This window comes from Benincasa hispida, chromosome 6, assembly GCF_027475165.1.
Source record: "Benincasa hispida cultivar pf3 chromosome 6, pf3_genome.v1.1, whole genome shotgun sequence".
Taxonomy (NCBI): domain Eukaryota; kingdom Viridiplantae; phylum Streptophyta; class Magnoliopsida; order Cucurbitales; family Cucurbitaceae; genus Benincasa; species Benincasa hispida.
This window is the reverse complement of record NC_143483.1, coordinates 8135577-8207331: the sequence shown is the minus strand read 5'-3', so window position 1 is coordinate 8207331 and position 71755 is coordinate 8135577. Positions and strand designations below refer to the sequence as shown.

The 71755-nt window shown below is 31.6% G+C and overlaps 5 protein-coding genes, 1 long non-coding RNA gene and 2 pseudogenes across 9 annotated transcripts; 2 read left to right on the top strand and 6 right to left on the bottom strand.

Moving 5' to 3' along the window:
* The first annotated feature begins 2009 nt into the window (after positions 1–2009).
* LOC120080245 (DUF1336 family protein (DUF1336)) lies at positions 2010–8689 on the top strand. 3 transcript variants are annotated; one of them, XM_039034855.2, is made up of 10 exons: positions 2010–2602; positions 3713–4078; positions 4692–4775; positions 4950–5411; positions 5723–5855; positions 5945–6107; positions 6292–6420; positions 6699–6893; positions 7452–7574; positions 7963–8689. In XM_039034855.2, the coding sequence occupies exons 2-10, from the start codon at positions 3796–3798 to the stop codon at positions 8074–8076; spliced, it is 1686 nt and encodes a 561-aa protein (XP_038890783.1). In that variant the 5' UTR covers positions 2010–2602; positions 3713–3795; the 3' UTR covers positions 8077–8689. The 3 variants fall into 3 exon arrangements, with proteins under 3 accessions (XP_038890783.1, XP_038890782.1, XP_038890784.1); XM_039034854.2 differs by lacking the exon at positions 2010–2602 and adding an exon at positions 3014–3166; XM_039034856.2 differs by lacking the exon at positions 2010–2602 and adding an exon at positions 3245–3469.
* Positions 8690–10456: 1767 nt separating this feature from the next.
* On the top strand, positions 10457–12563 carry LOC120080112 (uncharacterized). Of its 2 annotated transcripts, XR_005482426.2 has the most exons (3): positions 10466–10909; positions 11048–11083; positions 11301–12563. It is a non-coding gene; the product is annotated as an uncharacterized LOC120080112 (long non-coding RNA). The 2 variants fall into 2 exon arrangements; XR_016530349.1 differs by lacking the exon at positions 11048–11083 and having other exon boundaries at positions 10457–10909; positions 11301–12232.
* LOC120080111 (cyclin-dependent kinase C-2 C-like) lies at positions 10880–15308 on the bottom strand. The gene is made up of 9 exons (XM_090315031.1): positions 14313–15308; positions 13480–13764; positions 13022–13339; positions 12700–12927; positions 12260–12357; positions 12063–12168; positions 11459–11977; positions 11243–11375; positions 10880–11132 (listed from the first exon to the last, which is right to left on the bottom strand). The coding sequence occupies exons 1-9, from the start codon at positions 14685–14687 to the stop codon at positions 11125–11127; spliced, it is 2070 nt and encodes a 689-aa protein (XP_090171157.1). The 5' UTR covers positions 14688–15308; the 3' UTR covers positions 10880–11124.
* A 3972-nt stretch (positions 15309–19280) lies between these two features.
* LOC120079779 (putative WRKY transcription factor 3) lies at positions 19281–24481 on the bottom strand. Its single transcript, XM_039034162.2, has 4 exons — positions 23818–24481; positions 21772–22448; positions 21496–21654; positions 19281–20125 (listed from the first exon to the last, which is right to left on the bottom strand). Exons 1-4 carry the CDS (start codon positions 24214–24216, stop codon positions 19843–19845), a joined length of 1518 nt encoding a protein of 505 aa, XP_038890090.1. The 5' UTR covers positions 24217–24481; the 3' UTR covers positions 19281–19842.
* A 23279-nt stretch (positions 24482–47760) lies between these two features.
* On the bottom strand, positions 47761–50907 carry LOC120079431 (glutamate NMDA receptor subunit epsilon-1, putative (DUF3598)). Its single transcript, XM_039033605.2, has 7 exons — positions 50551–50907; positions 50269–50363; positions 50005–50119; positions 49701–49819; positions 48976–49168; positions 48727–48870; positions 47761–48271 (listed from the first exon to the last, which is right to left on the bottom strand). The coding sequence occupies exons 1-7, from the start codon at positions 50806–50808 to the stop codon at positions 47981–47983; spliced, it is 1215 nt and encodes a 404-aa protein (XP_038889533.2). The 5' UTR covers positions 50809–50907; the 3' UTR covers positions 47761–47980.
* Positions 50908–58841: 7934 nt separating this feature from the next.
* Positions 58842–59260, bottom strand: LOC120079082 (prefoldin subunit 2 pseudogene; annotated as a pseudogene).
* Positions 59261–59750: 490 nt separating this feature from the next.
* Positions 59751–60742, bottom strand: LOC120079081 (uncharacterized; annotated as a pseudogene).
* A 3048-nt stretch (positions 60743–63790) lies between these two features.
* CM1 (chorismate mutase 1) lies at positions 63791–66741 on the bottom strand. Its single transcript, XM_039033523.2, has 6 exons — positions 66325–66741; positions 65409–65631; positions 65230–65316; positions 64637–64780; positions 64391–64483; positions 63791–64287 (listed from the first exon to the last, which is right to left on the bottom strand). Exons 1-6 carry the CDS (start codon positions 66489–66491, stop codon positions 64051–64053), a joined length of 951 nt encoding a protein of 316 aa, XP_038889451.2. The 5' UTR covers positions 66492–66741; the 3' UTR covers positions 63791–64050.
* Positions 66742–71755: the final 5014 nt, after the last annotated feature.

Below are 71755 nucleotides of genomic sequence, written 5' to 3'. Positions count from 1 at the left end.
GTTGTTCACCGCCCTAATCGTATACGAAAGAATTGTTGAAACGAAGTATGGACAAACTATCCTTGATTGTCAAGATGAGTTTAACTCACAATTGATACGATCTTCCTTTTTAGAGATTAAATATTTGATCCCCCATCCTTATAAATGTGGCCCTAAATAAAGGAAAAAAGAACCCTTAGGTTGATTTGTTGATGCTCTACTCCTAAAACCCCTAATTAATACTTCTAGATGTCAAGTTACCTGTTCAATGACACCTAGAAAATTTATGATTACATTATTACTTACTCAATATTTCGGTATAATTTATGGTTATAATTAATTATCTAAGATTTCAATTCTTTTTTTTTTTTTTTAAAAAGCACCAAAGTTCGTTGGTAACAACCTACTTTTATGCTGCTGGTGGGAGAATAATTTAATGGAATTATTATATATTATCAACACCTAAACTAGATTAAATGAAAATTAAAATTTAAAACGACAAAAAAAAAAAAAAGGGTTTAGCACGTATGGACAAAAGTAGATATTATTATTATTATTATTAAACAAACAAAGTAGATATTACGAAGCAAATCGATATGGCCCAACTCTTAAGTCAAAATAAAAATGGAAATAAAAATAAAAATAAAGTACTTGCTTGCTTGTATGTTTTAAACTAATTTTCATGTGTCTTGCACTTGTGTGTCGTGATGCTCACAATCTTTTAATAGATATTTAATTCATTTTCTAATCTTCATACAAACTTACATGCCAAATTTACATAACAATTATGTTTTACAATCCTATAATTAAAAAATTAAAATGATTTCTAAACGTTCATCAATTTAGATATTTATTATTTTAAATAAGCTTTAAAATTTCATAATTATGTTCCGTAATTTTTTAGTTCATTCTATCTTTTTCGTTTATCATGATAATTTTTACCGACATTCAACCAAGCCCACTTATTAATCGAATACCATTTCTTTAATACAAGTATGTTTCTACATCTCTATGTTATGCATTTTGTTCCGATAAACATGTTTTTTCCTTATTTGAGAATTAGTTTAAGCAATAACTAATATTTTCATAGGATTAGATGTTTGCAAAATATATAGCATTAGTGATCGAGAATTCAACCTTTCGACTAATAAAAAAAGTGTTTAATATCTTGAGATACACTATAATTGACCGATATTAAAATGTTTATTTCTTAAGTTACAATTGGCATAACCCCATCAAGATACCCATAGAAAAATCCTATATTTTGTAAAATTATGTCCATAGAAAAATATAGACACCTTCATATAAATTATTCTATTCTCATACAAATCACCCTACCCCTAAATTCTACACCAAGCTTATCATTAACATTATTTTAATCTTTTCTATCATCATGGACAACAATATTTTGATATAGTAATTTAAAAAATAAAAAATGGAAAAGTATTGAAATTTCTTTTTGGATTTGATTATTTATTTATGAGTAGTTTAATCATAGTTTAAAAGGTAGAAATGGACAAAAATGAATTTAATTTAATAATAATTAACATGATCTTTCATTTTAAAGGTGGGAGATTCGATTAGAGATGTCTACGGAGCGGGGTCGAGATGCCATTCCCGTCCCTGGGTTCCCCACAGAAATTTTTTCCGTTACTTTTTTGTAAAAATCTAATTAATTTAAATAAATAAATGTGAAAATTTTTTAATTAAATAATTAACTTTATCACTAAATTGTTTATTATGGTTAGTTTTATATGACAATTTGAATTTAAAAATAAATTACTCCAATTTTGGCCTAAAAAAACTAATTATTTTTTTAGTAAAAAAAAATATAAATCAAATTATTTATATATATATATAATCTAAATTTAAATATTCAATTTAGATAAATATAATATTTATATAATAATAATAATAACATAATATTAGATAATTATATTAAATAAATATGTAAAAACTAATTAGAATCCATCCATTGTCTTCGACGAAAATTTGAAAATATCAAAAGTTTAAGGGAAATTTAATATTATGGGTTTAATTCGGGAATATAAATAGAAATAATTGAAAAGAAAGAAATGGAGCCAAGGATTGAAAATTTTAGTATACGGAAATCCATGAAAGACAACTCCTGAAGCTGGAAGAAGACAACAACAAACCCTTCTCTCTCTGTTTCTCTGTTTCTGTGCCAACGAATTCAGAGACAAAAAACAAACCTAAATTGGAGGAGAAAAGAAATGGGAAGAAGATAGTAAGACCAACAAATAGAACCTTCTCAATCCCCCCTCTTATTCTGCATCTCACGTTCCATTTTCTTTAACATTTCTCATTTTCTTCTTCTTCTTCTTCTTCTTCCATTGTATTTAACCCTCATTTCTCACCATTTCTTTGCTTTTTTCCCATTGACGATTCTGTTTTATCATTTCGAGGAAGAATCGCCATCTGGGTATTTTATTGTACCTCGATCCGGTTTCTTTTTGGACCCACCCACCAACCCTTTTCACGATTCCACGCCCTCCCTCTCTCCGTGTCTTTCTTCTTGTTTCTGGGTCGCAGAGAAAGAGAGCTAACTTCACCGAGATCTAGCCGGCATCGCGGAATCGTTTTTGGAGTTTCATCTCTGTTAGTATGTAACTGTAACACCCTTTATTAGTTCTGGTTTGTTCCTGCATTTTCTTTATGCTTTGTTGAAATACCCTTTGTTGGTGAAATCTTCTTGTTGAAGTTTTGATCGTTCTGTTTGGTTAAGTCTGCTGAATCACGAGATTTTTTTCTTCTTTTGTGGGTTTTGATATGATTGTGGTATTTATTATTGTTGTTGTTGTTAATCGCTATCATCATCGTCTGGAGCAGTAAAACGCAATTGTGTTTTGTTTTCTTCTGTGAAATGGCTCTGTTTTTCTGAATCACTGTTTTTTTTTTCTTTTTTCTTTTTTTATTTTACATTGCCATCAACGCTGTTTTCATCCTTTTGTTCTTTTCTGTAGTTCTTACTCATGAAACATTATGACCTCCAATTCTTTTAAATGGACCCTCTGACCCTTCTCTCTTAAACTTCCTTTTTCTACTTATTTGTTCTTTTGTATTTGGGTTTTCTGTTTCGAGAAAGCATAGGCAAGGAAAGAGGACTCTTCTCTCTCTCTCTCTCTCTCTCTCTCTCTCTCTATCTTCCAATTTCTCCAGAAGCAAGGTTGAAACTTCAAACTTCTCCGATTTTTCAACTTTTTAGTTTTGCGATTCTGGCTTTTTCTTCTCTTTTTCTTTTTCTACCAATCTGTTAGATTTTGTATTGCGTGTTTTTTCTCTTTTTCATGTTCATGTTCACTTAGGAAATTTCTTCTTCTCAACCAGATTATGCACATTTAATGATTTAAATATTTCTTACCCCCTCTTGTTTTTCTTTAGGAGAAGTAATTTGTGAATTGTGAGCAACTCACATGTATATGAATGAATAGATTCCACCATATACAGTAAAATTATAGAGCCACATGAGGTGTGTGTGTTTTATGAACATTGCAGTCAGAGACTTGAGTTACTTGACCACTGGTCCTTCAGCATTCTCTTTATCAAAATTTTGTTTTAATCTCTGTCTCTGTTTCTTCTTATCCAAAAAAATCTGTCTCTGTTTCTACTGGGCGCTTGCACTTGGACACTCATTACATTTATATATGGTAGAGATTTACGTTATCAATACGAAGTATGTAAGCAAAATTGATTTTTGATATACCATTTTCAGGTATTTTATGAGGTGAATCGAGTTTGTGGAGATCATTTTTCATATTTGGAACCATTGCTCCTTTCGCTTTTTGGAAGGCTATCATGGGAGGCTGTGCATCAACACCATCAAAAAATATTAGAACTCGGAAGAAGCTGCATCATCAGTTTGGAAAATATGGTAGAAAGATTTCCAGGTCTATCCCAAGAGCTATCATAAAAAGAAAGAGCAATGCAGGAAATAGAGTCACTGATTATGCTGTCAGTGAGTTTGTTCATATGGATCTTGAGAGTGGTGCAACCACTACTTGTAGAAGATCAGAAGTTTCAAATTCAACATTCCACCTCACTCAGTTGCAATGGCTCCATAGTCAGTATGATGCAAACAGTATGCCCCCTCCAATTTAACCATTTTCTATAATCTGTTTGCCGTGTGACTTATGCTTCCCTCCTAGTCAGAACATTGTATTATTTCATTGAGGTCTCGGATAGGATCTTATAAAATGCATCTGGCGAGTGATTGATATTTGGTTTTATGGTAGTTTTTCTTTTCCCCTTATTACAGCATGCATAGAAGATAGAACTATACATGATCTTGTCTAACCTTTTGAGTGTGAAAACTGAAATTAGGATTAAGACTGTTGAGAGTTGTTTTTGAAACCTCTTGTTATTGTTGAGAACAAAAGCTTAGTAAAAACATGTTTAGGTGGTTCTTTTCCTTCTAAAAAGTTGGTTGCTTCTGTTGCTCCCCTTTAGTTTTTTTTTCTCGATGATAGCCAAATATTTTGAAAATCAAGGACTTATGAATAGTGAATTCAAATGCACCATTAATTAACTTTGATTAGTCAGCCAGCGATTATTCTTGAAGACATATGCCTGAGATGCTATCTTGTGAATATTTATTTTATCTATTTAGTTCCCTTTTTTTAATGTTGTGTGTTCTGTTCTGGAAATTGAAGTTACACACATATTGAACTTTACTTTCAAATTTTGTGTTTCAGCAATTGCCCAAGATGAGGCTTGGTTCGACTCTGTCAGTGTTCTGGACTCTGATTCAGATGATGAATTCAGCAGTTTGCATGGAGGTAATATGAATGGTGGACTTTTTCTCTTAAACATACATACTAGTGTGTCAGTCAGAATCCTTTGGAGAATCCTTTGGTTACTGAAACTATTTTACAACCACTCAAAGTCTTGTGTTATAACTAGGCTGGTTAGAACTTTTGAGTATTGATTGTTTGATCATCTGTTCTTTGCAGATGGTTTTCCATCCGTGGGAAATGCTATTGGGAACATCTCAAGTGGCCAAGTGGTTCAGTATGAAAGATCGTCATGCTTTCTAGAAAACAAGTGCAAATATGAAGAATACCATGAAAGCTATCTGAAAATAGATGGAGGAAAACCAGAAAGTATTAAAAACAAGGATGAATATGCTTTTGGTCTGATGGGTAGCCACGGTAATGAAATTTCCAGCAAGAAGAGGTCGATGATAGATCATTCTTATGGCAGCTTCAAAGGTCTAAAAGAGGATTGGCGTAGTTCTGTAGAGAAGAATCAAGAGACTATTATTAAGTCTGCCTTACCACGTATGGTTCCTTCTATAAGTTTCAATGAAAAGATTCTGAATTCTCAGACTCCTCAGGGACACAAAAAGCAGTCAGCAGTTTTCAGGCTTTCTTTTAAGAGACGGTCATGTGATGGAGAAGAAACCATAGAAAAATGTAAGTGTTGAAATAATTTAAACCTCACATAGCTGAAGAGGGAAGAGTGAACCTTTTGACCTCAATACTTGTCTTCGTGGGCAGTTCCATATAACTAAGATCTCATAGAATTAGAAAGAGTACGCGGTAGTAAATTTAAGAAATTATATATCAAATATTGTTTGATCAGCTAAAAGTTCTTGTTTTAAACTGGGGACCTGGATTCTGGGAAATAGTACAAAATGTCCTTTCCTGGCCTTGTGCTTTCTTCCACATGAAGTTTATGGTTAAAGAGAGCAATAACAACCTGTCTATCTTATGGTATGCAACAGGCCAATCAAAGAAGTATCTATACCGTCCTAGAGCTGGGCATATACCATGTTTTTCAGGAGAGAAAACACCCCCAGGAAGCTGGTCCGAGATTCCACCATCAACTTTCAAACTCCGTGGTGAAAGCTACTTCAAGTATGCAATTTTGTCTTGCTCAATATTATCTTCGGCTGTGGCCGGATTTTCGTGATTTTTTTTTATTTTCTTCTGATCTTTACATGTAGAGACAAGAAGAAATATCCTGCTCCAAATGCCAGTCCTTATGTTCCAATTGGCGTTGATTTATTTATGTGTCCCAAGAAAATCAATCACATTGCTCAATACCTGGAGCTTCCTTTGGTAAAATCTGATGCAAAAGTGCCTCCATTACTCATTGTAAACATTCAGGTAATTTTTCTTTAAGTCAGGTCAGTTTTATGGCAAATGATACTACCTAAAATGCATTTGTGCTGAATTATGTTCCCCAACTCATTTTTACTACCTTCTGCTTTTATGACTGAAGTTCCATTTTTCTATATTTTTCTTTAGATTAAAATGTTATACCATTTAAAAGTCTTCTAATTTGTTGCAGTTGCCTATTTATCCTGCTGCAATGTTCCTGGGTGATAGTGATGGAGAGGGAATGAGTCTTGTTTTGTATTTCAAAGTCTCTGAGAAGTTTGATAAGGATATATCCCTTCATTATCAGGAAAGTATCAAGGTAAGCTCCTTTTTTTACATTTTTTTTCTCACCAAGTAAACTGGCACTCATCAAATTCAATTTAATATGCTGAGTTCGTTGGCTTTTAGTACACTTAAATCTTCATAATCACCTAAAGCAATGAGCTTTTTAATTTGATTAAACCTATGATTTTCTGCCCTCATTTTCACTATATTATTTTTTCCTCTTTTATGTTCTTAAGTTGCTAAGTGGGTTCCTCATTCAACATGGCTTTCCAATATATCTTACAGCACAGATATTCTTTGCTTATTCTACAGAAATTGGTTGATGATGAGATGGAAAAAACCAAAGGATTTACAAAAGATTCTACTGTTCCATTCAGGGAAAGGCTAAAGATTATGGCAGGGGTGGTTAATCCAGAGGATCTCCATTTGAGCTCCACTGAAAGGAAGCTCGTCAGTGCGTATAACGAAAAACCTGTCCTCTCACGGCCTCAGCACAATTTTTATAAGGTATAGGATTAGAAACATTAGAACAAATGACTTTGAATATTCTGATTCCATTTTAGAGTTAGAACATGAACAAAATATGTAGGAACCTTTAGTTTTCAAGTTTTGATTGTTCCATTTGTAGAGAACGAAACTCGGTCTTACTTCAAGTTGCCAGAGTATGTTTAACTTCTGAATAATATCACTGCTTACCTATTATTGGCAACTTGGTTGATAAGCGATGAACGTTAGTGGTAGGCCAGAGGAAAATTGGCAAGATTTGCTTTGAATTTTTGTCTTTTCCTTGAATATCTGGAAGCATAAAACCTTGGTACTCTTTTAAAGGGATTGAGTTTCCAAGAGCATTTTTCTTTTTTTTTTTTTTTTTGGGGGGGGGGGGGGGAATGTTTAATTAAGGACACAGGTTCGTTTACTTGGGTGGTGCATTACTCATATTGCACTTAAATGTTGGATTAGGAGAGAAAAAAAGGAATGAGAAAAATGTAATGCTCAACTGCCATATTTCTTATAGGTTAGATAGAAGCATTTCTGACTTTTTCAACCACCATTTCACAATTGCAGGGTCAAAATTACTTTGAGATCGATCTAGACATTCATCGTTTCAGCTACATATCAAGAAAGGGACTTGAATCATTTCGAGAACGTTTGAAAAATGGAATACTTGATCTCGGTTTAACCATCCAGGTATATAGTTGGTACCAGTGCACTCTCTGTTCTAGTTATATAGGATATACATATATTTTTTTCATATCAATTAGGAGAGGGAAAGAATCCAGTTCTTAACGTGAAAGAACTTATCCTTATCCTAACATATAAATTTGTGATCCATGTCAAAACGAGGCACTCTGAGAAACACATCACTACTTGGGCAAGTTTAGAAGCCTTGATTATTTCCTTTGGTGAATCAATGTGATCTTTGGAATCTCATTTGGAAATCGACACATTTTTCAAACCGAAAATGATTGCGGACTAGCAGTAGTGAACATATGCATTGATAGAGGAGGGAAGAAGTGTTACTCAGCCAAACCAAGTCTCTTTTTGGCATTCTTAATTGCTTCTCTTTTGTTAACAGGCACAAAAACCTGAAGAACTGCCAGAGCAAGTTCTCTGTTGTGTGAGGCTGAATAAGATTGATTTTATGGATCATGGACAGATACCTACATTAGTGACCCTCGAAGAAGACTGATACCGAGTCACCGACCATATGGTACATTCCTTGATTTGGTACGACATGTTGTAACTCAGGCAGCTCAATGAAGGCGGGCAGACGACATCCATCTTAATGCACTGAAACACTGGCCCTTTGGTCCTCTTATATAATCCAAAAGATCCTTCAGTTTTGTCCAATGACTCATTCTTCTTCTCCTTTCCAGCCCATAGCTTCTACCAATAAAGAAGCAAGCCATCACTGGCAATGCCTCAATGTGCTGTTACAAACTTACAACCATTCCTTTCATCTCTGTATATGTTTATTTCGTCGTCGTAATAACGAGAGCCTAAGAATTTGCACGCCATGTCAATCTGAGCACAGAGCTCAACCGGTTGAGGTGTTAGCAATCTTTCTTGCTGATCATAAATTCAAATCCTCTCCCTATTGTTTGAATTGTATGTGTAAAAAAAAGAAAGAATGTAGGCAATGACTTGTGTACCACTATTTATGTGAAAGTCAGATAATTGAAATATTTATCAACCTTATCACATGGATATCAGGTTAACTTGAAGTTAATCCATGTAGTTTAGAACCTAAGCTGAATAACGTTCTTGGTTCCTGTCAATAAATTTTCATTCTCTCATTAAAATCTTGAGTTGCTTTGCATTGGATTTAACATAAGAAAAAAATTGTCAAATTCAATGTGGCTTTGAACTCAAGTTCATATGATTTTGTGCACTTTCTTATTCTTTTTGTTGCATTCAGTAAGAAAATTTAAAAGAAAAATAGTTGTTAAGCTCATCATCTAAAATATAACATTTAAAAGCATTATGATGGAATAAATAAATTTGGTAGGTTCTCCTTTGTTGTGAGGTCATATGTTTAAATTCTCATACTTTAATTCATTGAACTAAATAAATATAGGGAATAAACGTACATGTACGAAACTTTTTGTGTTAAACTACCATTTTGATCTATAAACTTTACGTTTTATTCAATTTTAACCTTGGTCCCAATAGTTAGTTTCTTATTATTATTGTTATTTTTATTTAGCCTCTGTTAGCAATCCATTTATAATTTCTGACAATATATTCTTATATGTCTCTTCTTGCATGAAAATTATTATCAAGATTTAACCAGAATTGATAAGAAAAAAAAAAAAATTAAAGGATTGAATTTATGATTTATTGAAAGTAGGGCTAAAATAGAGTAAAAGTTAAATTACAATGAATAAAATGGTATATTAACCTTTTTTTTTAATCAATAAATTGAAAGTGAAGACCAAAAATCAAATGCAAGTATTGGTTACTCAAGGGCAAAAGTAAAAGAGTAACGTTTTAAAATTTAAGGATAAAATGGAAACTATATTTAAGAGGCATTTGGACCCAACTTGTTGGAAGCTATTATAGCCAATTCCATGTTTTTTGCTATATAATAGTTAGTATTTCCAAATGTTATAACATATAATTAACTACAATATTACTATTTTAAATCATCTTTATTATAGTGTATAGTATTTCCTACTCATCTTCTCTTTTCTTTTTTATATAATATTTACTATTTCTTACCTAAACTCTGAATCCCTAATACAATTTATTATAACTTATATATTATAACAATCACTAATTATAATAACCAACTTAACACCGCAAATACTCCTTGAAGGGATTAAAAAATATTTTTTTTTACCCAAATAAAACAAAATATGGATTTTTTTTTATCAAACTAAAAACAATATTAGAGTTGAATTATTGTTAAAATTTATAAGTTCTTGAGGAGATTTGTTTAACGGTAAAAGAAAAACTACAAAATCCAACCCAAGAATCATTTACTAATAATTGACATATATTTATTCTTTTGAGAGTAAATATATAATTTGATATTTTCGATTGAATAGATCATTACAATAAAGACAACAAAACATTTTTTTTTTCTTGTAACATATTGCAAAATAACTTATTATATATATATATATTATGAGCAAAACGACGCACAATGAAAACATGAATATAGAGAAAATATAATATAATAACAATATATAATAAAGTAAATAAAATAACAAAGAATTAATTTCTCCATTCTCCGATCTTTTTAGATTGATGACCAATACGTGTCTTTCAAAATCCATCGAATGACACTGTTTATAGGTAATTTGATAGTGTAATCTCGAGACATATGGACAACATTCATGAAAATGGACATTTACATTACACCTAATTTAGCGTATTTATAATAGTTACAATATTTATCCAATTAAGCCTGTTTCTTTTATTGAAAATAAGAAGAATGAAAGTAAAAAAAAAATAAAAAAATAAAATAAAAAAGGGTCTTATGGGTATTTGAGAAAAGGAGAAGGACAGAAATGGAAATGTGTGGATTAGGGTTTGTGGAGGTTGCAAATAAATGAAGAAGACGAAGAGAAGCAGAGCAAAAAAAGCCCGAGGCCGGGCGCTTCCCTCTTGAGTTAGGGGTGGCGTGGTATTCCACAGGGAGAGGTTTTTCAAATTTGTGGCGCACTGACTCTCAGTGCGTTGGGCTTACATTATCACTTTCTCGTGAGGGCTACCATGGCCGCTTTGCTGCCCTAGCTTTCGCAGTCAAAGCGATGGCTTTCGCCCTACATTCAATTTAAATTCCCCTTTTTTCTTTTTCCTTCTTATCTTTCATCATTCGCTTTTTTCCTGTCGCAACATTTTGAATTCATCCTTTAATTAATTAGGATTTTTCTTGTAAATTCTATATCTGTTTTTATTAAGCGAGTGAGTAGAATAAATATATATGTATATGTTTTCGTGTATCAATCAGATGATAAGAACGACGCGAGAAAGTCAAAATCACGTTTCCAAAAATTCATCAATTGCATCCGACGGTATTTTTCATTCAACTTGTCTGAATATCTCAAATAAATGTTTGTATATTTGTAGAAGCTTTTCTTTTTCTGCTTCCTTTTGCTTTTGTTTTTGGTGTCGGGTTGCAAATGTCAATCTGAGCTCCATTGTGGACGCAGGTTTTGGAACTGCTGCTGCTAAGTATGTTTTTTTATGTACGTCTATCATCTGACTATTGCATCGGATAATGCACGAATCATTTATCTGGAAATAACAACAGAAGTTTTTCAATTGTTGATTGATTAGTTAGATATATGAAAAGAAGAGTTCTTTAAAGTGGGGTCGTTGGATTCAGATTGTCCCCCATTTTTTACCTTTTTCAAATCTCGATTTTCGAGCCACACGTCGGATGTGACTTTCATTTCTTTGCAGGAGTTCATCTATTTTATGGGATTGTGTTAACAGAGGACCTGAGAATTCAATGTGCGATTCTGGATCATCGTTGTCCTGTTCATTTATGAGAGAACAACATCAACAGTCAGTTCCGAAAAGAAATTTTTGTAGTTTGTAAGTAAATGGGGAATCCTTACGAGATTTGTTGTGGCATTGAAGGGTGGTTTCAGATAGAGTTCATTGGACACATCTAAGAATGAATATGCTTCGGATGCATCAAAAGACTCAGGAAAATCATGTTTTCTTCTTTGCTGCTTTCGAATTTCATAGGCCTGCACCTCTGAACTGACTGGAATGTTTGTTTGTCCATTCTGTTTTTTTGTTAGTTCAAAGGTGTAATTTGCAAAAGATGGCTCTAGAGCACTTGTTTGGCTCTTAAGACCAACTGATGTAGCTTCCTCTTTTCGCTTCTTTACCCAAGCAAAGCCACTAGATGCTGAGACTGGTATTGGGGCTGTGAATGCACTGTCAACTCTTTGATTTAGTGTAGTTGTGGCCTGAGAAGCCTCAGATGTTGCATCATATAGTTGCTTCTGAGGCTCTCTCTGGAAAATGTCACCTCTTTCTTTGGAAAAATTTGCAGGATTGCTGCCATTTCGTCGAGAAGGTTGAATGTTTTCTTTCCGTCGAGAAGGTTGAATGTTTTCTTCTACTTCCTGTGGAAGAAAAATCTCCATGAAATTTGGTAATAGATTTAGAATTTAGAGTAATGTGATATGAGAGGAATGGTTAAGGAGCAACCTCTTTGATTGGCACTTTATAGCTGTTGAATTCTTTGTAATTTCTTCTGACTCTTCTAGGCCTTTGTGTTGCCCCTGTCTCTCCTGCTCTTTCGTTAGCCCTCTTCCTGCAAGTATTCGCAAGTTATAGTTCTTCATAATATATTTGAAGGTACTGGATTTTATAGCCAAGTTTGAGGGAGAAAGTGAAAGTTTCACCTTCGCGCATCTTCACGAATTTTGGCATCCATTTCTTTGTTTGGTGGATACTTGGGTAAGGTAGATGGATCACAAGCATATGGCTTTGTCTTGAAATACTGGAAAGAAAAACAAATCATAAACCCAAGGGGTACATTTGAGTTATGGTTGTTCGGATAACAAGGTGGTATGGTTAAGAGTGGTTGTAAGATGAGTGTTCTCATTCCTAAAAAAAATTGTTGTAAATTTGGACATACTCAAATTAAGCTAGATTGATCCATTTTTAACATATACTTAATATTATTCAATATATTTGATTGATATATACCTCGATTTTAGAAATGTGAAACATTCTAATCGTTTTCTTTTAAACTCTAAGAGGATACTTAGATATTTGTGAAGTTGAATTTGAAGGGTATACTTAGATATTTGTGAAGTTGAATTTGAAGGGTAGGAGTTACCTCGGACGTGAGAGCAGATGAGGCAGTCCCCCGCTTGTAAGGTTCTATGGCAAGAAAAGTTTCTATTAGGCTCACTATAGAGGGTGCAAATTGTTTGCACTTTTCATGAAGAGAACTTTCATATGCATGTTGGGGTCTAAACATAGCTGCATGAGGAAGTTTTGTTTTTTTCCAGAACTCTTCAGGTGGGGAGCCGCAAAGTTTGAAGATCTTGTGCAATTGTTCAACCTGTTTTGTTTTTTCCATTGAGGTTAGATCGAACACTCGACAAAGGAAAAAAAAAATAGAAAAGCTTTTTTTTAGAAACTAGCATCTCTATTACCTCGGTTCTTCCTTTAAGAAGGGGTTTTCCCAGGTGCAATTCTGCAAATACACATCCTATGCTCCAGAGATCCACACTTAATTCGTAATCGGTTGAACCCATTAGAAGCTCGGGAGGGCGATACCATAATGTCACCACTCGACTTGTTAGCACTTGCTTGTTTCTCGAGTTTATGATATTTGCTAACCCAAAATCTGCTAACTTCAGAATTCCTTCATTGTTTAACAAAATATTGGATGTTTTAATGTCTCTATGCATTATACCTCGAAGGTGGCAATGCTCAATTGCATATAGAAGCTGTCTCATATAACACTTTACCTAAGAAAAAGAATGCGATGGAAGAGGAAATGAGATTATTTTTTTCTCTAATTAGAGTAGCACTGGATGGAAGAAAAAAGATGATATATTGCCAAGGGTACTATGGCTTGTGCAAGTAAATCAATAGACGAAATACCAACCTGTGCCTCACTGAACTTGACATCAGGACTAGACACTAGTCCTGCAAGATCATGTTCCATGTATTCAAATACAAGATAAATGTTGCTAGACATTTTGGAAGTAATTATTCCTTCTAATTGCATGATGTTTGGGTGGTCAAGCCTGCGCAAAATCATTATTTCCCTTGCCATAAACCTAATACTCTCCGGTTGAAAATTATCGAAACGAACCTTCTTTAATGCAACCATCCTTCCTGTCTCAACTTCTCGAGCACGGAACACACTGCTGTATGTACCTTGTCCGATCTATTTCAAAAACAAACTCGTTTATCTTTTCTGGGTATACAAAGATGCACATAAAACATATAAAAAGATGATGCATTACAAAGACCATTGCATGGTTACAAGATTTATAGACCTTCAGAACATACAAAGGAGAACATAACTTGATCTTATGCCATATATGAGTGGCATAAAGACCATTTTAGCAACAGGCACAGAGAACGACACTAACACAATGTGGTTGGTCGATCATTCTGTTTTTTCCGTATGGGCCTGCATTAGAATCAATGTCCAAGAAGTTGGCCCCTTTGGTAATGTTCCATTTATTCTAGAAGGGATTAGATGATTCGTTTTGCTGTTTGCATCAATGGTAAGACCTTATGATATCCCCTCCATTTTCATTAGAGATCATGATAAATCATGTTGAACCTCAATTAGATGAGACAAAATGCAGCTGCAAGTTTGAATCAAATCTGATTGTATATTGTTTTTCATTAGGACAAACAATGAGAAGACAATAAAAATGAAGAATGCTACAAAAAAAAAAAAAAAAAATCATGGTGTAATAATACCTTCTCCAACTTCTCGAAGGAATCAGCTCGTAGAGGCACCCACCCATGAATGGCCTCGCCTGCTGCACTACTAAGCCAAGAAGGCCAACCGGCGGCAACCTGCTCAGCTTCAACATAACGTTGAGAAAACTCTAATCTGAAAGAACCCTTCCAACTCCCTTTTTTCGATTTTTTAATATCTCGACTTCGATCCTCCAATTTATCCTCCCCTTTCTTCCCATGATCCGAAGTGTCCAGGGTCACAACAGAACCATTCTCGACAATGGCGGCGGCAGCGACGGTGGCGGATGTAGTGTTGGTGGGTTTGGACCGATGATGTTTATAAACAGGTGATGCCGCCGATTTAGCTACGTGCTTGGAGCTAATGCAACCCATGAACCACCAAATCCCGACAGCATCGATCAGAGTATTGACACGAAGGGCTATGAAACACCCGATCGGGAAATGGGCTCAGCAAAAGGAGAAGGGGAATCGAACCCTTTCATGGTTTGCTGGAAAGAACGGAAAATTGCTTGAACCCATTAGAAATCAGAGCCATTTTTGGGTTAAGTTTGCCAATGACACTCTCTTCCTCCTCTGAGACCGCGAGATCTGCAATATGAAGAGAATTGGCCAAAGAGAAACATTCGTGGGTCCTAACTGTCCTTTCTTTCTCCTCTTTATCTGCTTTTTCTAATCTAAAAATCGTATTGAAATTTGTGGGTTTTTTTCTATCTTCTGCTGCTTTCCACCATTATTTGATTTTTCTCCTCTTTCACTGAATCCGCCATTGGAGCTCTGCACTACAAGCTTTGAAGCTTAGTTTGTTCTATTAAACAAACTGAAATTCACTAATCTTTCCCATATGGGGTTTCTTGTATTTGGAACAGAAAGGGAAATAAAGAGAGAATCAACGACAAAACTCTTCTTTCGGCTCATCATTTTTCTCTTTTCCTTTCTTGCTTTGCTTTTTTTCCCTCCTCTGTTTCACTCATTTCTCTTTTTCATTCTTCATATAATCATTACAATCATCCCTCATTCCTATATTATACTTTTCTTTTAACCATCTTTTTTTATTTCTTTCAAACTATTGGCTACATTTTTCTTGTTGAATATGCTTTATGTTAGAGAGATTGGATGAGTATACAAAAGTTTGTTATTTACTCAAAATTCTATACTTTTATTCTTTTGATTGAAATGAAATTGGTGTAAGTTGAGTTGGTGTAGTGAGTGGTTATCATATCAAGTCATGTCAGGAGATCCATCTTAATCATTCAATGGACCAAATTAAACATACTAAGGATTGCAAACACTACATAAACCATGCATAAAATCTTTAAATGTATTCTTGTCGCCTTATATCATATTAAAATTGATTTATAAGTTTAGTCATTGAAGCTTATGTTTTTCGTGTCTACTAGATCTTTGAATTTTATAAGTATATAATAATTTTTTGGCTTCCGGTTTTATATTTAACAAGGCCTATTTCACAATTTTTAACTTATTGATTATGTTAAAATTAAATTTTATGTCTATTAGAACATTCACCTTTATATTATTGTCTTATATTTCACAGCCTTATATTTATTAAACATTAAAATGAAGTTAAAAAAATTATTAGACATTTGGAAAGTTTATATGGATCTATTAGACTTAAAAGTGAAAGTTTGAAAACGTATGGACACTTTTAAAGTTCAAATCTTATTATCCTTACCTTTCTTAAAGTTTAAAATATTATCATAAACCTTAAGTTAAAAAAATTAAGACCATGTTTGATAATGATTTTATTTTTTGTTTTGAAAATTAAGCTTCTAAACTCTACTTTCACTTATAAATTTCTATATTTTGCAATATGTTACACTAATATTCCAAAAGTCAAACAAAGTTAGAAAACTAAAAAAGAAAAATAGTTTTTAAAAATTTGTCATATGACATGCACAATTTACAAACAAATGATAATTTATCTTTTAGGCTAAATATGTGACAATTATATGAACTTTAATATGATAGTTTTTGTGACATTATATGATCAATTGTTAACATGTGGGTATTTTATTAGGTAAAATTTATAATACAAGAAGCAACTTTAGGTAAGTTATTATGTTTTGTCATAGGAATCAAATAATTTTTCTACTTTATTGGGGAGTCGTAAGTCTATTTTATCAAAATTAAATACAGATTATATTCAACTTTACTAAAAAAAAGTGTTTTTTTTAACCTTACCATCATTTTCTCATATATTATTTATTTATTATTATCTTTTTTTTTTGTTTTTTTTTTTTTTGGGGGGGGGGGCCTAAGTATCCTTTGGTGACTATAAAGATTTAATTGAAAAAAGTAATTGGACAAACATTTAGAAGAGTAAGGATCTATTTGAAAAAAGAGAAAACTAAATAATAATAGAGAATAAAATATATATTTAACTTATTAGGGACCTTAGAGCAATTAATATTGATAAAAATTGAAGATGAAGAAAGAGGCAGACAATTAATAAAATAATAATAATAAAAAAAAGACAAGATGACAAAATTCTCTTTTGTTTTATTATTATTATTGTTATTTCAAATAATGTGATTCTTGGAATTAATTCATCAATTGTGTGTTTGATTTAACTGGTTAAAATTTGAAAATAATTCATTTTGAAAAATTTGAAATGTATGATAATAGCTTTAAAACATCTTGAAAATATATTTTAAACAGGTATTTATCAAAAGTGTGTAAATAAATTGATTTTTTTGAAAAATATATTTTTTTTTCTAGTCAAGGAGTGGAAAAATGTTAGTCCACTTGAATGAAAGTGATCATCTTTGCAAGCAAACTTCTAAAATCTAATAGAGATATGTTATGAAACACCAAAATAGTGGGTCGATATTCATTATTTAAAAAGGTATTTGAAATGAGTAGCATTTTTAGAGATAATAATCAAGTGTATAACAATATTTTTTTTTAAAAAAAATTAATTATAGCAAAATCAATCAACAATAGATTTCTATAGATAGATTCTTATCAGCGATATGGTCTATCACTAATAGACTCCTACCACTGATAAACTCTTACAAGTACAAGCGATATAGTCTAGACTATTTAAATTTTGTCATATTTGTAATTTTTTTTACATTATGCTACATCCGCTAATACTTTGGATCTGATTGTTATAGTAATGAGGTTTAAAAATTAATAAGGTAATTTACAACAACAATAGTTTCCTATTAAATTGCTTGTTCAAAAAAGAAAAAGGAAAAAAAGTCTTTGCATCTTCCTAACAAATGCAAATTTATGTAGTTTTACGACATAACATGTTACAAGGTTGACAAACTCAACTCTAATTTAGTTAATATTAATTTAGCTATTAATTAGTATTTTGGATTCAATTAGTTAAGCATAAAATTGTAAAGAAACTTTCAAATATTATTTTGAAAGTGTTTCATAAACCCTGGGAATGAATTCCCTTGAATTTGGCTTAATCACAAACCTGCTACATCATTTTCTAAAAAAAATGGTGAGTATTCAAGCATGAATGAATGTACTTGGACCATTTTCATAGGACAACCGTTTTAATCCATTACATTCAGATCATGTTTATTTCTTTGAAAACGTAATCCATTAATGACAATTTAAAAAATAAGTTCATTTGCTTACGTTTATTGTTGTTTACCCATGTTTTGTAATCGTAATGAAATGTGGGACCCACAATTACTTGTATATAACACAAGTGAAATATAATCCATCAATGATAATGTAAAAAATAGGCCCTGATTGGTTACGTTTGTTGTTGTTTACTTGTATTATATACTCTGCAATAAAATGTGCGGCCTGCCTCCAATTTGTAATCAAATCGCACAATCTAATCGAGGAACGAATGTTCAACTTGATTGTGCTTGAAAATTATATGGGATCCACCACCTTTACCGTTATCGTTACCGTTACCGTTTCAGATATTGTTCCTGTAGCCGTATGAAAAATATGAATATGTTACATTTATTTTTACCTTTATCTTTATTGTTATCGCTTAAGATCAAACAGTAACAATAACCGTAATGGTAACAATAAATGTGACAAATTCGTAATTCTAAGTAAACACGATCAAAAGCAGTTCAATTACGTTTGCAATTCAGACTATTACTATTAATCCATCAATGAAATTTCATTATAATTAGACCAATTTTCACTACGACTTGATAAACGTAACCTAAACTATAAATAACAGACGTAATTTGATTGTGGAGCTGAAGGGAATCAATCTGATTGCGTTGGAAAATTACGTGAACCCACTAGAAGATACCGTTACCGTTACAGATAATATTAATGTTACAGTAAAAAAGTTATGAATATGTCACAACTTATCAAATGACTCTAAATAATAACAATAACGAGAAAAAGACAGTGATGTCATACATTCCAAAGTAATCAGTATCAATCCTAATCAAATTAGGTTGGTAAAATGTATAAGTAAATATAATCAAAAGCAATCCAATTTCATTTGTGATTGAGATTCATTACAATTGATTCATACATCTTCATACAATTATTACAATTATTACAGATGGGTAAACATAATTACCAAGAAAACTCATGGCTACTAAATTTGTGGTCACTATAACCTGAAATCATTCCCTTTTATTTAAGCCATTTATGACTTTACCTTATTAATAACAAGGCCAACCTTCATAATAATCAACTCATGCCAAATGTAAGTTCCCTTTTTTAATCATAAACTATTCAAATCTAACTCGTGGGCCAAATAACAAGGGTGGTTTGATGAAAAATATCTGAAGTAGAGCAGACAGGTCACCCATTCAAAAGCAAACCAGGTCTTCTTTCTAATGTAAACATTGGAAAAAGAAATAATAACAGAAAATGTGGTGATGAAACATAAAGCAACAAACAAAATGCAACAATGGCCCACCTTTTTCATTGTTTTTTCACAACCAAATGCAGAGATGTTAATAGCATAGCATCTTCCCAATAGAACTGTATCAACTACCCATCTTGATCAACAAAACAATATAAAGATTCTCAACTTTATACACACAACTACAATTTGTACAGTTCATGTTTTGGTATAAACTGATGTACTACAAAACAATGAGATTATACAGTACATAACAATGTCTAGTTTGAATTTTGAAAGTCACACTACACAACAGGTTTCTAAAACTACAGGGAAGGTTACCCCCACTTCCTGTTACTTTGTAGGATGAAGTTCATACTCTTCACCTCAGCTGCAATGGTGAAATGGCCTCAGGAAGCAGAGATAAACAGAAGTAATAACATTATTTGTGATCACATAATATCAGTATGACTGACCTCCTTGTATCTCCCTTAGCATCAGCATCATTGAAAACAGTTTTGGGATGTAAATTGCTATAGGCATAAGGCAAATGGAGCTCTTTTGACTCAAACACAAACACGGACTATAAAATTTGAATTCTATGTGACTGGCAAGTTCTTTTTTCTTTCACCCCTTTTTTCCCTTTTTGTAACCGGTTAGTCATTTGAAATCAACTACTGACTGACCTTCTGGTTGCACGAAAGGTATTGTCGTAGCACTTTACACGGTGATTTGCTCTTCTTTAAGCCGCAAAACAGCAGGTCTCTGGTCATTAGTTCCAAAGTCCATCTCTTTAAGTAATGGATGTTTCTGAGCTACAACTTTGTGTGGTTTGATCTGGTGGACAGTATTGTTGACTGTGTGGTGGCTGCTGTTTCTAGCTGCAGGAACATCGTGGTTATGTTTCCCTTCGTATGTGGTTACAACAGCTTTTGAGTCTGTTGAAGATCTCTCGACGTGCTTTCGTACGTTGCACCCAGCACTAGTGCATTTGTAGTAGCTCCTGTAGACAGGTTAGAATGTGTCAGAAGAAGTGACCATCCTAGTTGCCATAATCAACAAGCTTTGGTTCATTTGTAAAATGTTTTAACACAGATAATTTCACCTCATAAGTCTTTCGGCTGATCAAACGCTTATCAAAAAAATTATATAAAAAAAAGAAGAGAATGAAAAAAAAAAGTCCTAGAGAACATGACATGATCAAAACTCGACATTGATCCTAAATTCTAACTATCTTAGCAACATAATCACTCGGGGAGAGTTAAAATCAACTTGGACGTTCTTATCATTACATGGTGTACTGTACTTTCGGCCTGGGGACATAGGCCTACATAAAATCGGAGCATTTACTTTATCAATTGATAGGTTGACAAGTTGAAACACAAAAGGATATCTAAATATATATAAGAGAAAATGGGTCAACTTTTAAAAAAAGTAAAATAAAAAAAATACCAAGAACGAAGAGAAATACTGTCTTGTCTTTCACCGGATGTCAATCAATAAGCCCAAATTATCCATGCCATACTTCAAAAGCCACCACCATTTATGATTTACCAATCTTTTACCAGCAAAAGGAGGCAATAACTTCAAAACCCAACATTGTAAAACCCAAATTCAAAACTAAAATGCACTATTCAAATGAAAAAAGTTTTGTTGTCTTCATATTTTTCTAGAACGAATCTAAGTATTCATTCTCCCATTGAATGGAAATAAAATATTTGTGTAACTGACAGGACAAAGTAAACCAACTGGAGTATCGGAGAGTCAGCAGATTGAGATAGCTCAAAATAACAATAAACAAGTTGCTGTCCCCAAAGGGAGAGTCCAGAATTCTTAAACCTTTTCTTTTCTAAACAGAAAAAGGAATATATATTTAAAAACAAAAATAAGGAAGTCAAACTTGGAAGGCAAAGAATCAAGTAATGACAAGTTACAGCAAAACCATCTTCCATTTGTCCATAACCATAATCTATGACTTAAAGGAATCTAAACCATTGGCGTATAAAATACAAACTCAGTTCATGTTCATGAATGCCAAAAATGGTAAACCAACCAGTTCTTCAGGTCAACTGCAGGCCATACCACTATACAAGTAGGGTCCAGAGAGAGAGAGAGAGAGAGAGATGACTCAGGGATCATCTATGACGTTCAAAAATATCAAGATCACAGATGTGAAAATCTGAAAAGTTCGTAGAGTAAAAGATAGCATGCTTATCATAGGGAATTATAGTGATTTCCAGGGTAATGATATGGTAAGGCAAAAGCTTATGCTTGCAGATACTGAGATACTATGGAAAATTTTATACCTTTCAATTGTTATCCACTTCTTTTGGAGAGGGAAAAAAAGGGACAAAAAGAAGTTAAAGTAACTACCTAGGGTTAGGATTTCCTTTCACCACTTTCTGCCCATACTTGCGCCACCTATAACCGTCATCTAACAGGTCAACCTCACTTCTTGTTTGAACAATGATTTTTGGTTCTGTGAGTGTTTTATGTGACAAGGTAACACCAGATGTCCCTGCATCAACATTCCTGCACTCATGAGGCAAAGCCACAAAAGTTCAGTTTTTCCTTTTTTATTTTTCCCTGTAGCCAAAGCAAGATAGATACACAGTAAAACAAATTAAAATTAAAAACTTCCACACATACTGCCTCTTTGGATTTGGCTCATCTTCATCTCTGTCGTCCATTATCTCTGCATCAGCTCGTTCTTCACTGTCACTTGACCCTAATTGCACATTTTCACTTGACTTGTTTAAAATTCCAGCTTGATTTTGCAAACCACATTCGGGCTTCATCAAAGAATTTGTACATCCAGTCAGTTCGCTATTATCTCTTGCACGTTTGTTGGCTGGAGGAGGTTCATGATTGTGCTGGCCTTTGTAAATAATTTCAGTAATTTGCCCATCAGGTGAGCGCTCAATCTTCTTTTTTACAGGGCAATTCAAATGAGTGCATTTGTAATAGCTTCGTGGATATTCACTGCCCTTAACCAACTTCTGTCCATATTTACGCCAGTTAAAGCCATCATCTGCAGGTTTATCAGAGGCATGGGGAGGAGGAGGAGGAGGTTGATATTTTCTATCAGAATGAGAGACTTCTGTTGATTCTGCAATCAGACTTTTTGTGTCTGATGTGGAGGGTAATATGGCCAGTTGAGATGCCTCATCAAGAGAAAATGATGGATCACGTGTCAATGGTTCTGTAGGAGCTGGTACTGAAGAATGTTGATATTCAGCTTGCTGCATATGCATATGAGAATTTGCCAATGCCGCTTGAGCAGTAACCTGAGCCAATGCCTGCTGGTGCGACATTCCGAATGGACTCTACAAGGAATTTAACAAACAAATCAATAGGAGTCATATAAGTCATTACCCTTATAGCAATTTCAACAAAGTTTCAGTATTCAAATCTGATTATCCTTTGTATGACACATTATACAAGATACTATTGTAAATAGAAGGTTCATAAACTCGATTGAAAAACTTTCAAAGTTGTGTCTACTGGTCCATGTATGTTAAAAAGTTTCTAATAGATTCTTGAACTTTTGGCACTGTCTAAATTTTCAATTGTATATCTAATAGGTCCTTGCTATTAACTCCATTAGTTTGATGCAGACCTACCCAAAATCAGCTTGCTATATATATATATAGACACATATATATCAATAAGGCCCCATTGGATTATGGTTTCATTTTCATTTTTTCTTTAAGTTTATACTTGGTTTCACTTTTCTTAAAAACACATTCAATTTCTTATAAAAGAAATTTCTTAGAAAATTATCAAAAACAGAAACACGAATCTAAAAACTATTTTTTAAGTTTTCAAAAATTGTCTTTGATTTTGAAAATGTTTTTAAGGTAGAAAACAAAGGAAAGAAACATATGGGTGGAAGTATGGTTTGTAAGCTTGGTTTTTAAAAAACTGAAAACTAAAAATAAAATAGCTATCAAATGAAACTTAAACAACATACAATCAAAGTGTCATGTTCATAGTCTTAAACCACCAAAGTTAATTTACCTTCAATTTCGATGACTATTAGAAACTCATTAAAGTAGAGAGACTAGACAAACATAATAAATATTAAATAGACACAAAATCAAAAAGTTGGATGGTAATAGTTTTAATTTAACCCAGCTAAAATCAACATTGTGAAATAATCTAGATATATGAAAGCTGACATTTTAATAAACTGCCTTAGTTTCTAAAAGATACCGTTTGTTTGTTCAAATTCCAAAATTCCAAAAGTTATCATATGTTGATTTCATAAATTCAAATGCTATCCAAACATGTTCTACATCACCAATTTTTGCCGCAAATTTCGGCAATTTCATTTCTACATAAAGAAAACCAAAAAATCTCACCGCAAATAAAAAAAACCAGTTTCAACAAACAACCTAAAACCCAAAAACCACTCTCAACATAAAGAATTGAATAAACCCCCTTAAAAAAAGAACTCAATTTCGAAAACAGAACACAAACACTCTCATTTCTCCAGTGGTTAACCGAAACCCAGTTCATAAAACCAGATTTCCACCATCAAAATCATGAATAGATAAAGGAAAGTAGCTAACCCAGAACCTAAAAAACAAACACCCAAAAACTCAAAGCAAAAGAAAATGAAATCTCAGAGCAGCAGAACACAAGAAACCCCTCCAACTCCAAGAATCGTCAAATTGGGAGTTGCAGTTTTACCTGAGGAGGATAAAACCCCGGAGAATTAAGCAGCCCAGAAGGACTAAGCCCCGGCGGGACCGAGAACAAAGGAGACCGAGCAACCACTAAATTCACCGGCTTCGATTGTTTCATCCCAAATTCCAATTCCGAGGCGCCACCATCCTTGGCGTAATAATTGGGTGTAGGGCCAGTTCCGAAAAACCCCATAGCCATCGGAGAAGCCATAGCTCCGGCGAGAAGCTGGGAGAAGGAAGGTGAGTCAACGGCACCGTCGGCGAAGTAACTGGATAGAAGGGTCATAGGGCCAGGGCTAACCCCAGTTGGGCCGCCGGCGAAAAAAGCCTCCATAGAAGGGCGGGGCGGCAGAGTAATAGTGGGGCGTTGAAGTGGAGCTTTTGCAGAATCGTCCTTAGCCATTGAAGAAGTTTGAGAAATGGATTTCTCTGTCTTCTCTCTCTGCTTTTCTTTTCTCTCTCTCTCTCTCTCTCTCTTACAGAGTTCCGTATTTGGGGATTTTGGCTTTCCCAATATTTCGTGCTATCTTCTTCTTCACTGCAAACTCCACGTAACCTCCTTCACCATTTTTTTTTTAATTTACTTTTTTACCTTCTCAAATTATTTTAAATTTTCTACTACCACCAAATATTAAAATTTCCATTGAAATTATTCCTCCTCGTAGGATAGAATTAAAATCATTTTTATCCATTGATATATAATTTATAGACAGCTAGTCCAATGGTGATTTATAGTATAGATTAGAGATCAAGAATTAAAATTAGAGGATCCGTAAGGTGAAACTATCAAATAGTGAATCTATATCATTCGAGTTGTCATAAATCGTTCGTTGATATGTCTAAAACGAAGAACATGGTGGATGCATCTTTGGAGATAGTTAGTCGAGTGAGTGTGAGTTTCCTCCGTGAATTGTAAATGGTTGTTGTAATTCTGCCCTTTTTTTTAAACTTTTTCTATGGTCAACTTTCTTCTTTTTCTAGTTTAGAAGATTGAGTGATTTTATGGTGTCTGATTTTTCAAGTTCGGCGTATTTTGTTTTTAATTAGGACCTTGTAAGTGGTTAGTTCAGTTGAAGTCATTAGAGGATCTAAAATCAATGTTGATATATGAAAAGATAAGAATTTAAACTACAGATCTTTTGACCCTTAACACATATTATATATCAGTTAAGTTATGCTCGTTTTAGCTCCATTGATATATCTTAATCGATACTTCGATATCGTTATTAAAATCCATATATTGATCTTTACCTTGAAGTAGATCCGAAAAGGAAGGTTAGAGATAAATTTTTTAAGTTAATAATAATAATACTTGTATTTTCAAAAATTAAGATTTTTGAAGTCTTTTTCTTTAAAATTTCAAAATTAAAAGAGTTCTCCATAACTATATACCCTTAAAAGTTTTGGTGTAGGTTTTATATTTTGATTAGATCTTTTTTAAACAATTTGGTCCTAACCAAATAGGTAAATTATGATATATATAGTTTTGCTTGTTTTTGTACTTAGTAATAAATTGTAATTAAAATTTGCTCAAAAAAAAAAAAGAGTATACATTAAGTCGTCAACGTGAATATAATTAAAAAGTTAAGTTATTGATCGATAACCTTCTTAAGAACTCAAGATTAGAATCCCTCTTTTTTATTATTATATTCTAGAAAAAATATTATTAAACTTTGATTTATAACAAATGAGCAATTTGTGAATGGTTTTAGTCATCACTCCGGTTTTTAGAAATTTACTTAATTGGTAAAAAAAAAATGAAAAAAAAAACAAATAAAAAAACTGCGAAGAAAATAGATAGATTTTTAGGCCTTAAATCTTAATCTCTAAAAATTCGAATATTCATTGCCTCTAATGTTTTATCTAATTTAAATTTTCCATAGTCAACCTTTTTGTTATTGACACAATATTTTAATTAAATGTCAACTATTAGACACTTAACATATTATAACATAACAACATGAATAATGTTTGGGATTTAATATTCAACCATTTTTTTTTAACAGTATAACTATTGAGTTAACTAATCTTTTCCAAAAAAGAAATTAAAAAATTAGCAAAATAAATAAATAAATATACAGAACTTGACAACTCTCTCCAAATCAATATAAACCCAACTTGTATGGTCCATAAAATGAAGAATATAATTATATATTATTTCTTTCTTTCACACCATTTTATTTTTTATTAATCAAATTTCTATAAAAGTTTGAGTGCTCAACATTTAAAAAGTTTTGAAAGCTTAGCAAAGTTTAAAACAAAAAATAATTTGTTTTTTTTTTTAAAGAATGACTAAAATTTCAAGAACCTTTTACTAAAACATCATTAAGAAAAAATCTGAAAATTAACAAAACTGGATGAAATTAATTGATTAAATTCAATTAAATTTGGTGGGCAATTTTGCAAAATTAATACTTAAATTATAGAAAATAAATACAATCAATTAAATTTAAACAAAATTAAATAGGATATCAACATTCATAGTGTATTACCAATCTTTGCATAGTCTAATTTTCTCTTTGATTCAATATAAAAAAAAACTACATGTTTAATTTTTTACTATGGACATTTTTTTAACTTGAAAAATGACTCGTAATATAATATTGACCTAAATCTCAACAAAACATTATTTCCCTTCGTTCCGACTTCGTATTGAACTTTCTCTAAAATCTTATCAATAAATAATAATAATAATATATGATGATGAAGCACATTAAATTGTGATTTTTTTTTTAAAAAAAAAAAGTCACCATGAACAAAGTAGTGAATCATAACCACCCTCAAAGGGAAGGTTATTATTATTATTATTATTATTATTATTATTATTATTATTATTATTATTATTATTATTATGTTAAAATATCATTTTGATTCCTATGTTTTTTTGTATGTTTGTTCAATTTTAGTCTATATATTTTAACTGTTCAATTTTAATCCATGTAATTTCAATAAATCTTAAATTCAATCGTCATTACTTGTTTATTGTTGATCTTTTTTAATATATAAAAAAAACAATTTTTATTACCTATTATTACCTGTTTTACAATAAATTTTGAAAACATACCTATATTATATTTCTTTGCATGAAATTTATTATTATTATTTAATCAATTTGGGTAAAATTTAATTTTGAAGAATTAAACTTAAGATTTATTGATAGTATAGAGATCAAAATTGTTACTAAAATTACAAAATAATAAAGATAAATTTATGATATGTTATGAAAATTTTCAACCAAACATATAAAATGTTGCAACTTTATATATTAATAGGTCAAATATATATATTTTTTAAAATGGTTTTTTTATTTGGTGGTTTAAAAGTTAATTTGACTTTTGTGGCCATATAAGTTGTTCTTGAAGACCCGCGGCATTGAAGAAGATTACAACTAGACCTCAACCACATTCTTCCAACCTCTTTTCCTCATTTATTCTTCCTTTCATCACTTTTTCCTTTTCATCTTTAATGCTCTCTCTCTAGATTTTTTTTTTTTTTGAGTACCTCTAGATATTTTATTTCTATTGTCTGCCTTTTTTTTAAAAAAAAAATAAAAAGTTATTGGTTAAATTTTGATTTCTTATAAATATGTGTGGTTCACATTTGTCTCGTGTACAAATGTTTGATGTGTTTCATCTCCAACTTAAATTGAGTTAAGTTGGTTAAAATAATCAACTTAGTGTTTGACCTACCAATTTGAAGTTAGTACTAAATAATTCAACTACACCGACTTCAACAGTGTTCACTATTAAAGTTTACATATTTATCGAAAAACTCCATCTTCCCATATTTTTCTCTCCATCCCTCCAACGTTTTCAATGACTCCACTCGTTAGCCACCGCCGACGACCACCTCCAGCGATCAACTTCGACAGCCATGCCTTTGATGCCCAACTCCACAACAACCATCGTCGCACGACTACTGTTGCCTCACTTTGACAACAACCGCCTTCGACGAAGACTGCTTTCGACAATCATCTCCAATGATTATCTCTATTGACCACCTCACACATGTAGAGGTAGAAATGACTTTTAAAGGGATCCCTGGAAAAGTCCTAGGTCCTAATGGGATAAACACATTATTCTACCAAAAGCATTGGATAGTAGTTGAGGACAAGACTTCTTGAATATATTTGCAAGTTCTTAATGACATGTTTGTTGGGATGAGTGCCTTAAAGCCGCATAGTTAATAAGTTATTTGAAATAATAGTTGATTATTTTATATATGGGATTATCCATTGAGGAAAATCCAAAGTTATTTCATGAGACTTAAACCGTATGTAGTTGACATACAGGTGAATCATATTTAAGTAATAACCTAAAGGATCTATAGTATATGGATAAGGTTGGGTTTAGGGATTGAAATGGGGTAGAGCGGGGTCAGAGATGCACCCCTCATCTGCATCCGGGATTGTGCATCCTTATCCCTGCCTCATTTCCCGTTTTGAAGAGTTAGGGTCAAGGGCAGGGAATCCCCATTCAGGAATTTGGTCCCCGTGGAGAATAATCCCTATTTATTTGATTTTTGTTATTAATTATAATTTTATTTAAAATCATTTAAAATTTGATATTTATATTGAAATTGTGAATATTTGATGCAACAACTCAATATTATTATTGTTTCATTTATTTAAAATCAATTGCTTATAGTTTTCTTTAAAAAAATATATATGGTCATTTAAATATGAAAACTATTTTTAATTATAATTTTATATAAAATAAAATAAAATAAAATTGTAATAGTATATACATATACATACATACATACATATATGTTATTAATAATATTAAAAAATATATTAATATATTAAAAAAAATAATGAAAAAAATAATTAGGGTGGGGTCGAGGACGAGGACTGGGCTGGGATCCTCTCCTCGATCGGGGATCCGATTTAGATCCCTATTTGACCCCTTTCCTCGATCAAACCAAGGATTCCTCGCCCTGTTTCGGTCGGAAAATTTTGTCATCTCTAGTTGGGTGTCTTATCCTGGTAACGATGTGATCCAAATCATTCATGTGGAGACATGTGAGTGGAAGTATCCTACCTAAAGAGTTTGTATAAGACTGGACTGTGAAATACTTAATCTCTCTTTGACGCCATTGACTAAAGAGATTAATATTTCATAGGATAACCATGTAACTCGATCTCAATCCTGAGTAATTATGAACTCGTGTCTATGAGGGATGTCCTTTGATTTGTATGGGTGAGAGTGGTCTGAATCATCAACGCAATAAGCCTACCACTATAAGGACATCTTCGAGTAGAGAGTTGGGAACATAGCTACACACGATGAAATTCACTCCTTCCTGCCTTTAAGATAAATAGTTGAGTAGTTATATCTTAAGTGTTGATTCCGAGTCTTGAACAAAGGGTACCCGTCTTCTCATTGACATGAAAGGAACTTGGTTTATGGCACCATAAATAGATTGTTCATTAAATGAAATTCACTTCTTCCCGACTTGATTTATTAAAATTAGAAAGAGAGGGAGAAGTGGGTGGTTATTATCTCATTATCCTACTTCACTTTTTTTGGAGATAATGGTTTTTGTCATAATGCAAGATGTTGCGGAGAAGTTTTTTTAGGTCTCTCAAACTCTTTCCCTCACTACTCTCTCAAGATGTGACAGAGAAGGAATTCTCTATTGAAAAAAAAAAAAAAAAAAAACTCCTCCACAACAAATATTCTCTCACTCTTTCAAAATTGGTTCCCATAAAACGATCCTTGCCAAGAGAATAGCTAGGAAGATTCTATGGAGGCGTCTCAATACTGTACGTGGAGATCGGTTCATTGAGGAAGAAGAAAATGGTGAGTTCTTTTTCTTCTCTATATTTTTACTTTGATACTTAATTTCTGTAATATGATTACCATTTTATTATGTTCTATGTTGCAATTTCTAAAAAGAATAAAAATGGAAAGTAAAGTGATCACTCGCTTCCGCTATAGGATTCAGTCCTTTCAATGCCCCTAATCCTCGATTTTAATCAAACTCATATTGTAATGATTCATAAATGCAGATAACCATGAAATGTCTGATTTCTCCCCAATTAGCATATGCAATATAATTTACAAAATAATTGCTAAGGTGATTGCAAAGAAGTTGAAACATATGTTAGATACGGTGATCATAAGAGACCAATTTGTCTTTACCTCGGGACGTCTCATTTTTTACAATGAGATTATTGGTTTTGATAGTATTCATACTATCTTTGGGAGGACTTGGGCTAAGGTGGGGAGTGTGGCAAAGAAGCTAGATATGAGCCAGGTATATGAAAGGGCGGAGTGGGAATATTTGCGGCGAATCTTTCTTCGGATGGGGTTCTGTAACCAGCATATAGTGATGAGTTGTGTGGAAACAGTTTGGTTCTCTTTGCTCGATGATTCTGTGACTGAGAGATTTAAGTTTGGAAGGGGCTACACAAGGTGATACTTTTCTCCATATATTTTTATTATTTGTGCTTAAGGTTTATTAGCGTTTTTGCATACTGAACTAGGGAGTGGTAATTTTCAAGGTTTACAAATTACTAAGTTTTGTCCTGTTATATCACAATCATTTAATATTGATGATAGCCTGTTATTTTTTTAAAGCTTTAAGATTAGATTGTTTAACGATTAAGCATGTGCTTAGGATTTATGCGTTAGCTTATGGCCAAGTTATAAATTATGATAAATCTTTGTTTATGGTTAGTGGGAGCACGAGTTTGACTATATAAGATTCCATTTATTTATAATTTAGGGTGACCCCTACGTAGCCCTTGGGACATTATTTGGAGCTTCCTTCGTATTGTGGAAAGTTTTACAAGAGTGGAATGATCATTTGTTCTCTCGAGTGGAAAAAGAGGTGATGAGGTTGTCGCTCAAGAAATTCCAAACTACATTATGAGTTGTTTTTTAATTCATGCGGGTCTATCTTGTGAGCTCAATGAGATGTGTGCCAAGTTTTGGTCGGGTTTGATTGGGGATAGGAAAAAGATTCATTGGTAGAGTTGGAAGAAATATGTATGTGGGCAAAGACTTTGGAGGAATAGGGCTTAGAGATTTTGAGTTTTTTAATGAGGCTCTATTAAGCTAAGCAATGTTGAAGGCTTATGAGGAACCTTAATAGTCTTCTTGGGTCTGTGTCGAGGGGTCGGTATTTTCAGACCAAATCTTTCATTTGAGCTTCTTTGGGTATGAACGCTTCCTATGCATGATGGAGTATTTTTTTGGACGTGAATTATTTAGGCACGGGTTTAGATGGTGTGTGGGAAATGAACATACAATTAACATCTAGGATGATCCTTGGGTTCTGGGTACGAGTAGAGGAAACCTCTTTGGGTACATGAATCTTGATGAGTTAGTGGCATCTTGCAATTAGTTGTTCGCAAAAAGATAATGAGATATATTGGACTTGTGAGAATAATGGACATTTCACAGTTAAAAATGTGTATAAACTAGGGATGATGTTGGATTCTACAGGTTAGAGGCCTACTTCAAGCATGACGTTAATGGTGGCAGTGTAGAGAGTTTATGGCAATGTTAGCTACCTCCCAAAGTAAAGTTGTGTTGCTGGAAGATCCTTAATAACATAATTTCCACGATGACGTATTTTTCAGCGAAGGGAATCAAGGTGGATACATGGTGTTCATTGTGTCATTGTGAGCCGAAAGTGACAATTCATCTATTCTAGAAGTGTTAGGTGACTAAGGCCATTTGACATCATTTTTCTTAATAAATAACATTATCTTGTTTTTTAGTGACAAGAATAGGTGGACGGTATTAGATCATTATGGATGGGTCTAAAAGCATGGCAACTAGGAGGAGTCAATGTCTTCCATTATGGTGTTGTTGTGCATTTGGAGGCTCGTAATCGTGTGATATTTTGTGGAAATGATGGTGCAATGGCAGTTTTGCTTGACTCGATTTGGGGGATGATGGTCAAAGTTTTGGGGAAAGGCACATGTGTGGATATGTGCAAATGTTGGCATGAGGGACAAGACGATGGGGAGAATAAGAACAATGGCGGACAAGTTGTGTGGGTCTGTCCCTTGATAACTGGTTAGCCTTGTCTTGTGATACTGTTTGTGATGTGAGGGAATGTAGGGGTGATTTTGGATGGGCTGCTTTGGGATCATAACGGTGTGCTCATGCAACAGGAAAGATTGTTTGAGGTTCGTTTGATGTATTATTTGTTGAGGTTTGGGCAATTACGATTAGTTTACAAGCTCTGGACTCGACTTTGTAGTTGTCATTGATGGTGGAGTTAGATAGTGTGGCAGCAATATGCTTAAGGAGAGGAAAACATGTTAACCCCAATGAAATTTGTGGTGGAAGACATTAGGATGCCTGATGGTACAACTCGTTAGGTTGCAAATCTGGGTGAATCTTCATAATATTGGTGGGATAATTTCCCTATTTAGCTTTTTTTTTTTGGTTGAGGTGGATATAACCTTGATGTCTTTATAAGTATTTTCTAATTTCTTTTCTAAAAAAAATGGATTTTAAAATACTAAAATGGGGAGGTAATAAAATTTCTACTTGATAATTGTGAAGTAGTTAAATCTATATCTTAAAATATTTGAAATCGATATTTTGTTAGTGCCACAAAAATATAATTAGGCATGATTATTTTTTATATGTGAGTAGGAAAATTTAACCTCCAACTTCGACGTCGGTGATACAAACTATACTAGTGAGTTATGCTCATGTTGGTAACCAAATATGTATGTATCATTACTTAACTTTGCATATACGGCTTTTTTTAATGATATGTCTTTTCTTTTTTTCTTTTTATTTTTTCTTTTCTTCTCTATTTATAAATATAACAAAATAAGAATTAAGAATAAATTGAGAATACAAGTTAGTTTTTCCACTTCCCTAGAGTTATACATTCTTTTTATATGATTATTTGTTAAAGAAAAAAAAAACTAGAAATCAAAATTATTTGTATTCACTTCCATCTCTATCATTCAACAAAAGAAAAAGAAAATTTAAGGATGAATCAAAACAAAAATTGCGATATTATACATTTTTATTATTTTAAATCTATGAATATACTCTATAAATATTTTTAGGAGACATAAAAGTATAAATTATTTAGACTAAAGGAACAAAAAAATGATTATATATTTTAATTATCGATGTATATTTAGGAATTGAATGACATGTATTTCAAAGTTTCAACCCTCATGGGCATATCCTATTTTTAGGAGTTTATGCTCAATCACAAATGACTTTTTATTTCATTCTATTTTCTTTGACTTTTAATTTGTTATGGTTTATTGTAGTTAAACTAAATTAAATTAATTGTACTGAAATAAGCTTAATTATATAAGTTTGTAGTATTGATTTTAAAGTCGAAAATTCGATTTCGTCATTTCATGCATTGTCAAAAAAATTTAAACTAATTAAAAAATTAGGTTTTACTTATAAATTTAGTGGGATATATTGATTTTTAGTCTAAACCATCAATATTATCAAATTGAAGCTCAGACTTTGACAAGGATTACAATATTTGTCCATCAATAACTATGGTGTTTTCTTTACCTTTTAATAGGCTTTTGATTGAATAATGGTTAAAAATAATTAATTACTGCGTGAAGTTCAATTACTTATAATATAAGAGTTGGTACAAATTTGATAAGTCTCCCAAACAAAAAACACTAAAGCTTACTTTTTTTTTCCTTTTTTTCCTTTTTTAAGTTTTGAGATATTTATTCAAATAATATTTTTATAGATGAAGTTCAATTTACGTTGAAATATCATTTTGGTCTCTATGTTTTGAAGTTTGTTCAATTTTAGTTTATGTATTTTCAATCTTTCAATTTTAATCCCTATACCTTTAGTAAATCTTAAAATTAATTACTCAAAGTTAATAATTATCCGAAATTAGTTATACAATAATAATTTTCATATAATGAAATATAATATGCGAATATATTTCAAATTAAATAACATTAAATTAATAAAACGGATTATATTTAAGATTTTTTTTTAACTGAAAAATGACTTTTATTACAACTCAAGGGTAAAGATTAACACAAAGGTTAGTTACACCATTAGTAATCGCCCATTGAAAAAATTATTACACCAGGTACGAGATAATTTGAATCTTCTCGCACGTGTAGTTGCTTCATGAGCAAAATCGTTTAGCTTTCACTTCACATGAACAAAATCAAATTTCTCAAACTAATTTTAGCTCCAAAATTTCTTCGATCATACATTGTAATTCATTCAGGTGTTAGACATATTTAAATAATAATATGTTTAATTAAAGTATGGGCTATGTAGGTGGATTAATAATTTATTGAGTGATTTTATTAGATTGGACCCTATTATATGATCTAATTAACTATCCTAATTGAACTAGTATTTAAAGAGACCTTAGGGCTATGGTCCCCGATATACCAAAACAATAAGCACTCAGTCTTTCTTGAATCTCATCTAGAGAGATCCCACTAAGGAGTTTTGGTTGAGGAAGACCATAGTCATCCATCATCTTCTTGAAGCTATCATCAATTTTGCAATAGAATCTGGTATGTTATTCTTAACAATTTGATATGAATGATCCTAAGGTTTATCTATTCAATATAGATGTAAAGAATTTATGCTAAAGAGCATGAATTTCATGTTGGATTATTAGTTTATGCATTTTCCATTGGCATTGTTGATTAAATTTTGGTTTCGATAAAGAATTTAAAGAATTTTTTAAAAGAAAAATGGTCAGCAGCATTGTAAACTCATCGACGGTAGGATGGAAATCTCGGCGGTCATTTTTTCTTTGGCAATATGTGTTCTTGCAACCCGTATTCTTGTCTTGTGGTATTTGGCATACCCATCACCGATTATGAATGATGTGCTAGTGGTGGATTAAAATGATTTTTTTTTGTTGATTATTTTGATTGAACGTGGTTTCCTAAAGTTTTTTTTAAGGAAAAAAAAAACCTTAGTTCTATTATTGTCAAAATTAAGGATGTTCAGTTCAACATTCTTGACAAAAGTCCACCAATGTGATGAAATCCACTGGAAAAAAGGTTAAAGACCGATCGGAGCAGTTAAGTCTTTAATTGATGCAAGTTTTACCCATCAAGACTTTCAGTTAATGACTGACTGGAGTTGCCGTTGGGTGAAGGTATCGGTCAATTATCGATTAAAGTCTTGACGGTGGTTCTTGGTTTTAGTTATCAGTTTTTTTTCTTTAATTCTTAATTGATGACTTTATGAGTTCGATTTTAAATTTGAGTAAAATGGAAAAGTTAATGTTGTCGCTGTTTTTTTCTTTTTTCTTTTTTTTAACTGAAAAGTTATGTTAATACTTAATTGATGAATATGAGTTTAAAAAAAAAAAAAGAATTATGATTGATAATTTTGGACACTAGTGATTTTTTTTAAGGTTAAAAAAAAAACCGATTGAATTTAGTGAATTTATTTTTTAATAGTTTGATAATATTGAATTTGTCAACTATTTGGATTAATTGCTGATTGAACTTCTTGCCCGCGTTTTTAAGTTTTATTGATTAATAACTTGGTGGAATTCTTGAAAAGGGTTCTTAGTTCTTGATTGATAAGTTTGTGAATTAAAATCTACAATTTGATTATTTTTTGTGATATTCACATGTTTATGTTACTTTAATTGAATTATGTGTATGCAATTATTAAGTGAATTTTGTAAAAGACTATTTGGTGTTTTTCTTCTTTTATTTTTCGTACAATAATATTATTATATTATTGTATCTTATATTTTAGATTGAATTGGTAAAAAATAATATGTTACCAAAGTAGCCTCTATTATCTAGATCGTTTTAATTATGAAATATAAGATGTGTATATTCATGAATTTATGCGGATAATTATCGGCCCAAAGGAAGATAATTATTTGGCCAAATTGTGGGTATACATGTGGTAATGAGTATGTGGCAATTATAAGGATTGCTCAGTAGTTGGTCCAAAGAAAGACTATTTTTTTTTTTTTTACAGAATTAATTGTCAATACTTTGATTACTACGTTGAGAGTACCATTTACAGTTGGTGTTTTTTACCCAAAGGTTGGACATAAATTTTGTGCTAGGTATCTTGTTAAAGGGGCCAACACATATGTGAAATTATTTTGTTATGTTTTAATTGTGAGCATATGTTTTGTTGTTTATTGTTTCAGTTGGTCTTACTCAAATATCTGGAAATCTAAGTTCAATCTCTAAGTTGAATGGATCAAACTTGAAGATTTGGAAAGAAAGCCTAGAGATACTTTTTGGGTGTATGGATTTGGACCTTGCATTAAGGATCGATAAACCTACTTCTATTGAGGAACAACCAAATATAACTAATATAGAGAAGTGGGAACGGTCAAATCGCATGTGTCTGATGATCATTAGGCACTCCATTCCGGAGTCTTTTCGGGGCTCTATCACGGAAAGTGAAAATACCAATAAGTTCCTTGCTCAAATTGAGAAATAATTTGCTAAAAATGAGAAAGGGGAAACAAGTAGTCTTTTGACTTCTTTAACTTCTGAGGTATAAGGGCAATGGAAACATAAGGGAGTACATTATGGAAATGTCCAATCTCGCAGGTAAATTAAAGACACTTGATATTGAGATAAATGAAAATTTACTCGTGCATTTGGTACTTATCTCTCATCTTGCACAATTCACTCAGTTTGAGATAAGCTATAATACTAAGAAGGATAAATGGAGTATTAATGAGCTTATCTCACAATGTGTGCAAGAAGAAGATAGGATTAAGAGAGAGGACAGAAAGTGCTCATTTGGCAATAGGCTCTCATGATAAGAAGAAAAGGAGAATTGTGGATGCTGCAGAAGAGACATCTCAGTAGAATAAAAACAAGAAACAAGCTATTAAAAATCCTTGTTTTTTCTGCAAAAAGAAAGGTCACTTCAATAAAGATTGTCCAAAGTACGCCAAGTGGCGTATAAAGAAGAGTAAACTTCTTACTTTGGTTTGTTATGAAGTTAATTTAGCTTTTGTACCTACAGATACTTGGTGGGTAGATTCTGGTGTTACTACTCACATAAGTATAACAAAGTAGGGTTGCCTGTAGAGCCGGCCGCCAAGTGATGCTGAAAGATTCATCTATGTGGGCGATGGAAAAGTAGTTCCAGTTAAAGCTATTGGAAATTTTAGATTACTTTTAAAAACTGGTTGTTATTTGGATTTGAATGAGACTTTTGTTGTACCGTCATTTAGACGGAATTTAGTTTCTATTTCAGTTTGGACAAATTTGGTTTTTTTGTTCTTTTAGAAACAATAAAGTTAGTCTTTTTCAAGATTCTAAGCTTATTGGTACAGGTTCTTTAATTAATAATCTATATATGCTTATTTTTTTTTGCTTTATTTAACAAGATTCTGTTATTTAATTCATGTGGTACAAAGCGTAAATTAAATGAGAATTCCGCTATTTTATGGCACAAGCGTTTAGGTCACATCTCTAAACAGAGAATTCAGAGACTTGTGTCAGATGGAATTCTTGATTCCCTTGATTTAAGTAACTTCAACGTTTGTGTGGAATGTATTAAGGGAAAATAGACAAACATAGGAAAATTAGGTGCCAACAGATGCTCAGACGTCTTAGAACTAATACATACAGAAATTTGTGGTCCATTCCCTACGGCCTCTTGGCATGGACAACAATATTTTATTACGTTCATAGACGACTATTCAAGATATGGGTATCTATATTTAATTCATGAGAAGTCTCAATCCTTAGACGTTTTCAAGTCTTTCAAAGTTGAAGTTGAACTTCAACTTGGAAAGAAATCTGATGATGGTGGTGAATATTACGGTAGATATGATGGATCAGGTGAACAACGTCCAGGGCCCTTTGCCAAATACCTAGAGAAATGTGGAATCGTCCAGCAATACACAATGCCGACACTTAAGGATATGGTAAGAAGTATGATTAGTCATTCTTCTCTACCAGAATCCCTTTGGGGTGAGGCATTAAAGACTGCAACATATATCCTTAATAGGGTACCTAGTAAAGCAATGGCCAAAAACCCTTATGAGTTGTGGACAAGAAAGAAGTCGGCCTAATGAAAGAAAATTGGACTCAAGAACTAGTAGCTGCTATTTTGTTGGGTATTCTGATCACTCTCGGGGTTTCAAGTTTTATGATCCCACTTCATGTGATTATAAATGATGTTCAAGCTCCAATTCTTGACTTCATTATTGAACCAATTATAGAACAAGACAACATTGAAGTCCCCGTTGTTGAACTTGAAGTTCAAACTCAATAACCTCAAGAAGTGCCACTAAGAAAATCTACTAGAGAGAGAAGAAGTGTAATTCCAGATGATTATATTATGTTTTTTAAGAACATCAGGATGATGTGGGCGTAATGGAAGATGATCCAACCAACTTCCAACAAGCTTTACAAAGTTCTAACTCTCAAAAGTGGATAAGTGCTATGGAAGAGAAAATAAAATCCATAAACGACAATGACGTTTGGGAACTTGTCGAACTTCCATCAGGAGTGAAACCCATAGGTTGTAAATGGATATTTAAAACCAAAAAGGATTCACATGGCAATATCGAAAGATATAAGGCTCGTCTTGTTGCAAAGGGTTTTACTCAAAAGGAAGGCATTGATTACAAAGAGACTTTCTCTTCAGTTTCATCCAAAGACTCTTTTAGGGTAATCATGGAACTGGTAGCTCACTTTGATTTAGAGCTACACCAGATGGATGTAAAAACTGCGTTTCTCAATGGGAACATTGATGAGACGAGATTTATATGGTGCAACCAGAAAACTTTGTGTTTGATAATTCAAAGTCTATGGTATGAAAATTAAAGAAATCCATCTACAGTCTCAAGCAAGCCTCTCGTCAATGGTATCACAAATTCCATTAAATGATAACCTCATTTGGTTTTGAGGTGAACATTGTGGAAGATTATGTATATCACAAGTTCAATGGGAGTAAATCAATCTTTCTTGTGTTATATGTTGATGACATACTCATAGCTAGTAATGATGTAGGTTTATTGCATGACACTAAGAGATTTCTCAAAAGAAATATTGAGATGAAAGAACTTGATGATGTTTCTTTTGTATTAGAAATTGAAATACTGTGAGATCGTTCTCAAGGTATTTTGAGATTGTCACAAAAGAACTACATTGAAAAGATCTTGAGTAGATTTGGCATGAAAGACTGTGCATCGGGGTATGCGTCGGGAGATACCCCGATCGCTAAAGGTGATAAATTTCATTTAGGTCAATGCCCCAAGACCACAATCGAGACTAAGGAGATGCAGAAGGTTCCCTATGCATCGGCCATTGGAAGTCTAATGTATGCTCAAGTATGTACGCGTCCAGATATTGCATTCATAGTTGGAGTGTTAGGCAGATATTTGAGTAACCCGGGGATGGATCATTGGAAAGCAGACAAACGGGTTATGAGGTATTTACAGAGAACAAATGATTATATGTTCACTTATCGGAGATCAGAAGTTTTGGAGATTATTTGGTATTCTGATTCTGATTATGCTGGATGTCAAGACACTTTGCGATCCACTTCAGGCTATATCTTCATGTTGGCTGGAGGAGCTATATCCTGGAAAAGTGTTAAACAAACACTTATGGCTTCTTCTACCATGGTTGCGGAGTTTATAGCATGTTATGAGGCATCCAATCATGGAATATGGTTGCGAAATTTTTCACTAGGTTGTGGATAGTGGTTGGCATAGAAAGACCACTAAAATTATTTTGTGACAATAAGTCAGCTGTGACGTATTCCAACAACAACAGAAGCAATATGAAGTCAAAACATGTAGACATGAAGTTTCTAGTTATTAAAGAAAGAGTTTAGAATGGTCAAATTTCAATAGAACACATAGGAACAAACTCTATGGTGGCAGATCCCTTGACTAAAGGTTTACCACCTAAAGTTTTTCATGAGCATGTTGCTCACATGGGTGTTAGTCACTTTTCTGATTCTATGGTTTAGTGGGAGTTTGTTATTGAGGATGTTCTTTGACCTTATTTTGTTTATTTTCTATATAGAATAAAGTTGATGGTTTATGTTTTATTATATGAACTTGTTTATCATGCATGCAGTTTAGCATAGAGTTTTTTTTTTTAGAATAATCTCATTAAGGAATTTGGACCAGTTGGAAACAGGCATGATCCAGATCACTTTGCATGTAGTTTCCATGCTATTCATCCATACTTTATCTATGTCATTGAATGTATTGGAATTGGTGATCAAGGAAGGTTTAGTTACAAGGGTAGTGACGAAAGCCGCCATGATTCCATGCTAATACAGAGATGGACCAGATTGAACTAAAGGGGAATTCTATTATTGAAATAACATGTTTATGCGCGCTTAAGGTTTATGTGATTTAATTATATTAGGTACATAGACATAGCCCAAGTGGGAGATTATTAGACATATTTAAATAATAATATGTTTAATTAAAGTATGGGCTATGTATGTGGATTAATAATTTATCACATTATTTTATTAGATTGGACTCTATTATGTGATCTAATTAATTAAGACCCTAGATTCCTAATTGAGTATGGACTTAATGGGTAGAAGCCTATTCCTAGTTAATTAGGGTTTAATGGGAACCTTAATTGAACTAGTATATAAAGAGATCTTAGGGCTATGGTCCTTGATATACCAAAACAATAAGCGCTCAGTCTTTCTTGAATCCCATCTAGAGAGAGAGCCCACTAAGGGCATTCGGAGTTTTGGTTGAGGAAGACCATAGTCATCCATCATCTTGAAGCTATCATTAATTTTGCAATGGAATCCGGTACGTTGTTCTTGACAATTTGATATGAATGATCCTAAGGTTTATCTATTCAATATAGATATAAAGAATTTATACTAACATCAGGGAGATTTTAATGTCAATTAATTACTTCCAAATTTTATATTGAAAATATAAATACTAAAATTCAACCATTTGAAAGTAATAGAACATATTTTGGCTTTTTAATTTATGTTTTACTTGGGTTCCACTAAAATTGGTGAATTTTGGTAGCTTGTTACTGTTTTGTTTTTTTCTTTTAAAAATTGTGATGAATATAACCGACTTTAAATAAAAGGTAAAATTTGTCATTTAAGTCTCATTCAAGTAGCTCAACATCAAGGTCATATCAAAAGAATCTCATCTCTAATTATCTTTCATACTTTTATTGCGTTCCTAACGGTCAATTAATCTTGATTATATATATATATATATATATATATATATTTAAGATGGAATGATTATTTATAAGCTTAATTTTCAAGAATAAAATTAAAAAAAAAAATGATACACACCAAAAGTAGTAACTTAGAACCAGAATGGGCCCAAGAAAAAGGGTTAGCTTGGGCCCAAATTAGTGTGATTGACCTTGGTCGAGGCTGAGCCATATCAAATATCTAATGGAGCATGCCGCATATAGCCTCGATCCAAGCGATCATTTTAGGCCCGAAATATAGCGTAAGGAAAGTGCTCTACCTTGGTCTTGACTGAGGCCGACCTTAGTCAAACATGAAATTGGACATGCCTCTTGGCCTGGCCTAGCAGGTCATATAATCATTCTAAATTTGATTCTGGAACCCTAATGGGGTGACCTAAGTTAATCACTTTTATAAATACATTATTATGATTTTATACGAGGAAACTTAAATCCTACTCCCAACCTCTCTAACTTCCACATTTTTCACTCTTTGACTTAAGCATCGGAGTAGGTGTGGCAAGCATCATACTAACATACATATTTTTTCTTTTGTAGACCACGTTCTTCTCCCCTTTAAACAAATTCATTATTGGTATCACGTGAAAGTTAGGTGCATTTCTCCACACATCAACAATGTTAATTAACTCAACTTCAATAATGTTTATTATTGAAATTTGTACATTTATCGAGAAATTTCATCTTACAATATTATATCCTAAATATATAATTTTTAAATCTAATATATTAATTCTAGACTTTAAAATTCAACTCAACATGTCAAAGATAGATAAATTTTAGAGGTGAAAAGTGTAATTTAGGAATTTAGATCATCAGGATTCACCCATGGAACGGCGTGTCGTGTACGTTGGCAAAGCAAAATTCAGAATTTAAATTTAAAATAAAAATAAAAATATCAAAGGAGAGAATATGGGCCCCATTTTTCAAAAACAAAAAAAAAGCCACATCCAAAATGGATGGTTTTCGTACTTTGAAAATGAAGCCTTATTTGACTTTTCTTCTTCTTTTGCTCTAATCTTTTCTCGCATTCCTCTTGACGTTTTGTAAAACAATGAAATATAAGCTCTTAGAATTTAGTGAAAAAAAAAAATGTCTTAATTTTTTTTTTAAACTTTCTTGGTTGGTTAACAACCTAATTCAATTGATATTAATTTCTACTATTAATTTCGAGATTTGCAGTTTACTTTCTTATTTTATGTATTATTAGAGAAAGGCAAAATATCTTTGTTGGTCTCTAAATTATGGATCTAATTACCATCTAGTCTTAGATTTCTGTTGAGAATTTTACATTGGAAAAATCAAGAGATCTCACAATCTTCATAAGATAGATGAATTACTTCTCTTATTATCAATTAGTTTTGAGATAGAACCCTCTCCTATCAAATAGTTTCAAAATGTTACATTTTTAGTCCTTAAGTTTGGCTCCATAAATTTCAAAATATTACAATTTTACAATAGAGATTTGAGTTGTAATTTAATATGGTCCATAAATTTCAAAATTTACACTTTTAATCTCAACTTTTTACTAAGTACTTTTTTTTTCCTTTAATGTTAATGTCTATTAATTAATCTTAAAGAATTATGAAGTAATTTAATTTTAATTTTAATAGCTAAAAGTGTAAATCTTGAAACCTAAAGATCAACTTGATACAAAACTCAATCAAGGATAAAATTGTAATATTTTGAAACCTAAGAACTAAATTGAAATAAATCTCACAACTTTAAAGGCTAAAAGTGCAACATTTTGAAATAACCAAATGGAAACTAAACTCAAAACTTAGAGGCAAGAAAGATATATTTTTTTTTTTTTAAAAAAAAAAGCTTAAGTATTCAAAACCCTAGTTGATATATATATTGAATAATTTACATTTTTAGTTACTGAAGTTTAGACCATAGGTCCATTTCATCCCATATTTCAAAACTAACATCACTCCCAAGTTTAAGAAATCTTTCCAAGTAGTGAATTTAATTTAAAGTAAATTAAATTACAATGTTAAATCACTAATCAATCTAAAAGTTTAATGGATAGGCTAGTGATCGACCAAATGTGTATGAATGATAAATATGCAATTAAGTGTGGTTTGATGGTAGTGCAAGCATACACGGTCAAAAAGTAATAAATTAGATGATATTCCAAGTATAGTATCCCTTGAGACTAGATGTAATTCAATTTGTGTTATGACAATACTAATAATGCATACAGGTGGTAACTTAATGAAAATAGGGAGATCTTGGTAATTTTGCAGAATATTAAAGTAACCAATAGATGATAACAGAGATTTACAACTAAATTTCAACCAACAAACTTTATACCTTGAGCTATGCAACTGCATCACGTTGACAGAAATCCAACATTAACAAAAAGTTGCTCCTATTTAATCTTGTTTACAAGTTTCTTTAGGAGCTTAAATAGCCAATCCTATACTTTTATGGCCAACGAAAACTTAGATCATTTCATGTATTTCAATCTTATAATTAATAATTGCTTACTTTGGAAAAACATTTTATTATGAGGGGATTCATTAAACTCGTTGAGGTCATTGTCATGTTTAATCGTATTTCTAGAGCTCGTGAGGCTAGCATTTTCCTGCTTTAGGTTGAAGCTGATTTTCAAGCTTTTGGTTGGGAAATCTAGATATGCTAATGAAGTTCATGCTTTCGTTGACTCTATTCGAGATTTCCTCCTTTGTTGGTCTAGTTTTGATTTTTTTTTGGACTAATTAAACATAAGAGTAATTCTATTGGTAATCTGGCTTGAAGACCATCCTTCTTGGACAGATCTTGCCCTTCACTTTTTATATGATTTGTCGTTAAGTTTTTCTTTTATTTCCTTCTATTGTGCTCGAAATAATAATAGTAATAATTAATATTCATATAAAAAAATAAAATATTTTAAAAAAATTCAAGGATGAGAATGTGGTTGGGATAAAAAATAGAATAAATTGGTAACATGGCTCTCATAGTTATTTCTAGGACATCTTTGCCACACCCATTGAATACCTCAAAAGGACATAATACAACATCAACTAAAAGAATCAATACTATAAATGTTTTAGAATAGCTCTACAAATAATAAATCAATCAATAATCCAACTGCATTAGATGATTTAGAATTTGAATTGAGAAATTAAAGAAGACATTAAATTTAGTCAATTATATTTAGATCCAAAATCTAAGTCAAAGTCAAATTTGTCTACTTAATTTATATTGATTTGAACCTATAATCTATCTATTTTCGTTTAAATAGAGTAGAATTTTTATTCGAACATTTATATAAAACATTATTGGTATCAATATAACTTAATATCCCCTCCTTTCATATCCAAAACAAAATGTCAAAAAACAAAAACAAAAAAATTAATTAGATACCGCCTTAAAGAAGTTCATGCATTATAAAAATTAAAAGTTATAAAATACGAGAATTTGTGCACATATAAATAGAAATTAAAAGAATTTTTTTTCAGTATATTAAATTATACTCACTTCGACAATTAAAAAAATTTAATACTCAGTATAAAAAATCAATGGTTCGAAAAGCTTAACCCATTTTTCCCTCTTAAAAAAATTAAATTCATATTATTTTATCTTTTTCAATGAAAAGGAAAAACAAGAGAATTCTTCGAAACTTTTACTCTTTAAATTTTTTAAAATATTTTTAATTTTGTTTTTAATAGAATAGTTGGTTTAGTTTGGGTGGGTTGTGAGTACAGTTCGTGGGCTCAACTATGAACCAAGTTGGCGGTTTTTGGCAGTCAACAAATAAGATTAGGGAAAAAGATCTCATCAAATTTTTAAATGAATAAAATAAAATAAAATAAATTTTCAAGTGTGTTGTGCTTATTTAATCTCAAATTTTTAGGTTATGTGACACAATGGTTGCCTAATAATTAACCATCATATTTCTGACATCATCTATTATTATTATTATTATTATTATTATTTTAAAAAGATGGTCCAATAATGGAATATAAAATTTTAGATATCCAAGAGAATAAGATTTAGAAAATGTAGTTTGGGGGAGAAGAGAGATTATCTATACTTTAAATCAAGTAATATGTTCTTTTTCACTTGCAATCATGGAAGAATCTATATATCAATGACAACTAATTGTTATATTTGGTAAAATAGCACTAATAATAAGATTTGCGGTCTTGGATAGATTGTTCGTGATAGTTAAGTAGGAGTATGTATCGACCGATTGGTCCGAAAATCGACACCAAATACCAATAAAAAAGAGTGAATATAATTTAACTGACTGTCGACGGGTTTTGTCATTTTTTTTTTTGGAAGCAAAGTTAAAGTGAATGAAAATGAAATATAAATTGATGAAGTGTTATTGTTAGGTTAACATAATTTACAACTTTTTTATATTTAATTCAATCATTTTTTTATGAAAAAATTTAAATCAATCATGTAGTAAACTTGAAATTTAGGCAACATAAAAAAATAATACATCAATGCTAAGGCAATAAGCTTGGATTTGGGTTGATGGTAGTACATTTACTTTTTATATGAAAATCGAAAATCGAAAGTAATTACATTTACTTTATATATATATATATATATATATATATATATATATGAAAGTAATATATATATCGGTCGATTGGTTTTCCAAAATTTTTTATATGAAAATCGAAAATCGACCGACGACCTCAATTTGGTCGGCTTCGATTGGTCAAATCGATTTTCGATATCTTTATGCTCACACCTATACTTAAGAATCTCCTGTTTGTGCCAAATATAATTATATTGATCCGAGGTGGTCCATTAAAACTTTGGAAGACGAGGCTATTAGAGCTGGTTTATCTTCTCTTCTCTAGTTTAGTAAGGAGTTGTCCCAACCTCTCATTATTGAATTCGATTCAACAAATGTCATTCATGCTCTTAACGAGTCGTCAACCTACATTTCTGAAACCAAGAATGTGGTTGAAACTGTATTGGATCTCGCAAGTCGAACGTGTGTTATCACTTCTATTAAGTGGAATTGTTCTTGTAGTTTTGTCTCTCACTCTTTGGCGTGAGCAAGATTTTGTCTAATCTATTTATAGTTTAGAAGCTTATGAGAGAACTCCAATTTTTCAAGTTAGGTGACCTCTACTTTTAATGAAGAGTTGAGTTGTCGATTCTCCCTTTAATAAAGTTATCATTTAAAAATAAAAAAGATAATTGAATTTGTATATCAATGATATGTAGATTGACGATATGCTTTAAATTAAACATATTATCGTTAATATAATTTAACAATATTACAAAGGTAGTGTACCCATGATATACTTCATATTAGTATATTATGTATAATTTATCTATGTACAAAAATAGTATATCAATAATATATCCATAACGTTCATTTACAAATTATTCTATATAACAAATTTACAAGTATGACAATGCCAACTGTTATAATTTCCCTAATAAATGACCAACAAAACTAAAATACATATATCCCAGTTTTTAGTTTTTACTAAATTTATAATTACTTTTAAAATTATTATTTCTATAATTGGTACTCCACCATAATTTAAGACCAGTTTTTTTATTAATAATTTAAGATTAATTCTTTTTTTATTTAAAATGAATAATAAATATTAAAGACATAGACTAGAAATTATTTTGAATGATAAAATTGCAGAAAATATTTACAAATAATAGTAAAATATCACAGTCTATCTGTGATAGATTAGAATACATTAGATAGACTCAGATAGTAATTTATCACGGTCTAACAGATAGACATTTTCCTATATTTGAAAACCATCCTTAAATATTTGAATTTTACGATAAAACAAAATTTATCAGGGATGTAGTTGTTTAAATAACTCTTACATATTGAACTAAAAAATTGTATAGTAATATAGTCGTGTTAAACATGGTCGCAACTTTAAAAGCAAACTGTCGAAAAATATTATCTAATTATAATCACATTTGTAGTTATAATTAACTGTATAAAATAAAAAAAAGTGATATTAAATGAAAAAATTTGGATTAGTCACAAATAACCGTATCATTTTTCAAATTAATGATGAAATTAAAAGATATCAAATTTGAGACTAATTAAAAGTTGACACATGTCCAAAATTGAAATTAAGAACATGAGTTGGTAAATCTCAATAATACCATGTGTTTTCGTTGTGACCCTTAGATTAAATAAAATATTTTGATCCAATTTGGTATTGATATTTGGGCCAAAGTCCAATTCAACCTAAAAATAAGTTTAATTCGACTCGAAGCCCAACCAAGCCCAAGATTCAATTAATTAGGTCTAAGAGTGAGGTCCCTGGGTCAACCAAAATCAAATCCACAAAATTCACTTCGAAGGGTTCAAAAGTTTCGCACTTCAAAAAACCTAGAAATTTCTCCCAACAATCCGAAAATCTGGAGCGAACAATCATGCTATTACAAGTTTTTTTTAATAGTTTAAATTCATTCAAATCTGACCTTTTAATCAATGATTAAGCTATACTCACCAGAGCGATTATGATATTGGGCAAAAGCAATACATCGTTGCTAAATAGTATTGCATTAACTTGAAAGATAACTTGAATTGATCGCTAATCGCAAGTTTCATAACAAAAAAAGAAAATGGATTACTAATCGTAATACAACCATTAAATCCATTAGCTTAAACTAAAGATCATGGTATATTAAATCTTTTATATGCATTCAAATCATCCCAAACATCTTTTACTTGACGGCTTGAAAAATTAGTCTGAGATAAAAAGGCATTGCAAGTAAAGCTTTCGTCTTGATACCATGTAAGAGTACCACTAGAGCCACAAATTAAGATATGATGGTATTATTAATATTTTTATGGGTATTCTTCAATACATAAAAAATAGGTCATGCATCACAATTTTGATAACAAAAATCTGGCTTCTACCTCAAAGAATCTAAGCTTTTAAAAGCAAACATGAACTACTATATATCTGGGGCAATTTTAAGATTGATTCTTTCTAATGTAGGTGCAATGTATAGATGGAAGGATCACTCACAATTTAATTTCAGAAAAATAGGTTGATGAGACGGCCAAACCTTCTACATCGTAAGTCCGGACCAGCCTCTGTCTTCTGCCTGGGGCTTCAAGCCAACAGAACTCGAGGTGGAATGACTTATTATCTGCTACACTTTTGGCTACATCACATGGGCATCCCATATACATTCCACCAGGCAACAATGTAATCTGATACCCGCCATCAAATGTTACCAAGTTGTCCGATTTAGTACCAGTCCAATTAACGTTCGTGGTGACATCTCCATTCATTGATGTTGTTATGATATCCTGACAGTACAAGAACAGGTTGTAGACTTTAAAATGGAACCATGGTGTAACGAAAAACAACAAACCAAGAGAACGAAAGTTGGAAACAAGAGAGATATTCCACAGAGGATCAAGTGCTTCAATTGAGTTTTAATTTCATTGAAGTGGAACATTACAAATCTTTAAAGACAAATAAGAAACTAACCACTAATATTATTAACCTTAAAACTCTTCCACTAACATTGAAATTCTCCTCCATTAATCCCACTACATCATTAGGCCACTATCCTCCTATTTAAGAGGCACTACTCTAAATTTTCCCACTAACATAAATTAAAAAGTCACTATCCTACGTGCAAACTAAGTTTGCACTTACTTCTTGAACACATAGATCGTAAGACCTCGCTTGATGGTGGAGAGAGCACTTTGGATAATGTTAAGAAAATGGGGGAGAGTTTGATTGCAGTGAATCATACCTGGATAATTTGACCATCGCCATCCATTTGAAGGGATGAAATCGTATCAGCTTCAGCAATCGTTGCCCCATAAACACCACTTCTTTTTGTTCTAGAATGACCTTTCCAGTCACCAAGAAAGGGGAGAAGCCTGTTTTCCTCACCCTGCGACCATATGATAGTTGATCAACACAAAAAAGACAGAAAAAAGTTGAAACATATAATGAAAACTAAGTCCATCACTTTACTCAAAGCAATACTAGAACTTACAGGTACCAAATTTGAATTAAGAGGACGACGAAAAAGTTTCCCGTCAGCCCTTTCCTCGAGAAAAATAAGAAGCATTTCTATAATTCCTTGTGGGTCCATTATATGAAAAGCTCTTGCCCTCAGATCTCTGTCTGGAATATATAGGCAATTCTCGCATACAATGGAAGGTCGGCGAGAAGGAAGCTTGAGGTTTCTGCATTTTTAAGTGGGTGGTAAAGAAACTATAAATAAGGGTTTTGTAAAAGTTTAAACAGTTGAAAACAAGAACTAATACACATTGAATTAGAAAAGAAAATGGCCGAACGAAAGTACAAATCAGTTCACTAAAGACATGATTGAAACTGAAAAAGGACTCATGTAAAATGTGATCATTCAGGATGATTATGAACGCTCAAGGAAAAGGACTTCATATAAAATGTGATCATTCAAGATTATTAAAATAATATTCATAAAATAATTTCTGTTGGTTGAGCAAGGACAGGAAGGAGGCACGAGCATGGGTAATTTTAATTTGTACCTGAAGACCATGACATTTTGATGCCAATGGGAGTCTAAATCCATGAGCAAATATTGAGTTATATAAACATAGAGCAGTATGTTTTTTTATACACCTTTAGTTAGTCCACTATTTCCGGAACTTCACGAGTATGGTACTTTGGAGAGCAGATCGGATCACAAATGCACAGGAAGTATTGCATTTAATCCATTTATGAATGAAGTCTTACTTGGGGAATTCTTCACCAGTATCATCCTCACCCAGCACCCCTTGCCTCAGCACAGTATCCAACATTCCAGCCGTCTGGTACCTTAGAGAAAATGCTTTCTCATTGGGGAAAAAGCCAATCTGCAAGCTAATTGTAACAAATATTCAAGAAACTGTAATACCACAATGAGATTTCATTTTAAAGGGAGTGTTGGAGTTGTTGGGCCTGCACAAACCTTAAAACATACACAAGTTCGCACGGTCGCACAAGTGCGTGTATTTGTGTGTATAAACATGCATACATTTGGGTTGGGAGGAAAACTCACCTGCTGATATTTGTCCACAGTGAACATGTTGGTTTCTTTAATTTTGTACTCTGCCCACTCTGGCTCATCGTCGTTGCCAGGAAGTGAAACACTTGATTTCTGTTTAATGTATAGTCTACAAAAGCATAATAGGATCAGGGGAACAACGATATTAGCCCGTGTATTTGTTATGGTAAAAAAATGGTAGGAAATAGGTTTAATTTTCAAAAACCAAAAACAAAATACAAAATGGTTACCAAACAAGCAAGGGTGATTTGTATTTACGTTTGAATGAGACTGATAAGTTCGTCCTCTCCATAAGAGCTCACAGCTAGCTTCGTACTTATTTCATGCAATAAATTCCCTCGAACGTCAAATTGCTAGACAAGTAAATGAAATTTCAACCTTAAGTAAAGAACCAAACCTCAAATCCATTTCACTAAAGCTTAAAACAAGTAAAATAATCGAATAAATCAAGAGAACAACCACTATTTTTCCTACGAAATCTGATTGAACAATAGCAACTGCAGAACAAATTAAGCATAAAGGAGAGAAATTAAGACTTACAAAGAAAGAACCGTTCCACTTCCCGGAGTTGAGCTCGAAGAAGCGGTGAAGATTATCGATGCTCAATGAGCCGTCGTTGGGTTCATGAGCATCTCCAACAGCTGTGGAGGACTCTGAGGTGGTGGCTTGAGCTTTGCAGCTCCGAAGTGAAAGCATAGAACTTGAATTGGAAAGGAAGGCGCGGAGAGGTCGGAGTCTAGTGATTGTTGTGGGTTTAGATAAAGAAGGAAGCGAAATTGAATGGCAAATGGACGCCATTGAAGCTGAAGCTCAGATTATCTCTTCTAGGCAACAGCTTGAAGAAACGATACTGTGGATTTAATACCTTATCCCTAATTTCGAAATTGCTCCAATTTAATTTAATTTTGAATAGAACTTCTATTTATTCTTTTATACTATTTTGCTTTTCTTTCATTCCTTCTTTCTTTTTAATTTATAAAATAAATTCATTTTTAAAGCATTTTAATTTCTAAGTTGTGCAATTTTTTTTGCCGTTGCACGAAGGAATATTCGGATATATAGTAGTAATTACACTATCATTTGAAGAATAGCAAATCACAAAAAATTTTGAAATATAATAAATTGCGTGATACACATGTGAGTCGATTTTTTGTTAATCCTAAAATATCTTTATCAGTCTTTTTAACAAGTAAGTAATTATGCATCTTTCTTAATTATGCTATAATTAATTTATCAAATTTATAATGCAGACTCTATTGATTTTTTTTAAGATTTTTACCTGAAATTAATGTATCTTTCAATGTAGAAAATCAGACATAAATTATGTGATTTAATTTGAAAAATTGAAATCTATATCTCAACGATCTTCTATCCTTAAAAAATATTTTAAATATTTCTAAATATATTCAAAATCCTTTCCTAAATAGACTTTTTATATTTATATTATATTCTCTCTTAATCTAATTAAATCATTTATTTTTAAATTATTTTCATGATTATCTTATTTTAGATTTTCAAATTTTGTATTATATTAGTTTTTCTAACTCATTTTTTATATTTATATTAGTTTTTTTTTTAATCATAACTACATTATAAGTTTTTTAAATTTTTTTATGATTATCTTTATTATAAATTTTTTTTAAACATGAAATATTAGATAATGTCCCATTTTTATTCCTTAGTTTTATTTTAAAATTTTGAATCATATTTATTTTTTGTTTTAAAGATTTGACTGGGAAGAATAGCAAATCAGAAATTTCATCAAATTTATAGCAAATACACCCTCACACGTGTTTCTACTTTTCTTTAACACTAAAACGCCCTCATCTAGATTTTCAATTAAACTGCAACTATTTTAAAAATCGAATGTATTTTTTTTTTTCAAATATCATATTTGATCTTATCTTCAATTTAAAATTTTATTTTATCTAATTTTTCAAATTTCATATATATTTTTTTTTACTGATTTTAATTTTTGTTTTCAATTGACGACAAGTCTATTTTGGAAGCTTGACTTAATTGATCTGGTGCATAGATTAAAAACTCGACTTAATCAACCATCGACTAAGAGTTCAAGTCACAAAGTCTCTTCTTTTCAAAATGATTCTTATCAAGCCAATGTGAAAAGGTATGTCAAGTATATGGACGATGTTGGTATTAACCAGTTTTCCTTGGGGTCTTAAACCCACCTTGACAAATTCAATTAACGAAGGATTGATCATCGTCGAATATTGTTTCTCTCTCATGTTCATGAGATCTCCACAGTTGACATCAACACTACATCATAATTGGTTTCTTTCTTCATGAATGCAATTATTGAGATAAAGTTTTAATAGTCCAACCCTCATTTTCTAAACTGATATTTTGAGTCTAGAACAAGAAAAAGTATTGTTACCAAATTTTATGTAAGTTCGAAAGTGACTTAGATGTTTGGTTAATTGATTTCAATTGCTATTTGTTTTTAAATTTAGTGTATTTATTGAGCGTAGTTTGGACAATAATTACATTTGTAGATCGCCTAAATCTCATCAAAAGTATAGCAAAAAACTTTCAAAAGATCTCTTATGACTATAAAACTCTCATTTGAATTATAATGTAACTAATTTTTTTCCTTTACACGTTTCTTTTATCAGACATTTTTATTTTCTTCTAAAATTCTCTCCTATTTTGAATCATAAAATTATATTGGTATTTTTTTTTTCAAATATCAAAACTAAACCAATTTTTTTCATATATCATTTTATTTTATTTTTTTTGTTTTGATTGTTTTAAATCTTTTTTCAACTTTATGTTTTTGCATTTTGATTTTTTAATTAGTTTGAAAATTTTATACAATTAAATGTCATATTTTTTAATTAGTTTGAAAAATTTAGAGTGAAGAGTGAATACCGACCACACATTTAAAGTAGTAGAGTTGAGAAAATTATGGTTGCGACAATAGGTACAGATACAATGATTCTATTCACGATGGCAGCATTGTTAGGGCTTGAGGCTGGCGACAAAGCTTGTATCGGAGGAGTTGAAATAGAGGAAGATGGAACTTGAGTGATCCCTAGTGGCTCCAAAAGAGCAATAAATTAAGTTGGTGGAGAATGAGTCAAAGTCAAAGCTAATGATGAAGTTTTGGTGGAAGGAGAGGGAGCCACACCCGACGAAGCAAGGGATGAAGACAGAATTGAGGTTGGAGGTGTCACCAATTTTGAATAGAAAAATGGCAGCAACTTAGTTGGAGAAGAGATCAGTGTGGTGCTCAGAGCTCTCTAGATGTTTGTTTTAGTTAAGTGTAATTACGTTAATTTCTTAATAAGTCAATTGCAATCTCATTTGTATGGTTGAGGTTAGCTTTGACTTTTACAAATTCGTTTATTTTTTATTTTTAATTCGTTTGGTCATTTTGTACGAATGAAATATTGACTTGCTAATTTTACAAATGAAAAGTTAAAATCTGTTATTCTTCTAGTTAGCCCTTACATGAATGACTAAATAAGTTTTTAAAAAATAGAGCCATAACACAATAATGGGTTGTCGAGACAAATAGTAAATTTCAAGGTTTATTTTAGTAAAATAGCAAATTGGTTTCAAAATTGTGAAAATAACAAAACAAAATTAAATATTAAAAAAAAATAATTAAAATTGTCAAAACGGCTCATAACTAACCCCAAACCCATAACATTTGGAATTTGAAGGAAGCAGGTTCAAAAAGCAATTAAAAAAAATAACAAATATACTGTTAGTAAACAATTACCACGCTAAACAATGAATCATTATTACATTAAACAATGCATGTATTTAAACCAGTAAAAATAAAAACAAAACTCCAAAATCTAATCACAATCCTTCTCAAATCAAAAGATAAATGGTGCTCCACATCTCTCTCATCCAACGACCCATCCAACCATCAGTTGTGACGAAAAATCCATATTTTCTGGCAACCGCAACACAAAATTAGGGTTAAGAAAACTTTCTTCCATTCCAACGCCTCTAAAATTCACAAGAAATAGTAGAGAAGCGTCTTGTTGATAGGTGATCTGATGACGTTGACATTTAACAAGCAGAAGTAATTAAGGATCTAAGTACTCTAATTACATCAATTTTAGCTAATTAGCATGCATGTTTAAGAAGAAAACATAAATAAGGTTTCTAATATACAACCTTTGTAGATTCCTCTGAATTTACTTGATTCTTCTATGAATTCTTCTTCAATCTGAGCAGTAGACCACCATCTAAGTCTTCTCTACTAATCTGAGGTCGTATAAAGCATGGTGGAACTCCAGTTGAAGGTGAATTTTGATTGAATTATAGAGAAACATTGTTTTCTTTTCAGTAAGGATTTTCTTCACTTTTTCAATTTTTACATGCTCATAATTCAAATGAATTATGAAATATTTATACAAAATACACATGCAAAAAAGATTAATAGATATTTGACACTTCAAATATAACTAATGCAGTGGATTAGGTATTCAATTTGGGAGAAATCCACTATGGATTTAAAAAATCATTTTTTTCAATTTCAATTTCAATTTCAATTTTATTTTATTTTCAATTAAAATTAAATTAAATATGATCTTGATTCAATTTCTTTTAAAAAATTGCAATTGAATTTAAAATTGAAACTGAGTTATTAATTTATTAAATAATTACTTAAATAAATTTAATTAATCAAATAGTAATAATTTAATATCAAATATCAAATTAAAAAATATTTAATTCAAACATGAATCCATATTTCATGTAATCAATATTTATATCAATATTTAAATATATTGAGCTCTCTAAATATGTTTAATTTCAATAAATTTAAATATTAAGGTTTAATCTTTTACGAGCTAGTAGAGGGACGTAATGAATCTATGCTCCAATAATTTGAGATTAATGGGCTAAACTTTTTAAGCCAAATTAATTAATTGGCTAAACTCTTTAAACAAAATTAATCACTATCCGTTAACTACCAAGACACATCACCATGGCTCAGTAGTTGCACTCTCCTTCACATGTCCTTCGTATTTACAGCTAGGTCAAAATTACCGTTTTATCCTTACAGATTCTTAATGAACAATTGGTTTATGGTCCTACCAATAAACCGAATCTCTCTCAATTACGAGAGGGTGGAGCCTCTTTGTTCAAGACTAGGAGTTAATACTTAAGGAAACAACCTATCTGCTAACCTTAAGACGGGTAAGAGTGAATTTCGTCTTGCAAGACTATGCCCCAGCTATCTATCCGGACTTACCCCTAAAATAGAAGGCTTATTGAGTGGTGATGTTGAATCACTCTTACATATGCAGATTAAAGGATAATCTCAAATAAACAGGAGTTCATAGTTACCTTAGGATTAAGATCGAGTTACCTTAGGTCATCGAATTGAAATAGTCAGTTTTAACAGTAATTGGTTGTTATAAAGAAAAGTGACTATTTTGAGGTCCAGTTTTATGCAAACATCTTTTACATAAGATGCCCCACTCACATGTATCCACGTAAACGATATTAGATCATATCGTTTGTATCAATATACAAAGAGGATCGTATCTATAGTGTCCCCAAGATAAAGTATCCAACTCTATCCATATACTTATAGACTTTTTTGGTTATATACTAAAACTTGGTCCTTTTATGTCTCTGCATAAAGTTTAAGTATTCATATTATAGTCATGGGTTAGTTTATCGGATTTATAAATAGATGCAATTCAATAACGCCTCTATTGATAGAAATTTTCAATAATAATTTTATTGTGAATAGAATAAGTTTAATGTTTACAAACTGCTAGTTTTAGGACATTCCCAACATAATCTAACCTCCAATCTTTTGCATTCTCAACTATAATCTTCTCTAAAACTCATTTCCCCATTCAAGACACTTCTTTACTGATATATTTTTGAGAGGAATGGCAAATCTAACCTATCTCTATAGTTGGATCACAAAATTGATAATACTCACGACATTTTCCTCAGGTAAAAAAACCTAAAACCCTCCCCAATATTTCTTTTCGTACATTCATTGTAATATGTTTTGCACATATTCCCCCTTTTGGCATGAATGAAGTGATGAATCAAAATTTTTAGATATGATATATAGAAATTTTCTTTATTTTTTCAAATTTAAATAAAGATTTACTTAATTGTATTTTTAACTAATTGTAATCTTTAGGAAATTAAACAAATATTTTATGTATAAAATATTATCCCTACTTTTTAGGATTCCAAAACAAAAACATGTTATACATCTATTTATAACTAAATTTTAACTCATAAATTTAAAAATTAACCAACCATTCAAATGCATTCGAAGAATGATTAATGTTATGGAAAAATAGAAAATTGAAGGAAGAACAAGAGTCGATGAAAGATTCAGAGCTGTTGGAATAACTGGAAAAAAACAAGCAAGCCTTCATCACTTCGTTCCTACTAAATCATTATTCAAATATATTGCACCTAGAAGGTTGGAGGGAAGGATCTGTTCCTACGAACTCATTATTCAAATATAGTGTATTTCCAGATCTTGAACCAACAGCAGAAACATGCTCAACAACTACACATATATCATTTTGGGGGCAGTCCGATAAAACCGACATCAACAACAAAATATCCTTATTTTCAACAATCCTAATAATAATAGAATTGTTGGAACCATCCTAGTACATTATCAACCGAGATATAGTTAGATTGCCAGAAGAAAAAGGCTTGCCTAGGATATATTTCACAAATTGTTGAACGAATGAGTTTGGCGAATGTCTCAACAACTTGAAAATCATGATAATGAGAATTTTCATCCCATGTACCATCAAACAGAAGTATAATTCGTTGTAAAATTATAGTAAAAGCATAACTAGAGAAGAAAGCACGAAAAACCAAAATTGAATTCTAGACTTATGTATTGATAATAAACACTTTTCAAAAATATTGATTAAGAAAGATTCAAATTGATTTAAATCCGATAAGAATAGGTATAAAATTTGAAATTAGTAACAAACAAATTGAAAATTTTGAAAATATGAAAAAGATAAAATTAATTTGACGAGAATAGGCAGAAAATAATGAAAAAAATATTTGGATAGAATCAAATCTTGTAACAAATATTTAAATATATATATATAAAAAGATGTTTTTCAAAAAGTGAAATTGAAAATTAGTTTAAACAAAGTAAACATGATATTAGAATTTAAATTTATATTTTCAAAAAAAATCAGTAAGTTTTCATTAATCATTATTAATTCAAAAAGTAGCTATATAAAATAAATTTCGAAATCTAGTGAGAAAAATCAAGAATAGACCATTAATTGTTGTTTTATTGAATAAGTTAGACTACAATTTGATAACAGAAGACTCAGCAATCATATTATATTCATAACTACATCTTTACTTCAACTTCAACGATTACAATATATTTTTAAGAACATGAATCACAAATCCAACGACCCCATTAGGGGCAAAAGAGTAATTCAAAAAATATTCTACATGTGATTTGCTAAAAATCTTATTATCTTCCAATTTTGACATTTTTCCAAACAAAACCTAAATCATGCCTACATATTCCAATTCCTCTAATATAAAAGGCTTGCAAAAGTAGCAAAGTTAGAGCCTAACTCAATTTAAATAAAGCATTAAAACAAAAAAGTCAAAATTGCCCATATAGTTCAGACCAAAATTTGAATACTAGCTGATTGACATCTGATTTTATTTGATATCAATTACTATATGATTGTTGTCTAATTACTAGTTGATACTAATTATCAATGATACCGATTACTTTCTAATTGTTGTCTGATTACTATCTGAACTGAGTAATGATATTGAATGTTATTTGATAATAATTGTTATCTTATATTTATAGTAGGTTAATGATGTTGATTGCTATTTGGTTGTTGTATGATTATTATTTGATATTGAATGTAATTTGATTGTCGATGCTATCAGTTGTTATCTGAATATTGTCTAATTATTATCTAATTATTATTGAATTACTATCTAATACTTATTGTCAATGATATCAATTTACGCTGATTGTTATCTAATTATTTTTTATGTTGATTCTTAATGATTTCTATTTAATTACCCTTCAATTATTTATATTGCATCCCATTTGTTGGTAGATTTACAATTAAAAAAACATATCATATAAAATAAAATTAAATAGAATTTTAGAACTCACTAGGCATTACTGATAACGCAAGTAAAATTAATTTTAGTCATATAAAAATACTTCTCAAAATCTTTGCATGTCAAGTTTAAAGCTTGTAGAAATATTTAAATTTAAAAAAAAATTAAAAAAATATTATAAAGTACATTTAGATGAAAGACTTGATAATATATATAATTTCAAGATCAACGTCGGTTTTCTTTTAACCCTTATGTACATTTTTTAAGATATTGCAAAAGTCATCACTAGAGTAGCTCTAGGAAGATAATTGCAATTATACCTTCAGACTTTCAATTGTGAAGAATAAGTCGTCAAACTTATACGAATGTTAAAACAAAACTATCAAACTTACATAATTATAGATTCGTAACCATCATATAAGTGTGAAGAATTTTATCATTTTGTAGGGACCAATTTCTACCATTATTGTAAATTTAGTCATAGAATTTTGTTAAACATAGAAGTCTTCCATATACTCACCCACTTGAAAAAGTAAATCTAGACTCAAATGATAGAAGCCAAACTGAGAAAAAATAAACATATATGGGCCTGTGTTACAAAATCGACAATTAAATAACACATAAAAGGAACGTAGAGTAGGGAAGATCGACACATGGTTCACTAACAGTGTGTTAGCTACATCCACGAGTAGAGGGAGAACAATATTATTTCGAGAGAATTTTTAAGAATTACATCAAGAACGGAGAGTTTTAACTTTCACCTGCATGCCTACCAAGACTCCTTGGGCTGCACCCTCTTTCTGCCCACTATCTTCTTCCTTAGCCTTACCATTAGGCTTTCTAATCCTGAACTTGTATTTGACCTCCAATTCAGAAATTTCTTTCTTCTCCTCCAAGGCTACATTGAGTCTGGAAATAACCTCCTCGAGTCCCTCTTTGTTGCATTGAACACCAAGCATGACCTCTAGCATCTTCTTGATGGGTCAAGTGGCTCAATTGCTGAAATAACCAAAGAGTGTTCACTCACTTCCATTTCAAGTTCAGTGATTTTTTAGTATATCTGATTGAGTTCAGACCTTAAAGTGCCATACATGTTTGCAACCATTTACTCGTTCACTAGTTCCTTGCCTTCACTCTCACTTGAGCTTCTCATTTTGATCTGTGAAGTGGTAGAAACTTAGTAAACAATTTATAAAACTAGAACAAGTATTTACTCTCATCCACATGAAATATCCAATGCTTCTCTCAACCCCAAAAATTTCTAGCGTGAGTTGATCAGTTATATGCTAATGGAGAATAAGGAATGGCTTTCTAATGGAGGATGGGATCACAGACGGTGAGGTGGTAGATGAGAGAGTTTTCTTCAATGAAGGGTGTATGTGGTTCTACACGAGTATAGTTGCACCCTTAATTTTAGACAGAAATGAAAATTCTACAAGAGTATTTTTTATTTCAGATCGAATCTGTGCACTTTTTATATACTGAAACATCTTGACAAAAGAAAAACAAAATCATTAATATTACAAGTATAAATAAGTTCATGGCAGAGATCGGGGATTCATAATAATATTATTTATCCATTAGTATATCAAGGAAGTTATCTTACATCAAAAGGGCAACCTCATGATCTTCATTTGTCTATGCTAAAGGTGGACTTCCAACTTTCTGGGTCTCTTTTGCTGCTTAATTTTTACCTTAACATTAATCCCATTATCAATAACAGACGGAAGCAGAATTTGAAGCTTCCTTTCTATCCTCTCGCCTTTTCTTGGAGTGTATATCAGATTGTGGATATCATCAGCCAATGCTCTCTGGGCCAAAACAGCCCCCACAGCAGCACAGGCAGAGGAATCCTTCCTTGAAGTCGGGTCAAATTTCATGTCTTTGGAAATTGAATGTGTCACAGCAACAACCATACTATTGGTGAATGATGTAGGCTCGAACTGAGGCCTTCGATATGTATATATCAAGACAAAATGGCTCATGGTAAGGACCAGTAAGTTGATTAAACGTGGGTGTCCTAAGCTTCTTCTCAACGTCAATATTCTCCCTTTCAACTATTACATATTTGTTCTTCACATGTTCAGGAAGCTTTACTTGGCCACTCGCCAAACGAGCATCAAGTTTATCATTGACTTTGCTTCTGATTTTCTGCATATCATCCTTTTCTTTTATAGACTTTTTCTTCTGATGAAAATCAACGCTATATTCTTCAAACTCTTTGGATCCTTGGTCAAGTTTACAGAAAAGATTTCCACGTATTCTCATGTTGTCAATATCATCAAAATCTGAATCACAATAATCAACTGGGTCATGAGCCTCATCCTCTAAGATGTATCTATTTTCAAAGCCAGACCAACCCTTTTCTCTCCCTCTCATGCTCTTGCTAAACCACATGAAACTTGCCAAGTATCATCATCTATAAGTTCAACATCATAAGCAATTGAATGAAGTTTACCATCAGGGAACAATGGAGATACTATTGCATGGATGAACCATTTGCAATACTACTTGAATGAGCTACTCTTTCATTCTCGCTTCCAATGCTTCCATTGGGAAATTCTTTTGAGCAAAAGTTGCCGGCCCTCAAAACAAATTGAGGGCTAGTAAAAGCAAAACCTCTCCTCAAAAACATGAAGCCACTTTACATCTTTGAACTAGAACCACTACAGAGCTCAACCACCTATTTACATGAACATCATATGCTTAGGACAAAGAAACAAAAACAACACAACCTATAGTGAATGAATTAACTCATTGAAGCAAAGCATCAAACAAATGGGTTGCATTATTGTTACTGTAAACTTGCACAATTAACTTAGTGCATTTGAATTTGATGTAAGAGGGAAACTCATAAATGTCTTAGTTTCTATAGTTGCATCCAAATTTGCAGTCTGGGTGGATTGGTTTAATCAAAGTTTGTCCTCAACTTTCTCCTCCCATTTCATCGATAGTGGTTGGAGACTCAGAACTCAAAACCCGGAGGCGAAAGTCAACCAAGCATAAGAAATAGCCACATCTAGTGCCCAGTACGAATATGCCTCAAATCAAATAAAGGAACTAAGTTACTAACATTGCAATCCGCACAGATTTCCTTTCTCCCTGTTTACAATGGAGGAAAGATGGAAGTCCACTTCAAGAATAGATGGGATGAAGATCATGAAGTTAAATTTTGAGTAAGACAACCTCCTTGATAACTCACATATGGGTACCCTTCACAGTTTAATTTCAAAAGAGGCAGAACCAAACAGATAAACCATAGTGTTAAATCACCACCGCCTCATGCCCCAACTACTAGAAGTTAACCTATAAATCGTAATTTCATTGAATCAGGATAAAAGTAACATTAAAGAAGGAAAGGAAAGTCAAGCAGATAAGAAATGCAACAAAGTTTCAAGCTATAAACCATTGATTAGGGAATTGAGTTCTAGGTCAATATGTTGACGTAAAGTCTTAAACGATCGTCGATTATAGTTCATAATACAACCGCAAGCACCTGAGATTCTAATTTTAGAGAAAGAACATAACAAAAATGTAAGAAGCACAGATAGTATCCGGCGATTCGTCGGTCATTTTTTTTAATATATATTTTTAGATATTTTCTTTATATATAAATCGACCTTGGCTTGAGAATGAAGATGCATATTACTTAACTACCTAGGTTAAAATTAAAGGAAGTTTAAAAAAGAGTGAAAAAATAGGGAGAAAACAGAGAGCTTTGAAATTTACCCGCGGCGGCGGTGGGGAGGAGGCGTGGTTGGCAACAAGGCTGACGCTCGGCTGCGAACGGCATAGGTCTGCAAAATGGAGTTGCTCAGTCGAGTAAATAGAAAGAAGACGATGAGGGGCTTGACGAAGAGAAGATCGTCGGCTGTTGGTTTGCGAGGGAAATCTGATTGTTTTATTTGTCTGTTCCTTCACTTAGTTATTATGGGTTAGTTATGGTCGTTAATGAATTCTATTGCTTAAGACTAAGTAAATATAATAATTTTAAAATTTGAAATGGTTTCAAATCCTATTTTACTTTAAAATTAAATTATTTAGACTTCATTTGATAATTTCTTATTTTTATTTTTGAAAATTAAACCTATGGACACTACTTCTACCTCCGAAATTTCTTCCTTTTTTTAATCTACTTTTCACTGATGGTTTAAAAAATAAAACTAAATTTTGAGAACCGGAAAAAAGTAGTTTTGAAAAAGTTGTTTTTATTTTTTGAACAGGTTAAGAATTCAACTATTGTACTTAATAAAAATATAAATCATTGTAAAAAAATTGGATGAAATAGACTTAATTTTCAAAAACAAAAACAAAAAATCAAATGGTTATCAAACTGGACCTTATTAACCTTGTCAAACTCTAATTTTCAATTAACACATCTTTTAAATACATTCATTTAAAATCTTAATTTTCTTTTCTTTTAATCCAAACACAAAATTTTAAATACATCCATTTCAAATCTTTCTCGTTTCAAACAAAGTAAATAATTTCAAATCATTGCTCGAATTTCACATCACAAGATTTAAAATCATTTCTTACACTTTTTTGAATCTAGACAGAGGGTTAGAAGCAAGCTTTGGTAGAGAATCTAGATTCTATTTTATGTTTTCAGATTCACTAAATTCAGCAAATGTGTATTTGGTAAACAACCTTTTTAAAAACTATTTTCAAATCAGGTGGTCCAAACAGTACAAATTCTTAAAGAAACATTTTTATGTTTTCATTGTAACCAAATTTTAAATTTTAAAAAACATAATTATATTAAATAAAGATAAAAAAAACATTTAGAAATACAATATACCATGTTATAAACTCAATTCATTTTTTTTTTTTGAAAAAAAACATATAATATGTATAATGTAATGTACTATAAATTATGTACTATTACAAAATATTAATTATATAATATTTTTAACATAAATCATATTCGTAAAATAAATTAATAGTAGTTTATTTTCAACTAGGTATTAATGGATAAGTACAACTATTTTTTATATATTATCAAACATATTTTATACAATTGTTTAAATTATAATTTAATTTCTGAATAGACTACCAAACACATATCTGAAAACATGTCATATAACTCAGTTTTTCGTTGAATCCCTTATTTAAAATATATGTTTTCAAATTATCTACCAAAAAGACCCTTTAATTTGGGGTGTGGTTGTGAGCTTGAAATTCACCCACAAATTCAATTTTTTTCGATTGTTGTGTCTCCTTCAAGTATGTGGGAGGGAACATATGTACTTGAAATTATTTTTCTTTTAAAGAAAATAGATATTCCATTTTACGGTTATTGACGATTAGATATATATCTGATACTGATTCTGTTCGCACTTTGAAGTATATATACTTCATAAATGAAAATACAGTTACTTAAACGTCGTGTAACGAAGGCGAATTACAAAACGAAAGTAAAGAACTCCAAATTGCAGCTACGAAATGTTTAGCAAATAAATTAAAAGACTAACCACAGGAATCAGTGCTGCTACTAAAGGGGCAAGCGATTGAATATGATATAAACAAATCCCTAATTAATTGGACCAGTGTATACAATCCAGTATTTACTCAAAATACAAACAATTTAGTATTTAAGGTTCTTCCCCTTTATCATATAGATTCAATATTTCAATAAGTTAACCAATTCCTTTGCAGAACAAAAGCAACAAACATTCAACTCTTTGATACAAGAAACATTAATTTGTTATTAAAATAAGAATCATTTGAACATTTCTTATTGGAGAGTATAACATTTTAGTACAATAAGGAGTGGGAGATTTCAATCATACATATCTCTTGACCGTTAACACATTCTATTAGACATTATAACATTAATCACTCAACTAAAAGAAAATTCTTAAGGACTTCTACCAGTAACAATCACACCACTTTTTGTTGCTATTTACCATTTTAAACATTGATTACGAAAACTTAGGCGAATCAATCCAATCTTCTCAACAAGTATTGAACTTGAACTTCCTTTGTTAATGGCATGATCCATTCTCCATAAAGTTCAGCAACCAAACTGGGTTGTATTTTGTAAACTGGGGTAGCATGTTTTTCCTCTACATTCATAGGAACCTCTTGCCCAAATGTTTTCGCTTTAGTTTCGACTCTCTGTTTTATCGCCTCCTCGACGCTCGGGAATGTCAGTATATCCATCAATTGCTCTTTGTCCTTCAAAACCCAGCACCGAAATCACATGAGATATTTGATGGCAAAAGAAGGTAAAGTAACATCAGAATCAAGCAATGTAATATAGTAATAGAAGAAAATTTACTTGCTTCCTAATTGCAGCCTCGTATGCCTTGGGCGAGTCTCGAAACTTCGCTTCTGCTACATATTTTCCATAATGGATTCTCTTCGATAGAGCCTGCAATGATCGAAACAAACGAATCGGCAAACTTGGTCATGGTAACGTAGATTAAGAAAATGCAACTGAACACATGCTAACGATGCACATAGGGTAGCTCATAATTGTATGGCCATGGGAAGTTTTGCAGCAGAAATAGTTTTAGATGCAGACCTGCAAGCAAATGGTGTCACAGACAGCAGTTGATCCATAATTGCTGTCATCTCCTTCCTTGACTAATCTTGGTATCAGATCCCTGAAGTACATGCTCCATACTTTGCTATTTATATTAATGGAATCCGCCACAGGATGTAGTACCTATTTTCAATCAAAATCGGGAATCAAAAGACATTGTTTGTCACACACTTATACCATACACACAAGAAAGCACAACAAATCAATCGGTAGGACGAGACGTTTGACATGGATAGATGGTAGTCCATAGAACAATTTTCATATATTTGAAACATGCACCGTATGTCAGATCGGACTTTATATAATATTCTAATTCCAACGGTGAAATTCTATTTTGGGATAGTTGTTTTTCGTTAAGTTATTCTCGTAATAGACTTCAAGTTCAGAACTTTTTGTGCGTTTGCAAGATCAACCAATAAGACATGTTTGGAATGACTTTCTAGGTGCCTAAAAATACTTATTTTGCATTTTTAGGGACGAATCAAACACTTATTTTATACTTAAAAGATTTTTTAAACACTTGAAAAGTCATTCAAAACTAGCTCTTAGTGTCCCCAGAGGTTAATGCTCACCTGTGGATACTGAAGCGGAGGCAACAATGGAGCAGGTAAGTCGTTGGGAAAGAAAGGATGCTCATCAGGACTCTTGTATCTTCCCACCTATAATACAAAAACAAGTTCCATCAAACACATATAACATTTACCCTCACTCTTTCTTGTTCCTTCTTTTAGAAATTAGAATTTTCAAGTACCTGAGCATGCAGCTTTTCAGTTTCCATGACCAAGTACTCCACCAAAGAGCCATTGAAGCCATCCATGGAGAAAGCACTGGGGTCATATGTATCTCCATTATAGCAGTACTGAGCTCTCCCTAAAAGACTAAAGATAATGCTGTCCTCTTGAGAGATTAATGAGCGTCTTATTGCCTCTAGGGTCAAGTTCTCACTGATGTCCACCCTTGTTTTTGGGGAAGGCCTATAATGCAGAAACAAATCCTCTAAAATTAGAGCTTGTTCCACCAGAAACAGACAGAAAATTGCTTGAATTCTAACAACAAAACCATATTTTTACATGCCATCAACTGAACAGAAATTGGGAAAGGAATATATGGAATCAAAGTCAAACACGATTATAATCAGAAAAGCTGATTACCTCTAGATAAACTACTACCAAACTCAAAAGCCAATATTCTTAGAGCATGTTTGAAAGTGATTTTGAAATTGTTAAAAATCAATTTTGCCAAGTTTAAATTCACTCTCAAACATGGATTTAAACCTTCAAAACCAATTGAACGTTTGAGTTTACACTTTGAAACACCTGATGTTTCAAAGAGGTTTATAACATGATAAAAGTGATTTCAACCATTTCAAGTTGATTCTCAAACATATCTTTAGTATTCATCCTCAGACTAAAACCAAACATGTAGACAATCCCTTTTAATTGGGGAGTAATCGAAAAGACACTAAACTCAAAAGCTCAAACCTTTTTTTTTGTTTTTTCTGAACTCAAAAGCTTAAACTTAGAGTACATAGTAATTGTTTGTGACAGCAATGTCAGAGCAGCATAGAACAAATAGAATATGGAAGCAATGGCTTATGTATACAGAACCCATCAAAAACCATAAATCAAAACAAGAAAACAAATGGAACAGGAAGTAAAGAAAGATACCCAACAGACGCAACAGAGGCTTGAACAGAGCGAAGGTTGAGAGCCCCATGAGGCAAACTGGAAGTAAGAGGCAAGAATCGACGATTGGAGGCAAAAAGGGAAGTGGGTTTGGAGAGAAGAGGCGAAGGAGTTGCAGGAGGGGAAGTAAAAACCAAGGCGGCCTCCATTTTAGAGGGCAAATGAAAAGTGGGAATTTGGGGAGATGAAAGAGGAAGAAGAAGAAGGGGGAAATTTAAGTGGGGTTGCAGTGGTGAAGGGATTCTTCCATTGGGGAAAGGTAAGAGCTGGCGTTGGTCAAGAAAGCGAGTCGTCCACTATTGGTTTCACCTAACTCGCCTTTGCTTATAGACTTGTAGTAGCTACCTACCACCACATACCCACCAATGACTTTACCTGCTCGGGTTGTTGGACTTTCCTGTCGACGTATTCAGCTTTCCAACCTTAAAAAACAAAAAAAATAATGTTTGGTTTTCAATTTTCTTTTGGACGTTTTGCTCTTTCTTTTTTCTTTTTCTTTTTCTTTTTTTAATTTGTCTTCGATGGCTAATTAACCCAAAAATTTAAATTGGGTTTCGTACAATAATGTTTTTGAGACTCGTTCGATCGGTAGGACATATGGATGACCCAAAAATTAGAAGAAATATGAAATTTGTTAAACTTTTGGAATTGATATTTGTTTAAATAACCTAGGTTGAGAGTTGGCAACAGAGCTGGAGCGGGGTGGGGAGGGTCCCCCGTCCCCAGCCCCGTGGGGGAAATTCCCTCCATCCCCGCCATTTGAAGGCGGGGACGGGGGTGGAGATTCCCCGTCGAGGAAACGGGGTCCCCGCAGGGCCCCATTCCTCGTTTCCCTGCGGGGATTCTCTTACTAATTCCATGCGGGAATCCCCTATTAGATCCCCACGAGATTCTCCATTTTTTTCTTTTAATTTTTTAAGTTTTGGCTTGACTTTTGGGCTTAAATTTAGAATTTATATATTCAATATTGGGCTCAACACTATTATAAGTCTAGAGTACATTATAAACATACATATAAATAAGTTATTTTATATATTATAAATATATAATTATAAAATATTAAATATATAACTATATAAAATCGGGGTCGGGGTCGGGGTTGGGGTGGGGACCAGCCCCGAAAAAAATTTCCAGTTTGACCCCATCCTTGGTCAAACTGGGGATTCCCCGCTCCGATCGGGGCAGAGCCCCACGGAGAATTTTTCCAACCCTGCCTGATGTCATTATCGGATGAAATTACCAAAATGTAATATTGGGCACATTGATCAAGCCTCTCGTTTTCGTTCTCGCTCTCTCTCACATAGATCAATCTCATCTTGATCTCTTGCTTTAAAACACAAAACTGCTATGATCACAACTCACAGAGGACGACACAAACCCACGGAGCAGATAAAGGAAAGAAAGGAAGGGGGGGCGGGGGGGAAATTAGAGGTGAGGGAGATGAGATGATTGACTAGGGAGAGGAAGGAAGAAGGAAAAAAGGGGGAAATTTGGAAGAGGAAGGAGGATGGAAAAAGGCAATTTAGCAAATTTAAGTGATGATGATGTAAGTAAAAGGACAATTTTAAAGTTTTAAAAAGTGGGGTAATATCATTCTTGACTTCGGGGTTGGGTCTTTTATAAAATTATCATCTCTTTTGGTAATTATTTAGACTTCGTTTAATTTGGTCTCTTGAGTTTCTTTAATGATAATATCTATTAATTGATTTTTAATAATTTTGAAGTAAACTTTTAAAATTAGATTTAATAGTGAAATTAATATATATTATTGTTGGCTTTTTTTTATTTAACCTCAATTAATTAATTTTAATTAACTAATAATTTGATGATAACAAACTTCTTTTATTTATTGAAAATTTGAGTATTTTGAAGTGTTTATTACGTAGAACTCGAAACAACGATTCCAACGCAATTTGAATCGCCCGAATCTGAGCTCAAACAAATAAGATATGGGAGAAACAAGCTTAACGGAATGACATGATATATTTTTTTCATCAAAGTGGACCAATTGAAATGTGCCACATGGAGCATGGAAGGAAGGACACATGTGGGCTTTTGATATTTGGATTGGTTTTAAAAAGAAAATGAATTAAAAAAACCAATTTAATATTATTTTTTGTTTGTGTGTAAGAGTTAGTTTTGCACACATGGTAGTTTTTGCTTTTTGTTGGATTAAAAAATGAATTAAAAAAGAATAAAAATTAATATTATATTTTGTAACGACTAGTTTAGTTTTAAATCTCCACTATTAATTTTTCTTTTCCAAGATTCAATGTTCAAATTAAATTTGGTTTTCAATAATTTTTCTCCTTTGTTTAAACATATTTTCTTCTTCAAATTAATACAACAATTTTACATTGTTTTTCAATCATCCATAACTCAAAACCACCATTGTTATTCTCTCTCTAAGTTTCAATTTTCTTCTTTTCATCTAATTCTTGAGAGAGATATCTTATATATTGTGATGATTGATTTGTTGCAAGCAAAAGTTTGTAAATCTACTCTTCAAGAGAGTTTTTCTCATATTGTTTTTCATTTCTAAATTCATTGCAAGGGTTGCTCTTGATCCCTAAAATGAGTGGTTATAATGGTTTGATCTTCAACCGTGGAAAGGATCAGATTCGTTCTAGCTCCTGGAAAAGGGAACATTGTAGCGGTTAAACTCTAAGTCGTGGAAAGAATCAAGTTCGTAATGACATACCCACGAGGAGTTTGGAGAGTGTATGTATGCCAATTGTGCCGAACCACTATAAAATTTCTGGTATTTCTCTATCGTCTTATATTTAATTTTGTAATTAATTTATTAATATATTTCATTTAATATAATTAATAGCTATAGTTTGTTATTGAATTTGTTTATGCCAACTTATTGATCTTTTTGAATTGAATGTACTCACATAAAATTAATTAACAAAAGTTTGTTAATTTGTTTAATTAAACCCATATTAGTAAAAAGTTTTTCATTAATTGAAATAAATCTTATTCATCCCTTTTAGGGTTGTCATATCCAACCTACAATTAATATTAAAGACTAAAAATGAGTTTTTGGTGAAAAATCAAAGTTCAATATGTAAATTTTGAGACCTAGAGACTAAATTTAAACAAAATTCAAATCTCTAAATTTAAATAAGAACATGTTAACACCTAGGAATTAAATTAAAATCAAACTCAAAATTTAAAACTTTAAAATGTAACATTTAGAAGTCTAAAGCCGAAACTAGGCCCAAAACTTAGAGACAAAAAATGTACTTTTTCCTCTAATTTTTTGTTTTGGGTTTTTAAAACTTAAGAACACTATTACCAGCTATATGTTTCTTTGCTTCATTATGGTTTTTACTAATGTTCTAGAAAACCAAACAACATTTTGTAAACTAAAAAATAATATTTTTCAAAATTTTGTATTTGTTTTTAAATTTTGACTAAAAATTTAAATGTTTCTTCAAAAAAGGTGAGAATCATAGGATGAAATTTAGGAAGACAAAGTATAAATTTCAAAAATAGAAAATTAATGACAAAATCATTATCAAATAAAAGCTTAAATTCTTGATTTCGGTTTTTGAAAATTAATTACAAAGACGATGTCTACCTACGTGTTTGTTATCTACTTTTTTTATGAATGTTTTTAAAAACCAAAATCAAAATAAGTTTTGAAAACGGTTTGTTCTTGGAGTTTGACTAAAAATCCAAATGTTTAGTTATAAAAATGAAAAATATGGTTAAGAAGTTGTAATAAAACAAGCATAATTTTTTTCAGTTGTTGTACCTAAAATTTATGTTTGTTTTCCCTTGTTTTTCAGTATCACTATTTTCACTTTTCCTAAAAAACATATTTCAAGTTTACGTCAAATTCTAAAAACAATAATAAGTTTTTAAAGATTTTTTTTTTAGTTTTCAAAAGTTGGTTTTTTGAAAAGAAAAACATTGTTATAAAGTGAAAAAAAAAAACAAATAAATTTAAATATGAGAGCAATATTTATTCGTAAGAGACCTTAATGCTCATTTGGATAGACTAGAAAAAAAATGTTTAAAAAAAAGTTATTAACTTTTTTGATAAAAATCATTTAAGTTACATTCATTTTTTTGTCCAACACTTTTTTTAAAAAAAAAAATTAAACATTTTAAAAGTTAAATCAAACATACTTAGAAATAAGAGTAGTATTTATTCATCTACAGCTTATAATAAAACTATTTTTACCTGCATTTTACTTGTTTATTACCTATTCTTTTATTTTTTTTTAAAAAAAAAACATTTTCATAAACAAAGCTAAAGTTAAAAAATTAAAGAAAAGTTTTGAAAAACTTATTTTGTTTGTGAGATTTAATTTAGAATTCAAATGTATATATAAGAACAGTAAAAAAAATACACCAAATTAAATTGTGAAAAAAACAAATGAAAATTCTTATAAATAGAAAAATTCCAAAAATATTTACACTTTATAATAAAAAATTTCAAAAGTGTTTGTACTTTTGGAATTTTTTTGATATAAAGTGTAAATATCTTAAAATATTTTTTATATTTAAAAAGACAAAAAAAATCAAATATAATTTTCAAATCCAGAAATGCAAACCAAATAGTTATTAAATAAACCTTTTATTTTTCAAATATTGGTTTGAATTTTGATTTTTTAACAAATAGATAAAATGGTTTTAAAAAAATCATAAATATAAGTAGTAATTAGAAACTTTTTTAAAAAAAGAAAAAAAAAAAGTAAAGTTAATATTTTAATATTTAAGTCAAAATAGATTTAACTTAGTGATATTAGCATGATCTCCGTTCTTTCAGATTAGAAGTTCAATTATGAATATTTAAACTATTCTTTAAATCTCCTATTTAACAGATTTTTTTTAAACTTTTAACAAAGCTTAGCCGATTTTTACGGAGTGTGATTTATTGGTGCTTTTTCAAACTTGTCCATTTTTTTTTTTATGGTTGCTTTTTCAAACTTTCCCCTATTTTTTGGTTCCTTAATCATAAATCCATAAATGCTTTTGGAAGAAGCATTCTATTAATGTTTTTTTTGAAAATATAATTTTTTTAAAAGGTCTTTTGAAAATATAATTTATTCAGGCTAATTACTATTTTGGTGGTCATAGTTCTTCTCTCTCTTATAGTTGTTCAACTCAAAAGTAATAAATAACCTTATCTAAACAATAATAAGACCAAAAAATGGTTGGTTTCACAAATGTTTATTTTTATTCTAAATAATGTTGGTTTCTTTTTAACCAAACAAACAATAAAATAACTAAAGGATCACATCAAAAGAAACAAAAGACTTAAATCACATAGAGTAAGGAGAAAAAAGAAGAGAAGAAACTTGCTCCTCCAACGTCTTTGAAACTAAAGAGTGAGCCAGAACATTAGTCTAACGACGAACATGGATAAAAGAGACATTACCCAGATCTTGCACATAAA

Bases quoted from the DNA above. Each gene is read 5' to 3' on its own strand.
- LOC120080245 (XM_039034855.2), top strand. From the start codon at position 3,796: ATGGGAGGCTGTGCATCAACACCATCAAAAAATATTAGAACTCGGAAG. The intron at 6,108-6,291 runs GTAATTTTTCTT...AATTTGTTGCAG, and splicing joins TACTCATTGTAAACATTCAG to TTGCCTATTTATCCTGCTGC. The intron at 7,575-7,962 runs GTATATAGTTGG...TTTTGTTAACAG, and splicing joins ATCTCGGTTTAACCATCCAG to GCACAAAAACCTGAAGAACT.
- LOC120080111 (XM_090315031.1), bottom strand. From the start codon at position 14,687: ATGGGTTGCATTAGCTCCAAGCACGTAGCTAAATCGGCGGCATCACCT. The intron at 12,928-13,021 runs GTAATAGAGATG...AAAACAAAACAG, and splicing joins TTCTTAAAGGAAGAACCGAG to GTTGAACAATTGCACAAGAT. The intron at 11,376-11,458 runs GTAAGGATTCCC...ATAAATGAACAG, and splicing joins TCAATGCCACAACAAATCTC to GACAACGATGATCCAGAATC.
- LOC120079779 (XM_039034162.2), bottom strand. From the start codon at position 24,216: ATGGCTAAGGACGATTCTGCAAAAGCTCCACTTCAACGCCCCACTATT. The intron at 21,655-21,771 runs GTATGTGTGGAA...TCATGAGTGCAG, and splicing joins GAGCCAAATCCAAAGAGGCA to GAATGTTGATGCAGGGACAT. The intron at 20,126-21,495 runs GTAGTTACTTTA...ACCTGTCTACAG, and splicing joins AAAGGAAATCCTAACCCTAG to GAGCTACTACAAATGCACTA.
- LOC120079431 (XM_039033605.2), bottom strand. From the start codon at position 50,808: ATGGCGTCCATTTGCCATTCAATTTCGCTTCCTTCTTTATCTAAACCC. The intron at 49,820-50,004 runs GTGAGTTTTCCT...ATTAGCTTGCAG, and splicing joins CTGTGGACAAATATCAGCAG to ATTGGCTTTTTCCCCAATGA. The intron at 48,871-48,975 runs GTAAGTTCTAGT...ATATGGTCGCAG, and splicing joins TTAATTCAAATTTGGTACCT to GGTGAGGAAAACAGGCTTCT.
- CM1 (XM_039033523.2), bottom strand. From the start codon at position 66,491: ATGGAGGCCGCCTTGGTTTTTACTTCCCCTCCTGCAACTCCTTCGCCT. The intron at 65,632-66,324 runs GTATCTTTCTTT...TCTGCATTATAG, and splicing joins GCCTCTGTTGCGTCTGTTGG to GCCTTCCCCAAAAACAAGGG. The intron at 64,484-64,636 runs GTCTGCATCTAA...CGATCATTGCAG, and splicing joins GTGACACCATTTGCTTGCAG to GCTCTATCGAAGAGAATCCA.